At 45.5% G+C, this 68,366-nt stretch overlaps 9 protein-coding genes and 1 pseudogene across 24 annotated transcripts; 6 read left to right on the top strand and 4 right to left on the bottom strand.

Moving 5' to 3' along the window:
- The first annotated feature begins 14,939 nt into the window (after window positions 1-14,939).
- On the top strand, window positions 14,940-19,587 carry LOC120713215 (putative F-box/LRR-repeat protein 23). Its single transcript, XM_039999218.1, has 5 exons — window positions 14,940-15,822; window positions 17,224-17,752; window positions 18,705-18,737; window positions 18,888-18,992; window positions 19,161-19,587. Exons 1-5 carry the CDS (start codon window positions 15,485-15,487, stop codon window positions 19,506-19,508), a joined length of 1,353 nt encoding a protein of 450 aa, XP_039855152.1. The 5' UTR covers window positions 14,940-15,484; the 3' UTR covers window positions 19,509-19,587.
- Window positions 19,588-21,954: 2,367 nt separating this feature from the next.
- LOC120711678 (putative F-box/LRR-repeat protein 23) lies at window positions 21,955-24,826 on the top strand. Its single transcript, XM_039997283.1, has 3 exons — window positions 21,955-22,120; window positions 22,975-23,321; window positions 23,839-24,826. The coding sequence occupies exons 2-3, from the start codon at window positions 22,990-22,992 to the stop codon at window positions 24,632-24,634; spliced, it is 1,128 nt and encodes a 375-aa protein (XP_039853217.1). The 5' UTR covers window positions 21,955-22,120; window positions 22,975-22,989; the 3' UTR covers window positions 24,635-24,826.
- Window positions 24,827-29,767: 4,941 nt separating this feature from the next.
- On the top strand, window positions 29,768-32,376 carry LOC120711677 (nuclear transcription factor Y subunit C-2-like). The gene is made up of 2 exons (XM_039997282.1): window positions 29,768-29,782; window positions 31,556-32,376. The coding sequence occupies exon 2, from the start codon at window positions 31,589-31,591 to the stop codon at window positions 32,303-32,305; it is 717 nt and encodes a 238-aa protein (XP_039853216.1). The 5' UTR covers window positions 29,768-29,782; window positions 31,556-31,588; the 3' UTR covers window positions 32,306-32,376.
- Window positions 32,377-34,269: 1,893 nt separating this feature from the next.
- Window positions 34,270-39,216, bottom strand: LOC120711675 (solanesyl-diphosphate synthase 1, mitochondrial-like). Of its 16 annotated transcripts, none has more exons than XM_039997281.1 (12): window positions 38,998-39,123; window positions 37,754-37,840; window positions 37,351-37,434; window positions 37,099-37,170; window positions 36,853-36,960; window positions 36,676-36,762; window positions 36,114-36,185; window positions 35,752-35,837; window positions 35,145-35,277; window positions 34,970-35,059; window positions 34,777-34,875; window positions 34,270-34,689 (listed from the first exon to the last, which is right to left on the bottom strand). In XM_039997281.1, exons 3-12 carry the CDS (start codon window positions 37,363-37,365, stop codon window positions 34,510-34,512), a joined length of 942 nt encoding a protein of 313 aa, XP_039853215.1. In that variant the 5' UTR covers window positions 37,366-37,434; window positions 37,754-37,840; window positions 38,998-39,123; the 3' UTR covers window positions 34,270-34,509. The 16 variants fall into 16 exon arrangements, 13 of the variants coding, with proteins under 13 accessions (XP_039853215.1, XP_039853207.1, XP_039853208.1 ...); XM_039997273.1 differs by lacking the exon at window positions 38,998-39,123 and adding an exon at window positions 37,926-38,166 and having other exon boundaries at window positions 37,099-37,177; window positions 37,352-37,431; XM_039997274.1 differs by lacking the exon at window positions 38,998-39,123 and adding an exon at window positions 37,926-38,157 and having other exon boundaries at window positions 37,351-37,431.
- A 1,730-nt stretch (window positions 39,217-40,946) lies between these two features.
- On the bottom strand, window positions 40,947-43,420 carry LOC120711673 (annotated as a pseudogene).
- A 164-nt stretch (window positions 43,421-43,584) lies between these two features.
- Window positions 43,585-46,836, bottom strand: LOC120711674. Its single transcript, XM_039997267.1, has 2 exons — window positions 45,733-46,836; window positions 43,585-45,627 (listed from the first exon to the last, which is right to left on the bottom strand). Exon 2 carries the CDS (start codon window positions 45,472-45,474, stop codon window positions 44,047-44,049), a length of 1,428 nt encoding a protein of 475 aa, XP_039853201.1. The 5' UTR covers window positions 45,475-45,627; window positions 45,733-46,836; the 3' UTR covers window positions 43,585-44,046.
- A 3,837-nt stretch (window positions 46,837-50,673) lies between these two features.
- LOC120713906 lies at window positions 50,674-52,132 on the top strand. The gene has a single exon (XM_039999870.1). The coding sequence runs from the start codon at window positions 50,682-50,684 to the stop codon at window positions 52,032-52,034; it is 1,353 nt and encodes a 450-aa protein (XP_039855804.1). The 5' UTR covers window positions 50,674-50,681; the 3' UTR covers window positions 52,035-52,132.
- A 7,663-nt stretch (window positions 52,133-59,795) lies between these two features.
- LOC120711670 (MDIS1-interacting receptor like kinase 1-like) lies at window positions 59,796-65,417 on the top strand. Its single transcript, XM_039997263.1, has 4 exons — window positions 59,796-61,307; window positions 61,380-61,664; window positions 63,082-65,005; window positions 65,116-65,417. The coding sequence occupies exons 1-3, from the start codon at window positions 59,822-59,824 to the stop codon at window positions 63,282-63,284; spliced, it is 1,974 nt and encodes a 657-aa protein (XP_039853197.1). The 5' UTR covers window positions 59,796-59,821; the 3' UTR covers window positions 63,285-65,005; window positions 65,116-65,417.
- On the top strand, window positions 63,423-65,417 carry LOC120711672 (receptor like protein 27-like). Its single transcript, XM_039997266.1, has 2 exons — window positions 63,423-64,737; window positions 64,896-65,417. Exons 1-2 carry the CDS (start codon window positions 63,454-63,456, stop codon window positions 65,007-65,009), a joined length of 1,398 nt encoding a protein of 465 aa, XP_039853200.1. The 5' UTR covers window positions 63,423-63,453; the 3' UTR covers window positions 65,010-65,417.
- A 297-nt stretch (window positions 65,418-65,714) lies between these two features.
- LOC120711671 (transcription factor GTE2-like) lies at window positions 65,715-67,737 on the bottom strand. The gene is made up of 3 exons (XM_039997265.1): window positions 66,453-67,737; window positions 66,172-66,343; window positions 65,715-66,076 (listed from the first exon to the last, which is right to left on the bottom strand). Exons 1-3 carry the CDS (start codon window positions 67,644-67,646, stop codon window positions 66,024-66,026), a joined length of 1,419 nt encoding a protein of 472 aa, XP_039853199.1. The 5' UTR covers window positions 67,647-67,737; the 3' UTR covers window positions 65,715-66,023.
- Window positions 67,738-68,366: the final 629 nt, after the last annotated feature.

The following is a 68,366-nucleotide window of genomic DNA, read 5'->3' as shown; positions in this document are numbered from 1 at the left end:
ACCTAGTGTGTGGCCAACTTCTCCAGCATCTTCTCGTCACGGACCCCATGTCGGAAAGCCGTGATAATAGATGCATCAGAAATACTGGGAATGGTTCCACGTACCTTGGTGAAGCGGGAGATGAAGGCCCGGAGCGACTCCCCGGGTTGCTGCCTCACGTCGTGGAGATGGGTCTCCACACCGTGCTGCTAGTACGCGCTGGCAAAGTTCGCCGAGAACAGCGCGCATAGCTCGCCCCAGGATTGGATCGACCCGGGGGAGAGGTTCATGAGCCAAGTCCGGGCTGGCCCGGTCAAGGCTACATGGAAGTAACTCCCCATGACGGTGTCGTTACCCCCAGCCGCCGTGATGACGGTGATGTAGACCTACAGGAATTCCGACGGGTTGGTCGTCCCGTCGTACTTCTCCGGCAGGTGCGGCCGGAACTTGGGTGGCCAGGCCACCGCGCAGAGATGCTCCGCGAGCGCGACGCAGCCCACACCAGCCACCGGGGTCTGGATATGACCCTAGGACCTTGGTGCCGCCGCGACGAGATCGGTGTCGAGGTTCTGACCCTCGATGTTGAGCAGGCGTTCACGTGCCCACTCCATGGAGACGAGGGCGTCCTCTCACGCACGCCTGCGGTTGAGTTCTGCCCGCAGATCAACTGTCCGCGCGCTTCCCACTGTAGGAAGGCGCACAGAGGTTGGTGCGCTGCACTGTCATCGACGCTGTCCTGACCCAGTCCCCGTGGAGCCGGGGGTGGCCTGGGCCAGGATGATGAGGCTGTCGATGTCGTCGTGCCACTGTCTCATCACGTCCGGCGAGACCGCCAGTTCTGTCGGGTTGCGGAGCAGCTCCCTGGCCGCGGCTAACGGCTCGCTCGGAGCGACCTGCGCGGGGGCTCTGGGGGCATGCTCCGCTACACGCTGCTGCGCGCCGTGGGCAGCAGCCCTCGGTGTTGGACGATGAGAGGCATGTGGCGCGGGTGTCATCGCGCCCTCCCCCATCGGCTGGTCATGGAACTCGACAATCCGAGCCATGGAGATGCCAAGTGGGCGATCAAGCGGAAACCAAGCTAGCCCCCTACCTGGCACGCCAAATGTCGGAGGATTTCTCCAGCCGGGTGGCGGATTGAACCCGCCTAATCCTAAGTGCAGGATGAGCTTGGGGACAGTCAAGGAGTGCTCGATCTAGAGGCGTATGAACACGAAAAGCACACAAGGATATAGAGTGGTTTGGGCCACCGGAGCGTAATACCCTACGTCCACTGTGAGTTGTATTGCCAGAGCTTAGAGAGTGCTGTATGAGAGCTTGCTAGAGCCCTGAGCTTGAGCGAGAGTGTGGAGGAGGAGAGAGACCTGGAAGAAGTCCCGAGAACTTGTGTCTGTGTGAACTTGTCCTCCTACCGTGCGTGCTCTCCCTTTTATATGACCAAGGGGAGCACGTACACTGAGCGGGGCCCCGACATGTGGACCCGGCGATATATTATCTTACAACATACGAATCTTCTGACCAGGCGTGGTCTTGAGCTGTCCTGTCGGAGTAGAGTCTAGCCTCTGCAGCCACGCGTCGAGGTCATGATGAAGCGCCGAACTACTGACTCAGCCCACTGTAGCAGCATGCACTGTTACTCCAGTCAGTAGCTGATCATCATGAATCGTCGCCCATGCGCGCGGCGCTGAGTCTTTAATGCTTACCTTGGTAACTGACGAGCCGCCTCGGTAACAGGCGGGCTTACCGTGTTGTCATTCGTGCCTGTCCAACCCGTCAGAGGGCGGCCCATGCCCTGCTCTGGCAGCACACGCCTCAACCACCATCATTTAATGTGGCAGGAGGGCTGGCTTCAGGCGGAAGACTCGCGCATGTGGGACACGTGGCGGCACCGGACCCAGGGGTCGGCGGCCGCGCCCACAGGGGGACGTGGCGGTTCCGGACCCCTGCCCAAGCGGGGAGCGGAGGTAGGCCCTGTGGGACAAGTGGCGGCGCCGGGCCCTTGGGTCAGCGGCCGCGCCCACAGGGGCTTGTGAGGGCTCCGGACTCCTACCCAAATAGGGTGCTGGGTCCGGGTCCCTTGGCTGGCTCGATGACTCAGGCCTCCTGGAGGTCCGGCTTCCACTTGTAGAGGCCCAGGTTTGGCTCGCGGAGGTTCGGGACCTGTCCGCGGGGGTCCGGACCCGTGGTCCGTGGTTGCCGCTCCTGAGCGCCTTCGTCCTTGTGTTGTAGGAGAGAGTACGCCTGTCTGAGTGTACCGACAAACTAAAATCAAATTTGGTCCCCATGGCCTTCTGCAGACTTTTCAAAAACTTGGAGGTGAACTGGGTCCCTCGATCTGAAATGATTCTGCTAGGCACACCATGCATCTTTACTATATTATTCACATAAAGCTGGGCTAATTTTTCTCCTCCATAGTTGGTTCGTACGGGTAGAAAGTGAGCGACCTTGGTAAGCCGGTCCACTATTACTCAAATGGAGTCATAACCTTTCTGGGTCTTGGGCAATCCTACCACAAAATCCATTCCTATCTCATCCCATTTCCAAACTGGGATAGGCAGGGATTGTAGTAATCCTGCTGGCTTCTGGTGCTCAGCCTTGATCCTTTGACATGTATCACAATGGGCAACGAATTGGGCAATGTCCGACTTCATTCCATTCCACCAATACTTTTGTTTTAAATCCAAATACATTTTGGTGGACCCTAGGTGAATGGAATATGCCGATTTATGAGCCTCGTCCATTATCATTTGCCGAAAGTCCCCTTCTTTGGGCACACAAATTCTATCTCTATACCACAAGGCTCCCTTATCATCCACTAGGAAATCCGGTGCTTTGTTTTCTCCAGTATGTTTGCGGATTTTCATTAAATCCTTATTCGAACCTTTGGCCTTCCTGATTCTGTCCTCTTGCATAGGTTGGACACTCAGCTTGTGGCTGGAGCCTCGAGGGACCATGTGCACATTCAATCGTGCCATTTCCTCTTGCAGATGGACATCCTTGGGTCCATAAGGTTTCTGACTTAATGCATCTGCTACCACATTAGCTTTACCAGGGTGGTAATGAATTTCCTCATTATAATCCTTGACCAGTTCTAACCATCTCCTCTGCCTGAGGTTTAGGTCCAGTTGGGTGAAGATATACTTCAGGCTCTTATGATTCGTGTATATCTCACACTTGTTTCCAATCAGGTAGTGCCTCCAAATCTTGAGGGCATGCACTATGGCTGCAAACTCCAAATCATGTGTTGGGTAATTCTGCTCATGAGGCCTGAGCTGTTGGGAGGCATATGCTTCTACCTTTCCGTCCTGCATAAGTACACACCCTAATCCTTGTCGGGATGCATCACAATAGATGACAAAGTCCCGATGGATATCTGGTAGGGGTAGTACTGGGGTGGTTGTCAACCTTCTCTTTAATTTCTAAAAACTCTTTTCACAGAACTCTGTCCAAACAAACTTCTTTTCCTTCTTAAGTAGCTCCGTCATGGGCCGGATTATCTTGGAGAATCCTTCAATAAACCTCCGATAGTACCCTGCTAATCCAAGAAAGCTTCTGATTTCACTAACATTAGTTGGTTGCTGCTAATTAGAAACCGCTTCAATTTTCTCAGGGTCGACTGCTACTCCTTCTGCGGTCAAAATATGTCCAAGAAAATCCACTTTCTCTAGCCAAAATTTACACTTGCTAAATTTAGCATAGCGTTTGTGCGCTCTCAACTTTTCCAAAACTACCCGCAGATATTGCTCGTGTTTATGGACACTCTTGGAGTAAATAAGTATGTCGTCAATCAAGACTACGGCAAACATATCTAACTCATCCATAAACACCTTGTTCATGAGGTTCATGAAATAAGCAGGTGCATTAGTGAGTCCAAAAGACATCACAGTAAACTCAAACTGTCCATAACGGTTGACAAAAGCTGTCTTTGGGATGTCACTTTTCTTAATCTTAAGTTGGTGATACCCTGATCTCAGATCAATCTTGGAAAAGTACTTGGCTCCTTTTAGCTGATCGAAGAGATCATCAATCCTAGGGAGAGGGTACTTATTCTTGATGGTAACCTCATTCAGTGCACGATAATCTACACACATTCTCATACTCTCATCCTTTTTCTTGACAAACAGGACTGGGGCTCTCCACGGGGATGAGTTAGGCCTGATAAAACCACTTTGTTGTAATTCCTCGAGTTGCTTCTTCAGCTCCGCTAGTTCTGGGGCTGCCATCCTATAGGGTCTCTTGGCTATGGAAGAGGTCCCTGGGACAAGGTCAATGGAGAACTCTATGTCCCGATCTGGTGGCATTCCAGAGAGTTCGTCGGGGAAGACATCGGGGTATTCATTCACAACTGGAACTTCTTCTAAGGATTTCTCCTCCATACTAAAAACCATTGGGTCTGGTCCACTTCCCCGAGTATGGCAGGTCACTTGTATCCCATCTGAGTTGGTTAGGTGTACTACCTTGTCAGCACAACCTTTGAGACCATTGTGTAGGCTTAACCAGTCCATTCCAAGGATCACATCTATTCTTTTAGACTTAAGTACTACTAGATCTGCTAAAAATTCTACCCCACTTAAATTGATCCTTACCCAGGAACAATCCAGTTGACACTTGATGTCACCTCCAGGCGTTCGGGTTAATATAGGTGTTTTTAGTAGTACAGTAGGTACTTTATGCTTATCCACAAAGCTTGACGATATAAATGAGTGTGATACTCCATAATCAAATAATATTGTTGTCAGAGTTGAGCTGACTAGGAACTCACCAAGTACCACTTCTTGTGCGCCCTGAGCCTCCTGTGCGTTGATGTGGTTGACGCGGGCTCGTCCATAAGGCTGCTGGTTGTTGTTTTTGTTGCCCTTGTTCCTGCTACCGACGGGGACACGGTTGGCTCCGAATACCGGTGGCCTAGGCCCGTTCACCGAGTTGGAGAAGACCGATGCAACAGGCTTGTTTTTGGCATATGGGCAGTTGGCAATGTAATGTCCTGTCTCACGGCAGTTGAAACAGGCCCTAGCATTTTTGTTGGTGGTGGTGACTTGGCGCCATTGCCCTGCGGGGCCTTCATGGTGGTCTGGCTCTAGAACTGTATGTTAGGAACCTGGGAGCCTATCACCTGAGACTGGGTCCTATACTGTATTGGGGCCTAAGATCTTGGTGCAGTATAGCTGAAGCTTCTTGGTTTCTGGAAGTGGTCCTGCTGGCAGGCCTTGCTTTCCAGGAACTTGCGCTTTTTATCCTTTCTTTCATCCGCTTTGGCCCTTTCTGTGAGGATGGCCATGTTCATCAGAGTATTGAAGTCTGGGTAGATCTGAGGGGTAAGCAAGGTCCGAAGTTCTGGGTTCAACCCCTTCTTGAACATGTCCTGCTTCTTTTCATCTTTGTCCACTTCCTCTGGTGCATAGCGGGCAAGCTCTATGAACTCATCCGCCTTGCGCTTCATGGTGGCCGTGGAGATATGATAGCGGCGGAACTCCTCCACAAATTCCTTCCAAGTGATGGTGGAGGCATTTTTGGTAGCGGCACAGTAATTTTCCCACCAAGCTAAGGCAGTTCCAGTGAGTTGATAGGCTACCAGAAGAACCTTGTCTCGATCTTGGCATTCGAACGGTTCGAGCTTCCTCTGGATCACACGCAGCCACTCATCTACCTCCAAGGGGTTGCTGGATCCGGCAAAAGTTTATGGCTTGGTTCTCAGGAAAGCTGTCAGCTTGTCATTCATGGTCTACTCTCTTGGCCGCTTGACGAGGGCATTGGCCAGGGTTTCTAGTATGAGGGTATGATTGTGTATTATCTGTGCCAGGTCCTCGAGGGGTGGTGGTGCTGGCAATGGCACTTCCCCTTGGCTTCCTTTTCCTTGCTGGTCTACCTCATGCTCCTTCTGATTTGGGTCTTGTCCGTGCTCATCTTGCGGTCCTCCTGCGCCAGGGGCAGCAGGGGTCCGACTGTGGGAGGCCTTTGAACCGCGTCGGGAAGACATCTGTAGATTGGGTGGAGTCTTTGTAAGACTGGGATTATTATTAAGTGATGTTTAAGTTATTTAGTTCGTATTTTTGAAAAGGGTATAATCCACCTCCTGCCGAAAAGCACACAAACTAACAACAACCACACAGACTAGCAACACAACAAACACAAACAACTTCATTACTGCAAAGGAGTGGTACAACATTGGTGCAAGGCCAAAACGCGTACTGCACGACCGGGTACAAGGGCCACAACTACGGGGACAACTTAAGCCAGAGGGGCTAGGAGGGCTTTTTCTAGGGTGGCTTCAGGGCATGCTACTCGCGGGGCGAGCCTTCTTCTGGGACGGAGTGTGCCTCCAGGGGAACGAGCAGTCCTTGCCCACCGTTCTCTAGGTTTCTGTTTTCCCGAGGTTGCTCAACAGCTTCTCCTTCAACGACGGCAGTAGGCCCTTTAGGGTTCTCGGGTGGAACTTGCAGGGTTCCCAAAAGTGGTCCCCATCCTATGATGGGCGTCCCAAGTAGGATATGGTTTTCCCCAATTGCCGGGACTGGCATTCCACTTTGGTTCATTCTTGCATACGTCGGTCCCGGGCCTGCCTGAGGCTCTCCTGGGCAACTGCTTCGCTATTGACCACGGCTGCGGCTCTTGCCTTAGCTTGAGCCACCCGAATCTGATGCATCCTTACTGCGAGCTCTGCTTGCTCGGCGCGGTGGGTCTGCTCCCTTAGGATGCTGGCTTGCTCGTTAAAGAGCTGATCCAAGGAGGCTAGGTAAGTAGCCACTTGGTATAGGGGGCCCTCTTCATGGCGGCACCGTTCCAGGCTTCTCATGCGAGCCTCCCAAACTGGGGTTCTGATGGCCGGAGGAAAGAACCTCATTGGTGTAGAGGCGAGGTGTCCTTCAAAGATCTGGCACAGATAACGGAGCGCCTTCCTGACGATCAAAGGGTAGGTGTCTTGGTACCTAAACCCCATGGCGGTCACTCGCCATGGCTGGATGTCGGGGTAGCGGTCACTTTTGGCGATGACCAGGATCACCCTGCAGTGGAGGGTACCATGGTGCTCGTACTCCCTGCTATAGTACCTTGGGCGTTCCGTAACGCCAAGACTCTCCAGGGCATTGATCAAAAGGCCGGGGAAGCCAGGTGCATCTTGGCAAATGCCCTGGGTCCATCCTTCCTCAGCTATCTGAAAACAAAGATAGGGTGAACAAGCTTTGCACAAGTACTTGGGTACAAAAGGGGATAGACGGTCCTTATTTCATCACAAGGTTGGGTACACAGTTCATGGATACATTATTAGGATAGCGGTTCTAGCCTAGACATATTATGCTCTACTCAGGGGGGATGCTTCCTCAAACCAAGTGCGGCGCTTCTTTGGTGGAAGACAGTGCTCTTCATCTTCGGTTTGAGTACCCTTATCCCAATGGGTTTCTTCAGGTTCTTCTTCTAACATCCCAGCTTCTGTCCTGGGCGCCTCTTGGTTTTGCCATTAGGCTTGGAGAGCGGCTAGGGAGTTCTCGGCTTGTATGGCTCTTTTCCATTGTACTTCCATGTCTTGGATTGCCTTTTCCGCCCTGCGGATTTGGTGCTTCAGTTGTGCTGCCTATTCTTGGTAGAGTTGGTCCAAGCCGGTGAGGTAGATGGATAGGTCGGAGACCGTATCTTCTAATTCTTCTTCTTCCCTCCCAAGTCCTCTCATCCGAGCAATCCATGAGTGTCCTCATCCTCCAGTAGGTGGGAAAAATCCCATAGGAGTCTGCTGGAGATGATATTTGTAAACCACACGCAGACGTCGCAGGGCTTTTCGGGCGGCCTTTTGATAGGTGTCTGGGAAGCAAAAACTAGTGGTGGAGATGAACCAAGGTTCCACGTCAGGATAGCGGGTGCTCTTTCCCACGAAGATCATCATGTCGCACCGAAGTGTGCCCCTGGAGTCATACTCCTGGTAAATGTACTCCGGTGGGTCCATAACTCCGACGCGTTCTAGGCTGAATAGCAACAACTTAGGGAGGCCAGGCTCTGCGGGGCAGATTCTGCCACTCCATTCGTCGTCAGCCATCTGGAACCAGGCAAGGTCCAAAGGTAAGAGCTGTGTGGAAAGATGACTAAGCAGGGAAAGATCTAGTGGAAAACTGGCTTAGAAAAGGTCCTCGGTCCTAAGGGTCACGTCCTACGGCCAACATACGGCTCTGATACCACCTGAAGCGTCCCCACTTAAGTAGAGACTAAATGTGATACAAATATTAGTCCCAGGCGGCTAATAACACATTTATTCAACAGATGGTACAGTCACCGTACAAACCTCCGAGGAGGCGGACACTCGATACAAACGATAATAAGTAATAAAACAGCTATGGTGATACACCAAAGCACGATCCAGACGGTTTCCAGCTCGGGCTCAGAGTAATACGATAGCAGAAGCATCTTGCAAAGGGCCAACTCCACAAGCAAGGTTGGGTGCGGACGCAACCTCTACTCAACGTCTTCAACAGCGAAGTCCAATTCTTTTTTTGAAGAAAAACCACAAATATATATCGGGTGAGCACAAAAGTACTCAACAAGTCCAACCCCATCCACAGAGAGGGAAATACACAGATATGCACAGGATAATTCAAGGATAAGGCTGAGGTTCATTTGCAGTAAAGCTAGATTTTACACATGCAAGGGTTTATTTTTGAAAAAGATTTTCTCAGAGCAATTCCTTACTTGACCGAAAATTGAGTGGGGGTTGATCCTACACAAAGGATCCAAGTTTTTAATGCTACCGGACTCCTCATCCGCAGTAGCTCTCGGCACAACGGCCGGTCACCTTCCAAAACAACTCACACCATGAAATCATCCCTCCCAAAAGTCTAGTTGTGTGACAAAACCGTAACTCGCTCAATACCATGAGCACGGCTATTCGAATAGGTTTTACACTCTACAGAGGTGTACAACTTTACCCACAAGTGGGATACCAAAACACGAACACCTTAGTGTCGGTGCGGATCCCATCAAAGCCATTACCCACCTTAGCTAGACCTGACTAGACAACACGGACTCCACCAAAAGGTCATTGACCTATCACTACGGTTTAACCGGGGCATAAGTCACCACGATATTATCCCTTCTCTTTGGTCATCCGTTGCTCTCAACTCTCCTGATGGCTATCAGACTAACTAGTGGCGTTTATGCTAAGCCGTTGCCACACACAATGGTCGAGTGGTTTGTACGATAGTTGAGTTAGGCCAGATGACACATCAACTCGGTCCTTACTATGACAAGATGGATATCTCCCAACCTCCTTGCTCAACCACAAAGGTACAAGCCTCCAATATGACAATTCACACAGAAATGCTATCCATCCATCTCATCTTAACATTCTTTTCTCAAATATCCCTTATTTTCCCTTCCCACACACTCACACATTTTCCTTTTATAAAATAAGTTGTACCATATTCGTTGTATTGTAATTTAAGCACCAGGTCCTAAGCATTCTAGCAGCGATCAACGTCCAAATAGAATAACTCATATTTAGACATTAATCTAGGTGATCAAGGGATGGTTATAAAAAATCAAGGGGTGGCTATCCAACCATGTTTCAACAGTAAAAGCATATGCAATTTTGTAAAATGGGCCAATAGGTTGTGTTTATATAACTGGGTTAAACATGCAATCAAAGGATGAGATTGAACTTGCCGTCTTCAAAGCCTTCCGGGAGTTCTTGCTCGCGGTACGGTTCCTCAGGCTCCGGCTCGCGGTACTGCTCGGCGAACTCCTCGACGGATTCTCTTTCGTCCACACCGGTATCTATGGCGCACACAAACAAACACACAATAAATAAAAAGAAATAAATGTTTTACCGTTGAGCTCGAACCAGAGAAAATTAAGATATGGGGATAAGAATAATATTTTTGGGTAATTTTCTAATGGCTCGGTCAAAACTATATTAGAAATGGCGTGGTCGAATTTGGGGGCGATTGGAGGTTTTTTGGCGCATGAAATGACAAGCTAACGATGCGTTTAGGGGTTAAACGGGAGTTCAAGGGTCTCTTTGTAAATAGTTTTGAGATGGCAGGGGCTTGATTAGAATTTTGGAAAGTGTTTGGGCTACTCTGAAAATGTGCAGGGATCGATTGGTAATTATCTTGAATGGTGGAAGGGTTGATTGGGAATAATTAAAGATGGAGAGGGTTTCTTTTAAAAGGAAATAGAGAGGGGGGCTCTTAATAGAATAGAAAGGAAGGGAGGGGGTTTTGGGCAAAACTACCCTTCTTCTTCTACCTCACGACCAGGAACAGAGAGGGGGAAAGGAGGGGTGGCGCCCCTGATTCCGGCCACTACGAGTCACGGCGGCAGACGGGAGGAGTGAGAAAAGAGAGAGGAGAGTGTTGGGGTTCGATTCCCCTCCTCACCTTGGGCTGGGGCGGAGCGAGGAGGTGCGCCCACGATGGCCGGCGGAGGCGGGCGGAGCTGTGTGTGGCAACGGTGCTGGGAGCTTGGGGAGGGGGCTAGGGGCGGCAGTGAAGGTTGTGGTGGTGAAGGGCGACGAGAGGGGCCTATTTATAGGCGTGGAGATGCGGTGGAGGGGTGGGGGCGCCGGACTGCGAGCTCTGCAACTCGTTAATGGCGTTAGGGCCAACTCGGCCACTTGCGGGCGTCGCGGAGTGGCGCGAGCGTCGAGGCCGTCGGCGTGCAGGGAGGGGTGGCGCAAGTTGAGGATGGTGGAGGGGGGCCGGCTGTTGTGCTCTTCGTCGAGCTCTGCTCGCGAGCAGTGCGGGCTCGGGCGGCGGTGTTGTGCTGGACGACGGGCAGCGCGTCGAGCACAGGCGACGGGACGGGTCAAGTAGGGGCGAGCGGCGCGACGAGTATCCCGGCACTTGGAGCGCATGGGGGCGAGGCGCACGTGCAGCATGTGGGGCTCAGGGGCGTGTGTAGGCAGAGAGCAGGAAGAAGAAAGAAGAAAGGAGAAGGAGGGAGAAAAAGAAAAGAAGAAAAAGGGAAAAAGGAGAAGAAGAATAGAAGAGAGAGAGGAAAAAGAGAGAGAGAGAGAGAGAGAGCGGCAGTCGGCAGGATTCGCGGCGACGGTTGGGAGCATGCGACGGCTTTGGCGGAACGCGACGCACGCAGAACGAGGAGAACAGAGAGATGAGACGGTGATTGGTGCGGGTGTCGGGACGGCGGATCGCCGGGAAGGATTTCGAAGGATTAGGGGCTCTGACGGAAAAGGGGTTTAGGAATGATTTGAGCTCAATGATGAAAGGAAATTTTGAAAATTATTTTTAGCACACGATTTATCTTGGTAAATTTTCGGGATGTTACACAATAGAGCTCCCGGCGGCGGCAATGGAGATGGGGTGAAGTGGAGGCTAGGGTTTGGGCACAAGGGGGCGGGCTTTAAAGGCGAGGAGGAGGCCGAGGGGCGCGGCGCCCGGCTGCCCGTGGCCACACTGGACAAGCCAGTGGCCACCGGCGTGCGCCACGCCCCTGCTGCAATGCGGGGGCGAGAAGGCACGATAGGAGGGTGAAAGAGGCAACTGACATGTGGGCCCGTGCAAAGAAAAGAAACAGTTGAAGTTTGAAAATCAAAACGGAGGTGTTCCCGGGCTAAAAAATTCACAAAATCTTTTTTGGAGGAAGATAAAATCATCAAGAATATTTTCCAACAAGAATCACTAGAAAAGTTTTTGCAGATTGGTCACAGAAAAAAGAACAATCAGCAGTTTTTGAATTTTCCAAGAATTCTGTAGCTCGATTCAAAGGTCATAAAATCCTACAAAAATATTTTCAATTTAAAATTTGCAATCTAGTATTTAAATAAAAATTTTGGAGGCCAAGTTGCATAGCATAAATTGAACTTCCTTCACACGCACATATTCAAACATACACACATTTGAATTTAAATCAAACCGCACATGCACATGCTGCTCCATTATGCATTAATGATGCTCATGATGATGTTATTTTAAATTTCAAACATGATTAGCAAGTTTGGGTCGTGACACTCTGATACTGCCAACTATATATAGGATCAATAAATGTGTGCTTGCATTTTGTGATATACCCAGGGTCGTCTCCAGGAATTCGAGGCCCTAGGACGAAATGCAAAATGGAGCCCTAAAATATATAAAATAATATGTCAAATATAACTAATATGTTTTTTCATGTAATTATGTAACTTTAGTACGCATTATTTCAAACATTATTTTGAAATATATCAGACAATAATGGTAAAATAATAAATATACAACTAACCTCATGTTCTACTAAAGACCAGCATTCTTCTCGTATTCTTAAAAATGCAATCTTCAATTATATCATACTGGAAAGAATTATTGATGTCTTCGGCAATATTAGCATCATTACCTCTCGAGTCAATGTTACTAGCATTGTGATCTCGACCGCCGGCATTTTTAGCATCGTCATCTTGAACAATTGTTGTAGCAGGAGTCTCAGCTTGATCTACTGCAGCATCCCCATGACCATGATCATCATTAATTGGTGGAGTTTCTCTCAAAACAAATCTGCACTCTTTTGAGATTGAGCTGCTGCTTCGAGTCTTTGCTTCTTACGTTTTTCAGCACCAGACTCGTACCTCCTTGAAGATATTATTATTAATTAGGATTGATGAAACAAATAAACAAATGCTTCTTGAATTTCTGTTTTTAATAAAAATAAATAAAAGCAAATCAAGTTTACACCACGCTTCATAACTAATCAACAAAGAAAAGAAGAGATTGAGAAATGCAAACACCAAACCTGCCGTGGAGTGGAGCGTGGTGTCCTAGAGATGTCGCAGGGTGCCAGGCACTGTTGTTGACTTGTTGCCTCGTTGGTCGGTCCTCCCGGAGGCAGGGGCCGGTGCCCAGCAGGCAACGTACGCGGCAGCCCGGTGGATGCACACGCGCAGCCCAGCCCTAGCTAGCAGCAACAACGACCGGACGGCGATTCGTATTCTATTTGGTTGATGATGATTCGCTTGCTAGAGTAGAGCGCCTAACTGCCGATTGGCCCTGGGCCCAACTACTTGGGGGGGGGGGGGGGGGGGGGGGCTCCGTTTGGGGGGGGTCTCTGGCATCGCCCAGCTAGCCCGTGGCCATTGACGGGCCTTGTATATACCTGTACTTTCTGTTTGCACGTGCAATGATCCATGCTCCTGACAAAGAAAAACATTCATGAACCAAGTCTCATTTTCCTTTACATCAGTAGTTCCGTCAATAATGTTTCCTAGATGTTTTTTGTCAATCTCTGTGTCAATAATGTTACCTAGAGGTTTTTCTTCAATCTTTATGTGTCAATAATGTTTCCTAGTGGTTTTTCTTCAAATCTCTCAAGCGACTTACAACAGGGCGTTTGGTGAGATTATCGTTTATTTTTACCAACAAGCAGCTCTGTTGTCGGTTTTTTCTTAGTGCTACAACATGTTACCCATTTTGTTTCATGCAGCCGGTTATAAAATGGGCCCGGTCCTGCAATTGCTATAAAAATAGTCCAACACTAGATAAAGATCTAGTGGTTGATCCCCCAATGAGAGAGGGAAAAAAGGAAAAAAGAAGCTTTTCCCACCAGAACCGGTGGGCTGCTCCGACAACCTCCATCACCTCGGATGACCTCTCAGTGAGGATTCGAGTTCATGCTCAGGGTTAAGGTTCGGGGCTTGGATTTGGGTGTTATTCAATTAGAAGGATGGCCGGGAGAGGTGGTGATGGGTTGATGGTGGCGGTTACATTGCTGGTCGGGCGGTGGAGGATAAATTGTGGGCATGGTCGGAGGTGTGGGCAAGGAGAAGGAGGTGGAGGATAAATCTCCGGCCGGTTCCTCCCTCTGCGAGATCTCCGGCTAGTTCCTCACTCTACTCCTCCCTCTACAGCGGCCAATCCCTCCCTCCGCGGGATCTCCAACAGGCTCCTCCGCCATGGCGCTGCGGCCTCGAGCCCCGCCCCTCCTCGTCCCTCACGCTCTGGCAGAGGTGCGGTGCGGCGCGCGGCGGGCCGGAGGTGCGGACCGGCGTGGTGGAGGCTCGGCGGCAGAAGGTGGAGGCGCAGATGCCCGAGTGTTGGGGAGCTCACCGGCGGCTATGCCTGCGACGGGCCTCCACTCCCCCGCAGCCTCCCCCGCGCCGGTCGTCAGAGGACCTCCGGGCGGCGCCCATGGGGTAGCTTCAGGTGTAGGTGCTCGTCGCGTGCGTCGTCGGCCCGTGCCCGCCACCTTCCCTCGCCACGCAGCGCCGATGCCTGGAGGGAGGGAGAAGAGAGAAAGGAAGAAGGAAGAAGTTGAGCCATTTTATAGGTTGTGTTTCAATCATGATTTTGTAATGTTGCAGTTGCCATTTCGTGATGTTGCAACTGTGCTCTTAGGACCAACATGTTGCAAACGGGATTTTGCCATGTTGCGGTTGTGATTTCGTGATGTTGCAAGTGACAATTTATGATGTTGCAATGAGTATTTTAGTCAACATAAGATTGAACATTGCAAGCAACGTGGTGCTGATGTTGCGGTGTGTTTTTTCATTGTCAACAGATGGCTAAGAAGTTTTTCGTTAATAATATGGCTAATAATATTACTATAGTAGCTAATAATATGGCTACTTGTAAAGATTAGTAACAGTTACAAGTAGCTAATAATATGGCTAATAATATGAAACTAATTTCATTGGGTTTACCTTTTTTAAAAGGATCCTTTCTTATGACAACTTTTACGGTCTCATATCCAAAAACAAATGTTTTCAGAAGAAAAAAAAAACACAAAAAACGAAAGGGAAGAAAACTGGGCCGTATATATAGCACTCAAACATTAGGCCATAAGGAATCGTACAGCCCGACCCAACTAGCCCACGGTAATAGTTGCAATCGAACCCTCGCTCCGACTCCGTTGCCTGGGGCCTCCGCCTCCGCCGCCGCCGCCGCTACAGGCGAAGGTAAGAGATGGCTTCAATCCGTCTTGTCCAGGCCGCAGAAAGGCGCTCTCGTTCCTTGTTCCAGGCCAGTTCGTCTGCTAGGAAGATCGCGCTTACGTACGCGAATCGTCGCTTCCTTGTGGTTGCTTGTTTTCTAATTATGCTTCTACATCTCTTTCTTGGATGAATATGTGTGCATCTGTGAATCTTGTACTGCATTGGTATTTTTCCGCCTGAAATTACATTTTTTCTACACAAAAGATATATTTTCCTTCTCAGCAGCAGCCAGCGGATGTTTTCTTTCCAATGGATCTTGAAGCACATTGCATAGGAGTTTTTGTTTTTAACTTGCAAAGTGAGGGCCGTAGCATCGAAATTTCTGCAATTATTTGAAGCTACATCAGCGTAGATCATGTTCCCGGGTCTTTCTTGTTAAACTGTATGTATTGCAAAAGAGCTTGTGTTGATGGCACGAGCTCTCGTAAATGCAGCACTATCTGTGGTGATGTCAACATACCAATACAGAGTTTGATCTGAAATGTCTCTTGTCCTACAACTTCAATGGTTTTATCGTTGATGTTATCACGAATGAATGCGCATTTGTGCATAATCTTCACGCAAGTTAGAACCTCACTGATAATCACTAATTCTTAGGTGTTTTTCTGCACAATGGATGTGGAGCCAAGCCCCTTGATTGTGTCCCCAGCTAGGGATTGGTCTGAGCTTCCACTTGATGCCCTTTCCACAATTTTCATGAAGCTTGGGACCATTGAGATCTTGATGGGCGCAGGCCTTGTGTGCCGCTCCTGGTTGGTGGCTGTGAAATCACCAGAACTGTGGCGCTTCGTGGATATGACAAACCATCAGATGGTTTTCTCAATGAACGGTGGGCCAGAGACCTTGTGTGCAATGGCCAAAGTGGCCATAGATCGCTCTGATGGACGAATGGAGTCATTCAGGGCTCAGATGTTTGTTACAAGCGAACTCTTGGATTACATTGTGAGCAGGTATTGTTCTTATCATGCTGAATTTCAGTTCTTTGAACTTGAAATACTTTCTAAGCTTGCGGGGAGTATAGGATTTTTTTCTGCAGCATTACTCCTAGTGACTAGTCTCTTTACTTGGTTACTTTGTGTTAGACTTATGCGGTGATGCGATACCTTCTTCAGGTCAATATTATGCTTATCAGGACAATCTTTACGTTGCCTCCACATGTTAATTACCTATTTTTTTCACGGTACTCCCCGTAATTCCTTTACATTTGTCAGCACCGTTACTAAGTTTATGTGATTTCCTGAAGGAATCATACTATATCAGACCAAGCTGGCCACTAAATTGCACATTGTTTCAATATGCAACCAACAAATCGCATGGGCACAGGCTTTTCCTAATTGGTAGATTTCATGGAAAAAATTGACAAAAAGTTTTTTGTTATGGGCAGGTTTATGAATGGTACGTTTACTAACCTGGATGTTCATAAAAAAAGTGTCTTATTCGCTGCTACTTGGGGAAAATGTCATATGATACTTGTCTTAAGCAGATATATGCAGTGATTGTTACTTGTTAGCATTAATCTTGTTAGTAGAAAGTTGTCATTGCTAGTAGTGCTACATTTCAGCAAATAGTCAAGGAGAGTAATGAACAGATCAAAGGAGGCAGTGACTGCATTAATTAGGAGGATATCATGGGCAGGTTTATGGCCCTATATCAGATATATATACATGAGAAAACAACGAGGGCTACTGCAGCCTGAGTCAACAAAATACTTATATGCTGTGTTCTTATGGCTGTGCCACCAGAGTGTGTTTGTGATAAAAAAAAACTAGGAAAGTGAGGGAGTGATTTCCAACAGTAATACGGTATCCTCATATCTTGATGCTTTGCTCATCAGAAAAGTCCACACCCCGCCTCCACAAAGTCATATACTTTTCTAGTGTAACGGGTACTACTTATTTTCCTCGTTAGCACCACCTAGTATGTGTATGTGCTGCTTACAAGCTGTCTCAACACATTTTGTTTTTCCGTTAGTATATTTTGGTAGTTTTGAAGGAATCTTGCTAGATAAGACCAATTCAGCCACCAACTGCACATTTAGTATGCAACCAACAATTGCATGGTCTCAGGATTGCCCCGACTGGTTAGTTTTTATAGAAAAATGCCCCCAAAATTGCAGTTCTATGGAAGGGTTTATAGATGGTACATTACTCATGGGAATATTGACATGAAAATGCCTTATGCAGAGCAAAGTGTGTGGTATGTTAATTAGTGGCTAGTACAATAATCTGACTTCGCTTTAGGAGAAACTTTGAGTTATGTGATCTACAATTCTTACAACTTGGTTAATCTGCAGTTGCATCATATTGTTCAGTCCACTAATCAACTGCCCCCTTTTGTGCTTCACTCTGCAGGGCCAATTCATTGAAGAGCATACAACTAACTAATTGCTTGTTTCTTTGGACCCACAAATTGGGTAGGTTTGCATCTAAATGCCCCCTTCTGGAGGAGATAGAGTTCTCTTACCAAAAAATGCTACCTGAACTTATCAGGCATATTGGTAGTGTGCACCCAAATCTGAAGTGTCTAAGAATTTCGTTACCATCCATTTACGAAGGCGGGGTACATAGGGAATATGACGATTCATGGGAGGACATGAAAAATGAAGAGGCCTTTGCCATAGCAGAGAGCTTGCACGAGCTGCGGTTTCTTCAGATGGCAGGCAGATGCATGTCCAACGAAGGAGTGTATGCCATCATCAAGGGCTGCCCTCACCTCGAATGCCTCGACATCACCAAATGCTGTGATGTGGATGTCGACGATAAACTCCGTTCTCACTGTGCCAAGATCAAGTGTGTCTTGTTACCCAAACCAATGGGTTGGTCTTCACTTCCTGGATTTGCATGTCAAATAGAGGACAAGGCAAAGACTATGATCTCACCGTAGAGGGGAGACCTTCTATTCATGATTAAAGAGCAAGGGTTTCTTAAACTCAGGCCTCTAATCAATCTGACCTGAATAGAATATCAGTTGAGTATTCTATATGTAGGTATCCAACTAATACAATACCTGAAGTTATGCCATAGCAAAGATATGGGAAGATATCCTCGCATGTATGGTCTAGAGATATTTGTGATGGCATGGAGCAATTGACTCCTTGCTGAGCCATGTGTGCCATTAGATATATTATCTTTATGATGGAAAAATATCAGCCACATGGATGTATCGTCTATAGCTTCCACTGGATGCTCTCCTCAATTTTCATGAAAATCAGACCATTGAGGTCCCAATACGCGCAGGGCTTGTGTCTTGTGTGCCACTCATGGTTGGCAACTTTGTTTTGTGGATATGTAATATGACGCGCCACCTTTTCTAAAAGGGTTTTGATACAATGTGTGCCATGGCAAAAGCCGCTATACATTGATCTGAGGGCCGCATGGAGTTATTCTGGGCTCAGAGTTTTGTTACTTGTGAACTCGTGGATTACATAGTGAACATGTATTGTTTCTTGCCATGCTAAATCATCCTAAGAACTTGGATTCATCAGGACAAGAAGGAATATACACCTATTGTTTCTGTTAGTTTATTGCAGTTTATCAAAGGAACCGTGCTACATTAGGCTAAGTTAATCTCCAGCTGTGCCATAATTTCAGTATGCAACTTCAATCACTTGTGATTTAGGCTTGATGACCAGCGATCATATTGGTTGGTTTTTAACTAAGGGAAATATAGCAGAAAAGTCTGCAGTGCCATGAAGAGATTCCTGGACAGTACATTCACTTAGGGGACATTAAAATGATGGAAATGAGTTACATGCTGTGTTTTGGGTAATTCGATTTTTTTACATGACATTGCCCATTTTGTTTCATCTCCTAAGCATTTTTGGGCTTTGCAGGACCAGTTTGTTGAAGGGCATTTGACTCGCTGGGTTCGCAGCTTAATGCCCACTTTTAGAGGGAATACAGTGATCACAGTCACATCATAAAATGCCAGCAGAACTTTCCAGATATGTTGGCAGTGTGCGCCCGCAGCTGATGTGTCTAAGAATCCATATGCAGTGGTTTGAATCCATATGCAGTGGTTTGATTCTGATCAGATGATTCGGGAGATTGCCATGGAAAATCCTCAAAATGATGAGGATGCATATGAGGAGCCTGAGGAGGCTTGTAAAGCGATGCAGACTGTTAGCGGCTTCGGTCACACCACACACACAAAGTGTACCGGCTCCCAGATCATTTTGGGCTGCTTCACACAAGCCGACCCAATATGAAGAGGAACAATAAAATGATACTTGAGTCCCCCACCCCCCAAAGACTAGTCCAATGGGTGAGTACCCCCTCACATTTATAAGTTGTACTACTTTACTCTCCACAAGCAAGGTGAGACTATTTCCAACACTGACAAGATTGATGATCAGCTTTGGTTAGCTCAGTACGATTATAGCTGCCCTGATCTTCATGTCATCGGAGAGTATGAGGGTAAAGACTACAGCAACATTGTGCGCCGTCTTTCAGAAGAGGAGGATATGGATCTGTGCGCTGAGGGGGAGATGGATGATGGTTCATACGGAGACGACTACTGGCAGGACTATTGCTCGCCCCCATCGTCCCCTGATGAGTCCTCCCGCCCTGATTTGAGCAAAGTGACCTGTGATGACACTAGGTTCTATACTGACATCCATGAGTACTACTCCCTGTGATCATCTCAGTGCCTTGTTTGGACCTTTATGCTGTGTGCTTTAAATTGTGTCATGGACACGTGGTGTGTTCTTTAAATTGTTTAAGGCTGTCTGCACTCGTCGTACTCCAAATTCACTCTCTAAACGGAATATTATGTCCTAATCATCAAAATTCTCTGCTCTATATCCCGTTCTTCCGCACCTATCCATACTGCACATCTCTCTATACCAACTACCACAAGTGGGACCCACACCACATAATTTTTTTCTTTTCTTTATTCCCCCTCCTCTCTCTCTCCTCTTCCACGTCGCCCCTCGGTTCCGCTCCGCCAGCTGCTGCGCTCCTCCTCCCCCTTCCTTGGCTCGAGCTCGCTGACACCACCATGGCCAACGACGAGCTCCGCGCGGCCGAAGTGGCGGGACCGCGGCGGCCCATTTTGGTGAAAATGTGTTTTGGGTAATTCCATTTTTTACATGACATTGCCCATTTTATTTCATCTCCTAAGCATTTTTGGGCTTTGCAGGACTAGTTTGTTGAAGGGCATTCGACTCGCTGGGTTCGCAGCTTAATGCCCACTTTTAGAGGGAATACAGTGATCACAGTCACATCATAAAATGCCAGCAGAACTTTTCAGATATGTTGGCAGTGTGCGCCCGCAGCTGATGTGTCTAAGGATCCATATGCAGTGGTTTGATTCTGATCAGATGATTCGTGAGATAGCCATGAAAAATCCTCAAAATGATGAGGATGCATATGAGGAGCCTTGATGGATGAGGCTTGGAAAGCCATGCAGAATAAGGCTGTGCCATTGCCGAAAGCTTGCACGAGCTCTGTCTCTCTGAAGAATGCTACCGTGTTGACATCGATAATGAACTCCTAGCTCGTTGTGAGAGGGTCCGGCTTCGATCACACCACACATGCACATAAAGTGTACCGGCTCCCAAATCATTCTGGGCTGCTTCACACAAACTGACCCAATACAAAGAGCAACAACAAAGTGATACTTGGGCCACCCCCCCCCCCAAAAGCAGAAATCCTATATACAGTGGCGGAGGTAGGATTGGGGTCAAGGGAGAGCTGAATCAATGGAGTTAGGGATTGAGATGGATTTTTAATGGTGAATTAATGTTTTTGCTACAATATTTTGAGTGTAATTATTTGTTTTAGGGGGGCTGGAGCCCCCCAGCCCCCCCTTTGCATCCGCCGCTGCCTATATATCTTCTGGAAGATTTTTTCTTCCCCATCTTCCAGTGTTTGAGATTCGTACAAACTATCTCATCTATTGGATCTTCTCAACCCTAACCTTCTTCCTTCTTCCTTCTTTGCCCCCTTCCTCATCACGCGCAGTTGCCGCCGCCGAGCCCGCACATCCGCCTGCCCGCCGTGCAATGCGAGCTGCTGCTGCTCGCCGCCGCGCGCTGCTGCGCGGCCGCGGCTGCTGGCTAATGCGCGCTACTGCGTGGCCCCCGCTACTTGCTACTGCGGGCTGCTGGTGGGTGCTGCTGCGTGCTGCCGCGTGGGGCTGCTGCAAGCTGCTGCTGCGGGCTGCGGCGGGCTGATGCGGGTGCGTGACGCGGCGCCGCCGCCGTTGTAGGAGAAACGCCTCGCCGGATAAGAAATTTGCAACAGTTTTATTTAGTATTTTCAATATTTTATGTTTCCAATTTTAATATTTTGTCTTTATAGTTCCAACATTTTGAAAGACAAATGTTAAACATATTTAATAAAATGTTGAGTTAATCTTATCAAAATGTTGAATATATTTGCAGCAAATAATTGAGTCAAAGTGGACTTCAAAAATAAATGGCTTATCTATCTTTCAGAAGCTAGATAGGAGCCCCCAAGACTAGTTCAATGGGTGAGCATTCCCTCACACTTATATATTGTGCTACTCTACTCTCTACAAGCAAGATGAGACCAGTATTGGGTGGGACTATTCCCAACACTGATAAGATTGATGACTAGCTTTGGTTAGCTCAGTACGACTATAGAAGCCTCAACTAAAAAAATCAGTTTTAAAATTTAGAGGTGTGTAAAAGCATGGTTTAGAAGGAAAGAAAGGCCTCGAGTGGAGTTTATACAACTCCTAAAAGACATGTTTTTAAATCCAATAAGGTTTATCACATTCAAACATCTAGTAGCTCTCCATAATAAAAATTTTGTTTATAAATTTCCCAACGCTTCAAAACTGCTTGGTGTCCAAGCGTTGCCTAAGTTTTTCTTCAAAAAAAAATTTAAGCGCATTAAACTCGATGAACTGAAGACGTGCATTAAACTTGATGAACGGAAGACTTATATAGGTTTGACAGTGTCTGAACGATTCATATTCAAAACAAATTTGATAATATTTGAGAGTGGATTTTTTTTCTAAAATATATCAATCAATATTGTAAAAATTTCAGAAAACATTTCTCTTTTCTTGGGTTTTCTTAGGAATACAATAGAAATACAGATGGCGGCTAAGGCCCATGGAGTACTCGACAAAAATCAGAAGCAAACCGTCTCCGACTCCTCTACCTCCACTGTGCCATTTAAGCGCCGCTGCCAACCCTTGGCCGGCGAAGTTGCCCAGGAACCTCGGCCGTCGCCGTCACAGTCGCCGCCACCGCCGCCGCCGCCGCAGCCGGCGAAGGTAACGAGAACTGAACGATCTCCCGTAGCTAGCTAAACGTGTCGTCCTTTTCATTCAGCGCCAAGATCTTAACTCCCCCTCGCGTTAGGGCTAGGCGCCGATTCGATGGGATGAAAATGTTGAATTCCTCATCGATGATCGGATTGAACGAGGGATCGAGTTTGTATCCATTCCCCCGTAATGTCGCTTAGTATTTGTTTTCCCTTCCTTCCGTCCCAACCGAGTAAACCCTCTAGTACCGGTTCAGTTCATCGTTGTTCACTTGTTCTTGTCTCAGACTTTTAGGAGAGGATTCTGAATATTTTTGCTACAGAAAGTTCTGTTCTTTAATTTGGATCCCAGTTCGATATAAACTTTACGTTCAATTCCTTGCGTTGCAATCGTTCCCCCTCTCTTGTTTTCTCTGCAACAGCCACCACACGTACGTGTTCTTTGCAGGGTAACAGTTTTTTTTATATATAAAGATCAAGCATCATAATTTACTTGAAAATTTGGGCTTGTTCCAGTATAAATTATTCAATGCCCCCTAATTTTTTGTCTCAGTAAGTTATCCGATTTTGTGTTGAAAAATGAAAGAAAAACGAGGCATATGTGTTCGTCTGTTGGATGGAATTGGCCATATGCATTAGTTGATTTTAAAGGCAGAAACTCATTCCTTTGTCTAAAAAAATATGTAGGATGGAACAGTCTACTGTAATAGATTATTGCAAACATAGTGCTATCTAGGGTGGCTTTGATATTTCAATCTAGTGTTGATCTAAACTGTCTCTAGAACTTCATGAGATTTTGTATATCGTATCATGCTAGGTATCAACTTCATGAGATTTTCACTCATAATATATGAACATTCTTAGGTACCTTTTTGCACAATGGATCTAGATCCAAGCCCCTTGCCAGAGGCAACTATGAGGGATTGGTCTGAGCTCCCACTCGACCCTCTCACCTCAATCTTCAAGAAGCTTGGGGCCATTGAGATCCTGATGGGCGCAGGTCTTGTGTGCCGCTCATGGTTGGCAGCTGCGAAGGCACCAGAACTTTGGCGTTTCGTGGACATGACACGCCACAAAATTGTCTTCTTAAAGAGCGTAGGTACCATGTGTGCCATGGCAAAAGTGGCTATAGACCGCTCTAATGGACAGATGGAGTCATTCTGGGCCCAGCGGTTTGTTACTAGTGACCTCTTGGATTACATTGCCAGCAGGTATTGTTCTTGCCATGCTAAATTTCAGTTCTTGCATTGGAACTAGCTAGTTTGGGGGCTTTAAGAATTTAAACTTTGCCGGATCATCAGATTTTTAATGATGTGTTACTTCCAGTATTTAACTCCACTTAATAATTGTACCAGTTTCGATCATGGACACGCCTATTAAGTATAGATGAATATGAATCTCCCGTATGTCACCGTCACCCAACTGCATTTCAACCATAATTATAATGTGGTTTCTTGCATGACTTCTGTTATATTTGTCCAATTCAGCCACCGGTTGAACATTTGTCTCGGACCTGCTAACATCAGTTGCTTATTGATTCCCCCCTATTGCATTGGACTTTGGCTTGACCAGTTTGATTATTTATATAACCTGATTAAGAGCAGGCCACAAATTTGTTAACTTCGTATAATCATGATCTGATATAATGTTTTGGCGTTGGGTTAACTCTCCAGGTATTTGGTATTGCCCATTTAATTCCCTTTTCCCTTTTTATGATTATCCATGCAGGGCCAAGTCTTTGAAGAGCATTCGACTCATTGCATGCTTATATATTTCGGATGTGTCATTGGTTAATGTGGCAGATAAATGTCTGCTTCTGGAGGAGATAGAGTGCTCATATCATAAACGGCCAGCAGATTTTTACAGAGATGTTGGCAATGTGCGCCCCAAGCTGAAGCTTCTAAGAATCCATGTCGAGGAGTGGTATGATTCTGATCAGATCAGGCGTGAGATTGAGGAGGAATGTCGCCAGCAATTTGGTTACAGTGACGAAGACGAGGAATCTGAGGAGGAATCATTCGAAGCTTGGGAGGCGAGGAAAAATGAGGATGCCTTCGCCATTGCAGAGAGCTTGCATGAGCTCCGACTTCTTCAGATGGCAGACAACGGCCTGACAAACAAAGGGCTATACGCTATCCTCGAGGGCTGCCCCCACCTCGAGTGCCTCGACATCTCCAGGTGCTCCAATCTCCGTATCGGCAATGAACTCCGAGCTCGATGCGCAAAGCTCAAACACGTCTGGTTACCTGGACAGCCGAATAAGGTTCACTGCCCTGATCTTCATGTCATCGGAGAGTATGAGGGTAAAGACTACAGCAACATTTTGCACAGTCTTTCCGAAGAGGAGAATATGGATCTGTGTGCTGAGGGGGAGATGGATGATGGTTCATATGGAGACGACTACTGGCAGGACTACTGCTCGCCCCCATCGTCCCCTGATGAGTCCTCCCGCCCTGATTTGAGCAAAGTGACCTGTGATGACACTAGGTTCTATACTGACATCCATGAGTACTACTCCCTGTGATCATCTCAGTGCCTTATTTGGACCTTTATGCTGTGTGCTTTAAGTTGTGTCATGGACACGTGGTGTGTTCTTTAAGTTGTTTAAGTCGTGATCTGTTTGGAAAGTTGGATGGATTGAAATGATTCATATGTAATTTAGTTAAGCAGGATTACTTTATAGGCCCACTTGGCCACAGGTAACAAGCTTGAGTCACTTGATAGCCTCTTAACGTTCAGTTTTGCTCGTTTTGGACTTTATTATGGCTGTTCATAGGCATCTAAGCCATTTTTTTCCTTCTCTTTTTGCTGGTGGAGGCATCTAAGCCATTTCTTTTTTCGGGTGGAGGCATCTAAGCCAATGGTTGCTACATTTTTCGTTGATCGGCATGGCCTACAAGAATCGAGACATAGTTTTTGGAAGAGCTTATTGACATCAATGGTTGCTAATATTCAATGATTCTCCATTTGAAAACTCAAAATAACATTATTCCGGCCTTTGTAGAGTTTTATAGAGTTTATAAAAATTAAAAACCCGTAAGAATCCTTGCCATAAAAATGTAGTTTCATATATATGATGCAAAATTATAATCATAAGTATTTTTAATATGAATGCAGGCTATATCACACCACGTTATACTTCTCTATTATATATACAGCACGTGTCACTTTATCCTAGCCATGTACGAGGTATAAATGTAGTGTAATATTTCAGTACAAGAAATTCATTCTATATAAATGATATGTTTACTTAATTTTATTCCACCTTCCTTTAGGAATATGTGTGTCAGGTAGATTTTCACAGTATTTTAATTAATTACTAGCATATACGCCATTGAGTTGCTATGGTCTATGTTCCATACATTACTAATACTAGCGTAGACGTGCATGATTTAAAAAACCTAATTAACTTTTAACGTGTCCCTAAACTAAGACTAACAAGAAGGAATACGAATTACAAGCAATTCAATTATTTTTTTTGAACTTCTTGTATTTTGGAACTTCTTGTTAATTTGTCCTAGAATTTCTAAAATAACTTGTATTTTTTTAACCGAATAACTTGTATTTTGGAACGGAGAGACTTGGTGACTAAATTTAATCCATTCATATTTGGACCAATAGTCTAAACTTTAGGTGGAACCAATATAGAAATATTTTCTTTTGTCCTTGCATCATGCTGTTGTTGTGTTGCATGTCCCTAATAAGGGTAGTTTAGTCTTTTTCACATTTATTGGTTGGTTTAATTCAAATTAGATGAATTTGAAGGACTAATAGAAAACCTTAGTTAAGGTGAAACTAAATTTTGACCTGCATTTGAGTTCATATATTTAATCATTTGTAATAATTGATTGAATTTTACATCTTTAGTTTAGTCCATGTATCTATCTAAACGGGGACCTTGATTGTCTAGCGTTTGGTTTACCTGCGGCCCCACCGACCAGCTGCGCTACAATACGAGAACCTTTGATGCCCTGTTTGGTTCCCTAGCAGTAGCGGGGTTCACCTTTTCGGTCGGAAAGATCGAAATTTCGGTGATTTTTTTCGTTTTCGGTGAACACCGGGATACGAATTTCGGTCCGGAAAGTTTGTGATTTCGGTTTCAAATTCAAAAGTATGAAAGTCAAACTTTGGTCAAAAAAACGAAATTCGCTACAGTGAAAACGAAATTGTGAACCCTGTTCCCTAGCACAAATTGTGCTAGGGAACTTTGACCAATAATTACTAGTATTAAATGAAGTCAGTTTGCAAAACTAATTTCACAACCCATCCGCTACTTCGCAAGACGAATCTAATGAAGCTTTTGACCGCACGATTAGACGATAGTACTGTAGCATCACTGTAGCCAAACGAAGATTTTTTTGGCTCATTAGATTCGTCGCATAAAGTTACACCTATATGTGAAAAGGTTTTGCAAATAGATTTCGTTTAGACCTCCATGCATGAAAGATTCTCGCGCTACTGTTCATAGCACGAGGGAAACAAGGCCCGAGTTACCCTACCACCGTCGGACAAGGGACAAGCCGTCGTTTCGTCTTACTCCCTCTCCCCTGATTCGGCGGTTGCTGCTCGTGCTCGTCGTCGCGTGTCGCCGCTGTGAGAACCGCCCAATTTAATACTATTTTAAACGAACCGCCGGTCATTATCAACCAGATGAGAGTTAACACGTGCTTGCCGGAGAGCGTGACACGTGTTATCCCACATCTAGAGACACGAATAACCGACACGTCATTCATCCAAAATAATATCAAATCCGGTAGTCCCGGTATGTGCTCCAACATACGCCCAGGATCAGCATATGCACATACCGTTTACATTCGAATACATCGCCAATAATTCACAAAGAGCAGTTTTACACACTTAATATTACAAGTTCAATATAGGTGGGTTTCAAACTTCACATACAAGCCTTGGGCTCACGAAAGTCATATTAAACAGAAACATAAAGTTTATTGCATTTACATGCTCTCGCGAAGCTCGATTACGATAAGGACTTACTAAAGTAATGACGCCTTGCTCAAGAACGTCATTACAGCCACCACGACCTACTCTTCCCCCGCGTTTGGATCAGCGGGGTAGAAATGGCCGAACACCACTTCGGGCTCACCTGCAACTAGGTCTAGAAAGCAACCTGAGTACAAAAGGTACTCGCAAGACTTACGCGGTTACGTATACAAGGATCATGCAATGGCTCAAGTAAAAGCTTTAAGGTTAAGTAATTATTGCATAAGCACTAGCTCTCTACACTATCACCTAGCAGAATTAATTAATCTTGCCCAACCCCAAACCATTTTAGTTGATTAAGAGAGTAATATAAACTATAACTGTTCAAAGCTGTAACATGAACCATTCTCATCATAAACGATAATCTATGAGGAGTTCATGGGTTAAAGAGCGTGCTCATAACCGAGAGCGCGGCAATTCGAATTGGTTATAACCTTGCAAGGGTGTACTACTTTACCCACACGACGCAAGGACCATGCGACTCACCCAACCGGCCAAAGTTGGATAAGGGGGCACTCGCGACAACCGTTCCCAACATGGCTCAATCATTGAACCTCACACCTAGATTACGAGTAGAGACTTAGTTCCACCAGGGACATCTCTAAACTTTCCTACACATAGGTCCACCTGGGGATACTCTAAGCCTCTCTGCATAGCCTGTAGCCACGTATCTAGGACTGCACATCAATGATCAAGTCAAGGAAGGTAATTGGCTTATCCGTTCCATTATATTGGATATGTGGTAGCACGGAAAGGTGCTCAAAACCGACGTGGTCCACTCGGTCCTTAATCGATCCAAGCGGACTATGCCCATGTGACTACATTCTCTAGGCCCTAACATTCCGCTCAAATCTCGATACTGCACTCCACTTGCCCCAGATGCTCAAGTGCGATCAAGGATAATCGGGAAAGTGTGATACTCCAAACCAATCCTTTCTAGCAAGCAAAAAGAGTATTCTAAGCAGGGCTAAGCATCTAGTCAGATTAAGTTATTAGCTGTCTAACTAGTGCCAAGGATATGAATAAATGAATCAAGGAAGGAGAATGCATCAAGGTAGGTACAAGCATGCAATACATACATAATATATAACCCAACAATACGCGGTGAGATAGCTAACTAAATCAGATTAAATAGGTGCAAGGAAAATGCTTAGCTGCTTGCCTGGGTTAACTTCAGATTCGACCACGAACGGGACTCCAGGCTCGGGCTCAACGGACTCGGCGGCCTCCACGGGTTCGTTCTCCGACGGCTCGGTTACTAAAATGCATGAATGCGATGCACGAATTAAGAAACGAACTAAACAACAAGCATAAATCAAGAAACAATTTGAGCATGCAGATGACAATGCAAAGAACTCAAGAAAACTGGTTTTGCAGTAAAATCTTTTTCATATAAATAACCAAAAATAAAATAATTTTCAGCCACTCTAAACAAAGTAAATCAGAAAAGGAATGCAAACTCAACTAAACAAATCCAAGAAAATTATCTTAGCTACAAGGCATGAAAACAAAGCTAACCAAACTGCTTTTTCTATTTTATCACTTTCCAGTAAAACGTTCTATACTAAACCACCTTTTGGACAGCAAGCACGAAATCGAAATGAAACCCTAACCAACAGCAGGGAAACACATGAGTAAGTTGCACTAATGTAAACTACACCTTACAAGGAGTCTAACAAAATTTAGTTTGACATTTTTCAAGTAGTATACAAATAACTAAGCAATAAACTCACTTTTGCAAGATAAAACTATAGATAAATCTACAACAAAGTAACATACAAAACAATATTTTTCCTAAGTATATCTCAGCTAGTGGAATCCAACAAAACAAGTTTCATAATTTTTGGAGCTATACATGAATTTCTAGAGATTTTACAAGTTTGCAGAAATATAAAACCTAAAGGAACCCTAGCTAAATTGCTAGGTACACCCGGCTTCCACGCCCACAGGCGCTGACAAGCGGGGTCCGCTGGCCAGCGACCCACCCAGCCGGGTCAAGGCAGGGCACGCGCCCTGACCGCGGCGTGGGCGCGGCCACAGCGTACGCGCGGCGCGACGCGCGCGCGCACGCGCGGCGACGGCGGCGGCGGCGCGAGGCGGCGAGGTGAGGCGAGGCCGGAGCAGGCTGGAGGGGGCGCGCACGGGGATGCGGAGGTGGCGGCGAGTCTCACCGGCGGTGACGTAGGCGAGGAGCAGCGGCGGACGGGCGGCGCGACGAGCAGGGGCGGCGGCGGGGCGAGGGCGCTTGCCGCCGGCGCTGCAGGAAGGGAGAGAAGGCCGGGTGAGGGCCAAAATCGGAGGAGGAGGAGGAGGAGAGCTACGTGGTGCGCGCGCTAGATCAGGGAGAACCTCACCGTCGGCGACGAATCGCGGCGGCGACGAAGCTCGGGGGTGGCGGCGGCAATGGGGAGGAAGGGCTAGGGTTTGAGGCGGGGAACGGGAACGGGCCGGGCGCGGATAAGGAGAGGGGTGAGGAGAGAGTGAAGGGGCGGCACGGCTTGCGAGATTGGCCGGCACGTGGCACGGAAGTCGAGGTTGACCGGCGACGGGCGACGCGTGCCGCGGCGCCGAACAGAGCAGGAGAGGGAAAGGGGGGGCTGACAGGTGGGGCCCGGCGGGATTTTTATTTTCTTTTCCTTTTTTTAGGGCTGTGACAGCCGCGGCCTCCGAGGTAACCGCCGAACGACCACCGTCGTCCTTCGTCTCTACTCGTAGATTCTTCTGAACTCGTCTTCTCGTCGCTCCAGGGTTTTGGTTGCTAGGGTTGCGGCGCTTCTCCGTTTGTTGGCGGCGCGGTTGTTGGTGGGTGCTTTCTTTGCTCGCGGTTCCTAGTTCCTTTTGTACGTTTCCTGTGCCCTTTTTGGCAGATTTTTGCGGCCCTTTTGTTTGATTGCGACATCGGGGTTCCCGGTCCTCTCGGATTGGGGGTTTCTTGGTAGTTGTTGACGGTGACAGATTGAACAGTAAACTGCCATCAGATAAAAGAGCGCGCAATTCCTCTCCTTTTAGGTTGCTGTATCGTTGTGTTTCAATACTGAGTAACTCATCAATGATGAGACGCATGGGGAAAAGGCTAGGATGGAGATTTTCATCTCTTAATGACAGGAGGGGGAGGGGGGGGGGGTGTTTGACTTGATGGGACAAGAAAGGTCAATCCTTGTTTTAGTCTTTTGGTCAAAGCACAGTGAAAAAAAATGTTTCGACTCGTATGACCGTATCGTATCTGAACTTTTGCGCACGATGCGAATAAACCTCTGTCGATGCAGAAACTTGTGTTGCTGATATGTATTGATTGGGAGATTAAGCGAGGTAATTCGAGGGGGGATTGGCCATGGAAAAAAAAATCTTCTTTTTGAAGTCCCACGTCTATGTATGGCTCTAAGAGGTGGAGTAATATTGTAGGGAATTAATTGTATATGTGAACATTTATGGTCTTTTTTCTATGAAAAAACATTGCCCTCCCAATTAGTAGGTTGGCAGTTGGTACAGCCATGGATGGCATCGTGCGTCCATTTATTAAGTAGTTTGGATATTGATCTCTTCAGAGTTATGGGATTACCAACATGAATTCCCAATCATGTTGGTGTCATATGGAATGCCACGTCAGCATGTTCCGTGACTGGGAACTGAGGACCTTAGTAGACCTGCACGTCATATTAGTGGGTCAACACTTCTTGTCCCTAGCCATCTAATTTACAGATGGGAAATCAAGTGGTAAATGACCTAACATGACTTGTCATGTAGATTTCAAAGGATTGTAAAATTATTGTCATGAACGTTTTGGATGAGAAAAAAGAAGGTTTCTACAAAGACAGAGTTAGTAGCTGGAAGCATAGTCGAATTTAAAGGCTCTTGTATAATTTACTTATACAATTTTGTATCTGATATGATAAGATTTAAAATCTGTAAAGTAATCAAGTTAAGAAAAATATTTTTGTGTTAGTTATGTGATGTAAGACTAAATTTTCCATATAAATATCACATTTTGTGATTACATTTGCATAACTTATCAGCTATGTGTGTTACTTAGCTCAAGGTCAGATCCTGTATTCATAGCTTTATTGCATCTTATACCAGGTAGCCTAACACAAACAATTCGATAGTGTTCCCTCCTTAATTATGATTTATATGCTTGGCTTCTTGCAACTTGCTCCATTTTAATTTTTTTGTAAGTCTTGAGGTTGTTGTGCCTGCAGTGTGAATTTCGTTGTTCTATGCTAGTATCGTTTAACAATTTTGCTTCAGTTATTTACTTATTTTGTATGGAGAAAGTGAAAAATCTGACATGTATGTCTTCTTTGACGAAACATTTTGTTACTATGTTTTCTTGCTGTATTCTTTTTCGTTTCAGGAAATTTATTCTTGCTGAATACTGTGATAGGCTTGTAGAATCTTAGTCCTGATGAGTTATTGAAATGAACATGTAAGCTTCTGTGAATGACAGGTCCTGCAGTAGCTGCATTCTGAAGTGCAGTACATGGACATGGAGAAGCAACCCTCAGAGACTACGGTGAATCAAGGTATGACAAATGGTGATACCCCTGCAGCATTGGCATCTGTATCACCATCAGCAGGCACCTCCATTGCTCCAGCGTCACAGGATGCTCCAGTCGATCCAGTCATCCAGCCTCATTCCTTAGATCAGAACCAGGTTGCATCCCAGCAGACCCATAATAGCCATCAGCAGCAACAGCTCCAGGCCTTCTGGTCCGGCCAGCTGGACGAGAGCAAGCAGACAACTGATTTCAAGACCCACAGCCTTCCCCTGGCAAGGATCAAGAAGATCATGAAAGCCGATTCCGATGTCCCAAGGATCGCGGGTGAGGCACCAGTGTTGTTTGCCAAGGCTTGTGAGATGTTCATCCAGGAACTAACACTGCGGGCGTGGTTTCATGCCGACGAGGACAAGAGGAGGACGCTGAAGAAGAATGATGTCACTGCCGCACTATCAGGGACAGAAGTCTTTGATTTCTTGGTAGACACCGGTCCATCAGACAAACTTAAGGGTGATGGAGCGGTTTTGCCAACGACTACAACCGTGCAGGAGGAGGATGACGATCCCTATCGTGACTACTGCTGGGATGATTACTCTCCCCCCTGGTCCCCTGATGACTCCCCTGGCCCTGACTTGCGCAATGTGACTTGTGATGACCCAAGATACTATACTTACATCCATGAATACTATTCTCTGTGAGAGAACAGTGTCCTGCTTGAACTGCTGGGGAGTGTGGCTACGTGGTTTCGGTCACTGTCATAGTGTTTTGGAGTTTGAATCTATAATATGGGCTTATATATATATATATAAACCCTGCAGGACTTTTGGTGTACTACTGGCAAGCCTGTGTAGCTTAATGGCCTAATAGTGTTCTGCTATGATCTTTTGGCCTTGTGGTTTGTACTGGTCCAACTGGCGTACTGTATTATAATTTTATAGGTTACTGCATGTACATCAATGCATCTGGTAATGAAAAAGTGTTAATTTGGATATCGGCATTGCCTCCATGTGTGATGTAGTTTTGATGTACAATTTGGTATTTTAATATGGTTTTAAAAGTAATAAAACTGTGGTACTGTGAAAGTTTTTTTTTTCTTTGAGAAAGAACACTAAACATATGGATATAATACAATTTACGTTGATGGAGGAAATAGAGTGCTCATATAATTGCAATGCTCATAAATCCATGCCTGATCTGAAAATCGTTTGCCATGAATTGTGTTGCGGTTAATTGAGTAAGATAATGTCTATATTGAACATTTTAGTCCATATTCGTTTGAATTACTTGCCGATTCAGAAAAGTTGTGCTAGCATTTTCTTAAAAAAGATAAGAAATTGTCTGTATGTCTTACATGGCTAGAACAATTAAACGGGACAGAAAAAGGCAATTATTTGAATGCGTCATAAAATATAAAAGGAAAGGAGCGGTCAACCGAGGAGCTGTCGTCGCTCCTAGCGTCGGCTAGATCACGCAGCCTCTCTCCAAACCTTCGCCAACGAAGGGCGTTGTCCCCGTAGCTGTTCTGTAGATTCTTGGGGATGGGATCTAGCGGCTTCGAGTTCTGATGTACTCTCCTTCACATAATTGCTGTCTGTGCAGTTTTTTTAAAAGAGATATCCCCCAAAAGATACCTCTGAAGTTTAAGGTGCTGCACCCAGAGTTCGAATCCTGGGCGGGAGCCTCCGGCCAGTGGCCTTTGCCCTGCACCATGAGCTCCTTGGCTGCTGTCTGTGCAGTTAGCCAGTTACCAACCGGTTGTTCTCAAGTAAGCATATCTGTCACATTTACCAGACATACATCTTTCATCACAGCAGTCATAAAATATTTTTCTTTCCTGGCACAACTGTTAGAAGGCTTCTGCATTTTACTCGGTGAGTGATGGGTGGTCGTACCACCAAAATTACCTACAAATCTTTAGTCCAAATTATCCTATGATCCTTGATTCCCTTAGCATGATCTTGAAATGTGAAAAAACTTGGAAACCATTTGTGCAAATTCCCTTAGGATGCCGTCGTTCTTAGGTGCTACCTTGCACAAAGGATGTTGACAGCAATTGGTCTGAAACTACCACTTGACGCTCTCTCTCTCTCGGTTATATTCATGAACCAAGGAGAAGCTGTAAAGCCCGTCTGCAAAGCCACAGCCCAAGAGAAGCCCATCTTTTTAGTTTTTACTTCCATCTACGAGTAGTATTATTCTCTGATCAATTCATCTCAAGTCCTACTGAACGATGTTGATAAAAAAAAAAGTCCTACTGAACGATGTTGATTAAAAAAAAGTCCTACTGAACGATGAGGAGTTTGCTGAAGCCTCTGACCTGGTCTGGAAGTTTGCAATTTGCACGTTTGGGCTATGTCATTTTCCTGCAGGGAATAACTCTGGTGTGGTATTGAAAAACTGATGTAGCTTGACGGTCGGCATTCGAGTACAGCAACATCGAATTGGCGTTCTAGTTTTTAGTTTGCGAGGTTAGGCTAGGTCTTTGAATACCGGATGATCTTTCCTACATTTTGTGTGGTTTCTGTAATAATTTTGGCAGAAATCGGTCTGCAAGTTATGTTTCTTAGAAGATGTATCTGAATGTTTTACTCCAATTATTCAGACATATGTTGTTGGGTATCTACAGGCTCTTAAGGCAACTCTGGCATTCTTATGCTTATCATCACGCAATCTGCAGATATACATGAATGGTTTCATCAAGGTTGGACAATTTTACTGCTGAGAAAAATGGAGGGAAAAGAGAGGTAAAGCTCTTGTTCCAAACCTCCTGAAATTCATCAGTCACCGTAACAAACTGTTCAGCAACAAAGACATGCACGATGCATAGTTCTACTGCCTGCTGGCATGTTTAACCAATTTTACAATTTCTGCTTCACCAATTCACTTTGCATGTTTAACCAGTTCACTTTGTTCTTCTCATGAACTTTTGAGTAAGATCTTTGAGCGCTTGCCTCGAGTTAAGGATGACTTGGTCCTCACTCTCAGGAAGACCATCAATAGCGTCCGCTGCCAATTTTGCATGTTCAGCAGCAAGTAACCTTGTCTTCTCGATTCCCTGACTTTTCGAAAGGTATTTGAGGGCCTACAAGACAAGTTATGAACATTTCACAACCCAAATATTTGAAAGCATAGTACTGGGAACAAAGAAATGTATACTTTCAATACTAACAATCTCAACATTTGAAGGGTCATCGAATCCCTGCTCAACAATCTCACACAGTTCGGGGAACTCTTCCATCGCAAACAGTATGGGAGCTGTCACAATTCCCTGTCCATACAGGGCATATATAATTCCTTACATGTTATTTATTCTGGAAAGGTAAAATACTATTAAGGAAATATTGAGTGAATAACTGTATTACTTGATGGATATCAGACAAGGAGGCTTTGCCTAGTGAAGCTGTTGTGCCTGTGAAATCAAGGATGTCATCGATCAACTGATATGCTATGCCCTCGCAGAGGGAATGCAGGTCATTTATCAGTTCATGGTTAGCAAAAAATAGCAACAGCTTCTAGGTAAGGAAAAATACAACACACCAAATGTCTGCCATACTGATAAGCAAGAGCTTGTATTTCTGCCGTTTGCCCAGTGATGACAGCAATAGCTTTGCAGCTGTTTGAAATCAGTGCAGCTGTCTTGTAGTATGTCTTCTGCAAATAATAGTCCATGCTGTACAAGCATAAATGAACAGGTGTCACTTAAGTAAAATATCAGAAAGTGTTGGGTTGTTTGTTATGGCTTGATGAACCCATCTAGCATTCCTATCTTTTCTTTAATCTGCTTGATCCCATATCCCAAGTTTTTGTAGATAGTTTAGCATCAGTGATCTATTTAATTGTGATGGGCATCATCATAATAGTGTACATTTTTCTTTGACTTTGATGATAATGAATGAATAGTAATACTAGTACATATCCACTGCAAGCTAAACAGCTACTTGCACACATATCACAACCAAAATGAAGAGTTTAAGAATCAACTGAGGGTAGCAGCATATTCATAGCACTAATCTGATACCTCCTCACTGGTACCCAACATCACACCTCAACCTTATTGAAATTTACGAGTACTATCTTCCATCAGTAAAACTCCAGCACTCGAGAATAGCTTGATGCAAGAAAAATAAGAAAATGAGTTGGATACCTGCAGCGCTGTGCTGGAGTTATTGACATCTGCATAAGCTCACCAGTAACAAGATTATTTACAGCAGTTGCTAGTAATGATACAACCTGCAGCATTAAAATAATTTCAGTATCTTGATGATATAAGCATGTAAAAGATACAGACTGGAAAGGAGCCAACAAAATCTGATGTTGAAAGAAATGGATAAAGATGCAGAGTGTCATGGCAGCTCACATGCTAAAAACTAAAGCAATTTTGTTATTTGTGTGCCAACTTTTCAGCCTCCACTCAATCTATTTTATCCTAGATAGCAACATTCCCAACTTCAAAGATTTAGGAGAATAATACAATTTGTTGGCCTTTACAAAGGAGAAATGTCACACCTCAGTATTGTCAAGAGATACAGCAGCAGAAAATGCCCTGAAAAGTAGAAAATCACCAGCCAACACTGCAAGCTGCAAGTAAGCATCAGCATTACTAACTGTTTTGAAGGTATTGTGAATACGATACAAGGTATAGTTTGACTTGCATTTTGCAAAGTTTACAGCATGACTTGGTGTTGCTCCATTTTATTTCTTTTAGAAGAATATGGTCCATACTTATGAGATGAAGATGTGGTGAATAAACAGATACAACCATTTTGATTATTCGTTTTCAGAGGTAAGAAACAGAAATTTGGCTTGCTTGCGCATTAAATAAGAAATTGTTGATATCTTGGTCTCTAAAAACTACAAAATGTCTAAAACAAAATACATCAATGGAACTACTGAACAGCAAGTAATTGATTTCCACATGATTATCTGTCCACATTTAACAAGACAACTTTAAAATGGGATCCTTTGGATTTCCTTTTCAATTATTTTTATGTTTAGAATAAGTACTAACCTTTTTTCCTGTTCTAAATATACAGGTTAGCCATTATAGAAAAAAAATATATGATATTACCTTCTTCCCCACTGTGAAGTTCAATGAATCCATGCCACGTCTAGTATCAGCATCATCCAAAACATCATCATGAATAAGGCTTGATATCTAAGATGCAAGAGAGAATACATGTCATCGAAATAAATATTTCTGAAGGTTTTAGAGAGTCAAATGAAATAAGATGTCTAGGATGTGTACATGAATCATTTCAGTTATCTCAGCAACACGCATATGCCTTGCACGAGATCTATTCTCTAAGCCATCAGAAATTTTCATGCTTATAGCTGAAGCCATCAATAGTAGAACCTGAAATATAATGATCAGGAACTTACAATGAGGAAACTGAATGAGTAGGTTACATATACTCGTGCGTACTAAAAAACAGTAGGTATCTATGGTATAATGATAAGGAAAAAAGAAACACATTATGAAGTCTGGTCTTACGGTAGGACAAGTTCTTTTCCCTTCAGCTCCAGCGCTGAAGAAGTATCCAGCTGCTGATGTCAGTTCAGGCACCTGTTGCGATAACACATGTACTGACTACTGAGTTTAATGTGTCAAATAGTTCACCTAAAAGTTTAAGCTATTGCGAAGAGGTGGGTGATGTAGTTTAACAGTATTTCATGATACAGAAAAAACGGTGAAAGTATCGTTGTACAACATAATTCAAGCGAAGATTGCAGTTTAACTATGCACCTCAGCAACCACCATTGAACGCAATCGATCTGTTACTTCAGAGACTTCATCTTTAATCAGCGCTAAGGGGTCTAACTGCTCCTACTACACAGAAAAAGGAATGATTTCGTTAGGAGGCCAGAATTCTAGAACATGTACAGTAAGCAATTGCCATTTTGTGGCTCCCAAACTTTGCATTGTTGAGACGAGCGACATGACTATTCAGCAACAGAAACTATCCAGTTGTTTGCCTTACTATGAACTCAATAGGATTACTGCCTCTAATTCATGCTTAAGTATCATGTTGATGTAATGGACTAAGATCAATAAAGACTCCCTTATCGAAAAAAGAAACATCATGCTTAATAAGAATAAAATAATTGGCGTAGCATCATGAGAAAGGAGTCCATATGACCATATCTACCTTAGCTGTTAGCCTTGCTTTACTGGAAGCATTGTTGCTGTGAGAATAACATGAACTCGAAGTAAATTTGTCCCAACTGCCCATATTCTGTGAAGCAAGAAGTGAAGAACATAGTGTCAAACCATTGCACAGTAAATTTAGAATACTGGAAACATTTGACTTGCGTGCATACATGTGGGTTTAATTTGAATGGCAATTGAACAGCATTGTAAACATAACAAACTTGTGTTAACTGCAGGTGTTGGTGCAGCATGTGGGTATGGATTTCCAGTTTTCTGGTAGCTGTGTTGTTGTAGCAAGTGGATATGGATTTCCAGTTTTCCACTTCTCTGGTAGCTAATACTATGTCAAATAAATGAATACTTTTAGAGGCCTAAGTCTGTCAATATTCCTTCAAGCCTGAAAGAAAGTCTTTCTTGTTGCTTAGTTGTTACAGGGAGGAAGTCAACACATTGCTTTGATGTGGTAGCAAAAGGAATGCAAATTGCACAGACGATATTAACAAGCTCTAGCATAGAAGGATAATCCAACAGCTAAACCGCTTATCCTGACAAATCAGTGAAATCGAACGAAAACCAAGAATTCATAACTAAATACAATACCTCCTCATGCTAAAATGCTCATATCAATGAAACAGGATCACTAATTATTAAGAGTAGAACACGGCGAAGTACCAGTGATTCTGCAAAGGTGAAAGAGAAAATCTCAAAATTTAGGGTAGTCCAAGGCATCTAGTGCTACCTAGCTGGTTCCACCACTACTTGCTACTGGAGCAGATAAATGAACCAATTTGTGCCGCAGTTTCAAACAATGGAACAGCATTTGTCAGGCCCCCATTCGGAGCAAGCATTTTTTGCAATGACTCTGCAATTGAGGAAAGCTATGCTTCCTTTTTACTACGGGACTTAAGCTGCAGTGTACATTCCAGGACGTGATGCTATTCTGCACGGTGGAGATGCAAAATGGTCCCATTAGTTTTTTTTGGGAAATATATTTCCCATTAGCTATTTACATTGCAGATTCGCAGTTACTGTATAGGCATTTTGGCAGATCAAGATTGGCCATTTTGGCAAGTTTCTCCCTCGAAAGCGCAGATCCAGATTCGTTCTCACTCTCAGCTATCGGACAGCACCGCGTCGACGCGACAAAGCGAGACCTTTGCAAAATCACAGAGGGGCAAAGAAAAAACTATGCCCAAATGAAGAACTCAGAGATGCGGAAATTATAGAAGAAGAAGGTCTCACCTTTGGCATTCGAGGAGCGGAGGAAGCGGTGGAGGCTGAGCGCAGGAGCCCGGTGAGAAGAAGGCATCCCGGCAGCATCACGGCCGAGCGCAGTCGCGGGGGAGACCCGAGCAAGTTGCGTTGAATAGCGCCTCAGCCTCAGCAGCTGCGGGCGGAATTTTTCACGCTTCCTGAACCTTTTTTTTTTTAGGGAACCTTTTTTTATGGGATTTTTTTAGGGAACCTGAACCTTGGTTGGAAGCGATGGCAATAACAGAGCATTCCACCTCTTCCCAATAAACTGATAAACGGTCAACGGGCAGTTTGCATGATTATTTGCAGTCTATCCCTTTTTAGCTCAAAATAGCTCAAACTCCTTAAATATGGAGGCTAGTTCTTGACTATTTACAAATAGTCTACCTCAAAAAACTATCTCACCTAGGGCAGGTACATTGCTACCCGTCATCAGTCTTATAGGTCGTCTCATACAATGCCACATAGGATTTTTGGTAATGTGGAGGAGAGAGAGCAAGGTGGTGGTTGTCTCGCGAAACAACCGCCTCATATGCTAAAATTTAGGAGTATGAGATTACTTTCCACCATTGTATGAGTTGTTGTTGCCATGCAACTTAAAATATTTCTTTATTTCATCCACAAATTAAGGAATTGTAGAAGTTTGTCTAGTAGGTCGTCTCAAGATTATGTGTCACTGCATAAGACCGTTTTAAAACGACACCAATGTACTTGCCCTGAGTGATTATTTGAGCTATTTCGGGTGGACCCCACTTATTCTCTCACTCTCTTTTCAAAAAATGGCACTCAAATGATTGAAAAAGTATTTTAAGAGACAAATAACCCTTGGATCCAAATATGTGAAAGGCTATTTCATTGGAGAGCTATTTGATTGACCTAAATAGCTCTAGCCCAAATAGTCATAGGTTAGTCCTCCCAACACTCTCAATATCAGGAGAAACAATATACTCTACTAATTCCCAATACTTCTCTCTTTCCTTAATAATTATTAATTTATTCTAATATTTTATCCTAACTCCTTTTAAAAAAAGTCTGAATTTTTCTCTAATCCAATATTGCTAACTCCATTAGAATGAGATTATCGGGGAGTTGTAAAAGCATCTCCTCCAATAATTATAATAATTATACTGGGACATTACAATAATACTATGTTGAAAAATGTTTATTGGTAAATTATTGGAGATGCTCTTGGTACTAACAGCATGAGATTCTATCTCTTGGTTGGGCCAATAAACAAAGCCTCAAGGGATTTGAACATGCTGATATTTCAGTAGTCAGTACACACAGGCATCTTGTTTCTTTTTCCCAGTTCTGAATTTCTTAAGTTTCTGCGAACGAACTCGTGGCTTGGTGGTGGGCGCTGGCAGTGGCCAAAACACCCACCAAGGTTCGAACCATATTCGCACCGGGGCTTAATCCCCACAGGGGTATCGTCAGCCCACCCACCCGTGTTCGAGCGCGCGGTCAACACGAGTGCCCAACTTGACTTCTTAAAAGCTGGCCAGTGATACTGACATCTTTCAAAAAAAAGTTATTACAAGTTTCTAATTGCATGATTCATATTCTATTTCCATCATTTGTATGCAACAAACAATTAGTTTGATGCTTAACTACTTTATGATCGACAGACGACAGTAGTGCTAGGTGTATTTTTCAATTTGAGAAACGCTGAATCTTTAATGGGCAGGTCAGAGCACGATCTCACTGCATCAGAATTGTGCCAATGTGCTGGTTATTCAGCATATTAAGTACAGTAGAGAGTTAGTAACAAGGTGTGTGCATTGGGCATTGGCAGTGTAGTCACATGCCAGAACCATGATTGGGATTCTATCTTCATTCTAAAATCATCAGGTACAGACTGCAGAGGATATAAAATCGAGAAATTTCCATTCAAATAAAGTTTACAGGATGCGATTATCAGCTACACAGAGAGGTACATAAAAGACACAATAGAGCATTATCCTTATATTTTCCTCTAAAATGGTGATAATACATGGTACATAACCACCCACTTAAAATTCTCATGGAAAAAAAATAACTACAGACGCTGAAAGATTAATTACATTCTGATAAATGAGATCAGATGGCGAGAAACAAGCGACACCACACGAAAACTAAAAATGAGTGATGGGCTATACATGCACAAGTTCCTAGTCTACATAACTTAGTACCTCTAATTGTAATTGTAAATATAGCTTTGTTAGGCAACAGAATAAACAGCCAAGATGTAACTTCACAACCTTCTTGCTATGATTTTGCTCTGACGACATAGGACTTTTATGTTTCTGGCATAGTTGTGCCCAGCTATGAATAGTAACTCCACATATTGATGTGTTCCCTAGAACATCCCATTTCCAGTCTTTGTATTCCTATTTCCCTTATCCATCCATGCTAGATGGTTTAGAATTTCAGATGTAGTTGCGATGCTGCTAACTGACTTTCCTTTTCTTTCTGAATCCAGTCCACAATCGAGCCTTGCAGCTGGACAGGCGCATGTGCAACCCACAGGTTGAGGAATTGAAAGGCCGCGTCTATCTGTCTCCCTATCTCTTGATCATGCCATTGCAACATCTTTCCTTTCCTAGGTCCCCGAAAATTTCTCCATGTTCTTATGCTTGTTCTCCTTGAGCTCATGCTTGCCTTCTCAACCAGAATGTATGCAGCGCCATGTTTTGGTTTCCAAAGCATTTGGTATACTGTTGCTTCGTCATTCTTGCAGAAGTAATCTATTGCCTTCGGCAGCATGATCTCTCCAAGTTGCCCAAAGGTGAAGTCTGTATGCAAGCAATGCTGCTCATTGCTGTAGATTGCTGGTATTGCAGGACTTTTACCCACAAGTAGGATGTCTTCTAAATATCCATGGGGCGTCAAAACAAGTCCAACTTTCAGATATGGAGAATCTTGTAGAGAATTTTTTGTATCAAACAGTAAGGACCTATGTTGGCTGCACTCTGAGAGCGAGATATGGCACTGCAGATGTACTCCAATAACTGGTTCTAAAGAGACATCTGGTAATCTTGACGTGTTTAACTTTCTACCAGGATAGAGCTTGTGCTGATCATTCTGCTTGCAACATAATGGGTTCGGGCGAAACCAATCAGTGACAAAGCTGTGAAGATTGTCCCAATGTTCTTTGTGGTGTGTATCAACATGTGGCACCCATGAGAAGTCTTCTGTAGCTAGTTGTATCAGTTCTCTTCTAACGGTTTCAACTGTAGACTTGAAAAGAGGTGCATACGGTTGTAGGCACTTAATTGTGGTCCCTACTATGTCTGTATTCTCTGAAAGTTGTAGCATTATAGAAAGGAAAAAGTCATCATCCGATACATTAACATCTGTCTGAATCAAGATGAGTCTAGCCTCTATTCGATACTCTGCAGTAATAAAGGGAACCAACTGTAGAAACAAAGGGCACTTGTTTGCTCGAATGATTCTGTGCTGCAGTTTCTTGCCTGTAAGAAGGTGCCTGATAAGAGGGTCAAAAGGGCATGTGACAATAGGGTGTGCCACCAAGCTCTACCAATCTCAGAAACTCACTAGCACCATCTGCAAACCACTCAAATCTTCTAACAATGGAACTGTTCGACTCGTCATTGTTGGGGCTAAAGATGGAGAAAACAAATGACTTAGTAGTATGTGCTATACGTACAGGAAATGGGGAATTTCTCACCCTCTGTTCTGTCTCTTCTTCTAGGATCCTCTGTTTGCATTTATGCAGAGTGTCGTCACACTCTTGGGCAGCACGCTTCAGCTTCCTGCGCCAACGCAGCAAGGACACATCAGTGATCTGCCACTTTTCTGACGTCTCAAGAGCAGCCTCCAGCCTGATGTGTGCCATCTCTAACCTCTCCAAGTTTCTGTTCGCATTTGATTTCTCTTTCTCCCCATAATTTTGAACCAGATTAGAGAGGATTTAGCTAACCGTCTCCTGGACAACTGCAGACCCGACAATCTCCGCCATCAGGATTCAAGGATCTGTTTTATCCCTTCCCTGTTGCGGAAATTCAACACATAACAACATACATGAGAGGCAAAAAATAGGAACTTTATTTGCATCACAAGCAAAGACTTAGCTTAGCAGCTGTAAAGAACCTACCTTAGAACACATGGACAGTTATCCCTTGGCAATATCTGGAGGGTAAAGTTATACAATGAGGCAAGATGAGAACTTAAAGAGAATTCAATAATAACGAAGACTTCGACAGAGAAAAAGAGGTAGGCAAGTCGGTCAAGAATATTTATTTGACTTTAGTCAAGAATGGGAGCCTCCACTTGGTTACATGTTGGAATATAATTGGCCGAAAGGCACTGAGTGGAGAGAGTAGAAGTGCGTTCAAGCTGGTGTGGAAAACCAAATGTAGATTGGTGTGAATGCATGTGTAATCACTAGCGACAGGGAAAGAATGTGAGACGCAACTTGAGAATATTTTTGGAATGTCTCGGAGTCCTGGTCTTGCAGATAAAACAATACTTGTACGAAACTTGAAGCTCCTCCTGTACGAGTCTTGGTCAGGTCAGCAGTGGATAAAGTTTACAGGATGCGATTATCAGATACAGAGAGAGGCATATAAAAGATACAATAGAGCAGTATCCTTATACTTTTCCTCTAAAATGGTGATAATACAAGGTACATAACCACCCACTTAAAATTCTCATGGCAAAAAATAACTACAGACGCTGAAAGATAAATTAAATTTTGATAAATGAGATCAGATGGCGAGAAACAAGCGACACCACACGAAAACTAAAAATGAGTGATGGGCTACACATGCACAAGTTCCTAGTGTACAACTTAGTACCTCTAATTATAATTGTAACTGTAACTTTGTTAGGCAACAGAATAGACTGCTGAGATGTAACTTCACAACCTTCTTGCTAGGATTTTGCTCTGACGACATAGGTCTTTTATGTTTCTGGCATAGTCGTGCCCAGCTATGAATAGTAACTCCAAATATTGATGTGTTCCCTAGAACATCCGATTCCCAGTCTTGTATTTCTCATTTCCCTTATCCATCCATGCTAGATGGTTTAAGAATTTCAGATGTATTGCAATGCTGCTAACTGACTTTCCTTTTCTTTCTGAATCCAGTCCACAATCGAGCCTTGCAGCTGGACAGGTGCATGTGCAACCCACAGGTTGAGGAATTGAAAGATCGTGTTTGTCTGTCTCCCTATCTCTTGATCATGCCATTGCAACATCTTTCCTTTCCTAGGTCCCTGAAAATTTCTCCGTGTTCTCATGCTTGTTCTCCGTGAGCTCATGCTTGCCTTCTCAACCTGAATGTATGCAGCGCCATGTTTTGGTTTCCAAAGCATTTGGTAGACTGTTGCTTCGTCATTCTTGCAGAAGTAATCTATTGCCTTTGGCAGCATGATCTCTCCAAGTTGGCCAAAGGTGAAATCTGTATGCAAACAATGCTGCTCCTTGCTGTAGATTGCCGGTATTGCAGGACTTCTATCCACAAGTAGGATATCTTCTACATACCCATGGGGCGTCAAAAGGAGTCCAACTTTCAGATATGAAGAATCTGGTAGAGAACTTTTTGTATCAAACAGTAAGGACCTATGTTGGCTGCACTCTGAGAGCGAGATATGGCATTGCAGATGTACTTCAATAACTGGTTCTAAAGAGACATCTAGTAATCTTGACGTGTTTAACTTTCTACCATGATAGAGCTTGTGCTGATCATTCTGCTTGCAACATAATGGGTTTGGGCGAAACCAATCAGTGCCAAAGCTGTGAAGATTGTCCCAATGTTCTTTGTGGTGTGTATCAACATGTGGCACCCATGAGAAGTCTTCTGTAGCTAGTTGTACAAGTTCTTTTCTAACGGTTTCAACTGTTGACTTGAAAATAGGGGCATACGGTTGTAGGCACTTAATTGCAGTCCCTACTATGTCTGTACTCTCTGAAAGCTGTAGCATTATAGAAAGGAAAAAGTCGTCCTCCGATACATTACCATCTGTCTGAATAAAGATGAGTCTGGCCTCTATTCGATATTCTGCAGTAATAAAGGGAACCAACTGTAGAAACAAAGGGCACTTGTTTGCTCGAATGATTCTGTGCTGCAATTTCTTGCCTGTAAGAAGGTGCCTGATAAGAGTGTCAAAGGGCATGTGACAATAGGGCGTGCCACCAAGCTCTACTAATCTCAGAAACTCACTAGCACCATCTGCAAACCACTCAAATCTTCTAACAATGGAACTGTTCGACTCGTCATTGTTGGGGCTAAAGATGGAGAAAACAAATGACTTAGTAGTATGTGCTATACGTACAGGAAATGGGGAATTTCTCACCCTCTGTTCTGTCTCTTCTTCTAGGATCCTCTGTTTGCATTTATGCAGAGTGTCGTCACACTCTTGGGCAGCACGCTTCAGCTTCCTGCGCCAACGCAGCAAGGACACATCAGTGATCTGCCACTTTTCTGACGTCTCAAGAGCAGCCTCCAGCCTGATGTGTGCCATCTCTAACCTCTCCAAGTTTCTGTTCGCATTTGATTTCTCTTTCTCCCCATAATTTTGAACCAGATTAGAGAGGATTTAGCTAACCGTCTCCTGGACAACTGCAGACCCGACAATCTCCGCCATCAGGATTCAAGGATCTGTTTTATCCCTTCCCTGTTGCGGAAATTCAACACATAACAACATACATGAGAGGCAAAAAATAGGAACTTTATTTGCATCACAAGCAAAGACTTAGCTTAGCAGCTGTAAAGAACCTACCTTAGAACACATGGACAGTTACCTCTTGTATGCAGCGATATCTCGAGGGTAAAGTCATACAATGAGGCAAGATGAGAACTTAAAAGAGAATTCAATGATATCGAAGACTTTGACAGGGAAAAGGAGGTATGCCATGCAAGTCTAGGGTGTGGAGGATTTGGTTCTATACAAGGGAAAAAGAGGTAGGCTATTAGAGTATATTTGGTAGTTGTAGATATACGTATCGTAGACTGCCATATGTATCCCGGGGAGCCTTGCCCCCCAAGTCATGTACTCTCATATATACCGGCTGAGGCCTCAATGCAAAATATTCATCCATTACACCAATTCTATTATCCTACATAGGCAAGTCGGTCAAGAATATTTATTTGACTTCAATCAAGAATGAGAGCCTCCACTTGGCTACATGTTGGAATATAATTGGCCGAAAGGCACTGAGTGGAGAGAGTAAGAGGGTGCGATCAAGCTGGTGTGGAAAATCAAACTTAGATTGGTGTGAATGCATGTGTGATCACTAGCGACAGGGAAAGAAAGTGAAACGCAACTAGAGAATATTTTTGGGATGTCTCGGAGTCTTGGTCTTGCAGATAAAACAATACTAGTACAAGTCTTGGTCAGCAGTGGATAAGGAACTTGGAGAAGCCTCGGCAGCTTACCAGTGCCAATTTCTAGTATATGAATGGAGCCGCTCACCTGCGGCGGCCGTCGGCGAGCAGGGGAGGGAGGCCGGCCAACGAGCTGGAATGAGTGGATCCGGCGAAGGCGCACCTGATCCAGCGGCTCCTTTCCTCCATCGGCACTAGCGCCCCTAGCACCGCGCGGGCATGGCGTTCCCCATGTCCGCCGCGCCGCCGCCGCTCTCGCCGATGGTGCCCTCTGGTTGCTGCGTCGGCGGCTGGGAGGGTGCGCCCTGGCGCCGCGGTACCGCTGCGACGCCGAGAGGCTCTCATCGGCCGAGCGCGTGGCCGTCCGCTTCGCCGGCGCTGCGTCGTTGCGGATATTATTGCCGTTGCTGCGCCGTCGTGTTTCCGCCGCCGCGGCCAACCCGGTGCTCCCGTACACCGGTTTCCATCGCAGACGAACTCCCCGTGCCACAGGAGGACGATTCCGCCACGTCGCGGTGCCCCCCCCCCCCCCCCCCCCCCCCCCCCGCTTGCTCCTGCTCCGCTGGCCTGAGCTCCAGGAGCTCGACCATGGCCGGCCAGCGCCCAGTGTGGTCATGAAGGAGAAGGCCTCTCTCTCTCTCTCTCTCTCTCTACCGGCCCATGATTCCCTTGTAAAGCCCACTAAATAATGTGGCTGTACAGCTATCTATCTATATGACCCAAATTCAGCCCATAAACTACCTTGGACACGTGACCTCGTGCATCCATCCATATAAAAACAAAAACAGCGAAAGGGCCGGTAGCCTAGTGGTTATAAGAGTCTCAGTAACATCTGAAGTCCTGGGTTCGACTCCTCGTGGAAACGAATTTTGTAGGATTTAACGGTGTTTGTGCTTTTAGTGGTAGGTGACATTTCCGTCTACAGCGGAGCGCCTGTGGTGACTTCGTCAATCTCGAGGATTTACCAGCTCAGTCTCTCGGAGATGCTCATAGGGGTAGAGTTGTATGTCTGTATTCATAGGGATGAGTGTGTGTGCGTGTTTGTGAACGTCTGCGTCTGTACTGTGTTTATCAAAAAAAATATCCAATTTTTAGCCTCAAACTATCGCAAAACCTTTAACTACAAAACCGGATAACATAGACCTTACAACTGTCAAAACCGGACAAATTTGGCTCTGATGTGGTTTTGCATTTTCTATAAAAATTAATAAATCTAATTATATCTAAAAAATCAAAACTAATTCACTTTAAATCAGAAAAATATGAAACTAGTACCAAAATTTTTCTAAAAATGTAACCTATCTATTATTGCTCCATTTGAATCTTAGTTATTAAAAATAATAGGCATAATTGCAAGCAACCATGAACATAAAAAAATTAAATTTGAATAGCTTACAAGTCAGATGATCACATTTTTAGAAAACTTATGATACCCATTTCATACTTTTTTGACTTAAAATGAATTACTTATAAATTTTTTAGTGTAAAATTGAATATTTTTAATTCTCATAAAATGGAAAATCACCTTCAAAACCATCCCAATGGCCAAATTTGCCCGATTTTAACAGTTGGATGACCTATGTTGTCCGGTTTCGTAGTTGAAGGTTAAAAATCAGACTGTTGCGATAGTTGAATGGTGTAAACCGGACTTTTCCCTAAAAGAGAAAAGGAAAAAGTCCACTTTTGGCCCCTCAACTCTTTGCGAAGTCTAATTTTAACTCTCAACTATAAAATTGTCTAGTACCGATACCTCAACTGTTAAAACCGTTCACTTTTAGCACCTGGGCGAGGGACAGCCTGTTTTGACCAATGTTTAGTGGTTTTGACCATGCCACGCTGGCGTTGACCGCCACGTAGGCATATGGGGGCCCGCGCGTCACCCACTCATTCCCTTCCTCTCCATCCAGGTGCGCACAGCGCCTCCCCTTTCTCTCCCGAGCTCGTGCGGTGGCGCCTCTCTCCCTCCCTCTCCCGTGCCTCCCTCTCCCGGCGAGCCCCGGTGCATCTCCGGTGCCCCGGCACGCGCATGGCATGGTCTGGGACGGGGCAAAGCTCACCAGGGGCTCGGGCGGAGGGAAACTGCAGCGGAGGAGCGGCGCGGAGAGCAACGGCGGTGACGGGCGGAAGCCGACGGCAGGGAGGTGCTGCAGGAGGGGAATCGGTCGGGTGAGAACTAAAATCGACGGAGAGGAGGAAGGAGAAGGTGTGGGCGTGAGGAATCGAGATGGGGCTCACCGGAGGAGGCAAATCGCGGATGGCCGGATTTGGGGAAGAAGGTTGCACGGCGGCGGAGGTACTTGACGCGCTCCAACCGGGGCTCCCAGCCGTACCGCGCGTGCGCCGCGCCATGGATCCGGTGGCGTGGGCGAGGCGGCGGGGCCCGAGGATGCCGAGATGATGATGCCGCCGCCCGTATCCACCCACGCCGGCCGCCTCAGCTTGGGCCCCCAGCCCGCCTGTGCCGGTCGCCTCCTCGTGCGCCTCCTGGCTGTCCGCCCCGTCTGCATCGTCGCGCAAGTCAAGCGCCACCAGGACCAGGGTGGCAGCGCCGGCACCTCCTCGTGAGGAGCAAAAAATAGGGGATGGGCGCGTGTCGGGTCCTCTGCTCAGGCCGCCACCATCCGCTGAGCGTCCTCGTGCTCGCCGCGCTGCTCCTGCGTGGCGGTGGCGGGAGCCACCACCTCGTGCTCCTGGCGGCCATGGTGGCCGGCGCGCAGGCGCCACCCAGGTGCGGGCGGGGAGCAGCAGCGGGGGCCGAGGAAGGGGAGGCGCGCCAGAGTGTAGCGAAGCAGGTGGGCCACCACATCGCCAGAGTAGGCAGGCAGCCACGACCATGACGGTGGCAATGGTGTCGGCGCATGAGGTAGCTCAACCACGCCGACCTCAACGGGCAGCATGACCACGATGGGCAGCGGCAGCGCGAGGAGGCAGGAAACGGCGACAGGCAAAGGTAGCGCAGCCGCCGAGGCCGGCGGCGTCAACGCGTGCAGGCCGACGCCGAGCTTTGCTCTGCTCTGCTCCCTCCCCCCATCTCTCTCTAAGTCTCTCCCTCTCTGTCTCTGGGCTGCCACATCAACGCCACATGGCGTTTGACCGCCGAAAACCGCCGCCACGTCAGCGTGAAATCCCCAAAACCGGTCTCAGGGTATAAATTGACCGGTTTGTAAAGTTGAGGTACCTAAATTAGACGGTTTGGCAGTTATGGGTTAAAATTAGACTTCGCAAAGAGTTGAGAGGCTAAAAATGGACTTTTTCCAAAAGAAAAATAGAAGCCGCCCATTCTACCAAATGTTCGGGTTTCTAAACTTATCAAAAAAGATCCATAAAAAAACTTATCAAAAAAGGAAAAAAAACTGTTTCATCACCAGATAATCCAAACTGACGGAGAACTATCAAACAAATCTCAAGTTTTGGCTAAAGATTAGTTCTTTCAAGACTAGTTGAACGATATCTGATTGACTCTGGCTACATTTTTCGTGTTCCCATATCTCCCCTGGAATCTGCAGTAGCAAAAACAAATTATTACTCCCTCCGTTTTAAATTATAGGTTGTTTGACTTTTTAATCCTAAGTTTGACCACTCGTCTTATTAAAAAATTTATATAAAAATATCACTTCTTTTTGTGGATTGCTTTATCAATATAAGATCTTCAAAAATAATTTAAATTTAGCAATATTTGCACAAATTTTTTGAATAAGACGAGTAGTCAAACTTAGAATAAAAAAATTAAACAAACTATAATTTAAAATGGAGGTAGTACCTATAATGGATTGGAAGGGCCATAGGAAGACAACGAAGCTGCGTCGTTCGTTACTCATCTAAGTAGACAATTATTTGTGCTTTTGATTAACAACAAATGTATGTCTCTATCGCGACATGCAGTTACAGATGTTTAATATGATGAAAATTACTGCTCATGAAGAGAACTTGTTTCACTCGACCTCGCGTATATTATAAAATTTTATAGCGTGAAGGTGATGTTAAAAATTTAAATACCAAACTTTTGGAATTCTTTCATTGGATCAACATACATGGACTTCTATTTGAAACTAATGGATTGGATTGGATATTAGGCAATTTGTCTTGGACTTGGATCGGATTTGTTGAATATTTTAATTTACATGGTTTTCGTTTTAAAACTATTGAACGTGGTATGTGCTATGTACGTTTTCCATCCCCTACTTGTACTTGTGTAGGTTTCAAATTCCGATATCCGGTAAATAGTATCTGCTTTGTTACAGACGTTGGATTACCGATTACAACACTACCAGGAGTCCAGAATCATCTCGAATCGTGCTATAGAAAAATATAATCAACTCGTACTCGGCCAAATCACGCCTTGTTATGCCAATGTCGTGCTTGGCCTGGCCGGTGATCACCGACTCCATGGCCGCCGCCGCCATGTTCGCGAAGCTCTCTGACAGGTTCAGCAAGTACGTCTGCGGAGTCTCGCCTCCAAAGACGGCGGGCCACGACAGGTACAAAGCAGGGCTGCGCTCTCTCCTCCTGCTCCCCCCGCCGTCCCCGGAAACACAACAACGCGGATCGTCGTCGTCGACGCCGGAGGACGCCGCCGCCGCCGCCGACGACGACGACGATGTGAGTGTGACGGCGATGATGTCGTCTCCAGGCGAGCCGAGGACGACGGAGCTCGACCGCGAGGAGGAGATGGCGTCCACGCTCCCGTGCCTCGCGTTCGCGTCGGAGCTCGGGTACAGGGTCTTCTCCCTCGCCAAGATGCGCATGCTCGACGGCGCCGGCGACTCGCGGCCGCTGCCTCCGGTGCCCGGGCGGCGGCTCGTGCCGTCCCCGCACGGCGGGACCGTGCTGGCCACGGACGTGTGCTACCGGCACCCGTGCCACCTCGTCGACCCCTTCACCGGCGCGCGCGCGCCGCTGCCGGACCTGCCCGTCCCGTTCTCGGAGAGGGAGCCGGTGGGTTACCACCCCGACGACGAGCCCCGGCCGCGCCGCGTCCGGGCCACGGACGACGGGCTCGCGTGGGACTGGTCCCCGCGCGGCGTGATGGTGGCGCGCGGCGACACGGCTTTCTTCCGCGCGCACGGCGGCGGCGCCGCCCGCGGCGCCGAGTGGACGCCGGTACACCAGTCGGCGCGCGGCTCGCCCATGACCGTCAACTACCGCGGCGGGCGCTTCTTCCTCCTGGAGCTGCGCACGCTGGAGACCACGGTGGTCGACGCCGGCACGCTGCGCGCCAGCGCCAGGATCCCGGCGCCGGCGGGCCTGCGCGTCGACGGCGACGTCGACGCCGCGTACCTGGCGCCCACCTCGGCGGCCGGCGGCGCGGTCCTCCTCGTGCGCCGCGCCGGGCCGGACAGCCGCGGGATGCTGTTCACCGAGGCGTACCGCGCGCGGGGCGGGGACGCCGGCGGGCGCCGGCGGTGGGTGCGGGCGCACGACATCGGCGACCGTGCGGTGTTCGTCGATGGCGCGCACGCGTTCACCGTGGCCGCCGGCCCGGCGGGGGCGCTGGCGAACCGCGTGTACGTGGTCCTCGCCAACAGGGTGGCGCGGCCGTGCGGGCGCCTGGCCGTCGCCTACGACGTCGGTTTCGCCGACCTGGCGAGGCCGGAGCGCATGGGGCGGCTGGGGCTCGACGTCGGCGAGGTGGAGCCGATGTGGGGCCAGCCGCACTGGATCATACGCAGAGATGATGGCTCAGATCGTCAGCATTAGTAGTTACGATGGTTTTAGCTTTTTAGGGAAATGTAGGTTTTAGTTAAGTTTCCTTGCTCGGAGCTAACAACCATTGCTGCTAGCCTCCCACATGCAACAGTAAGGCCAATAGAATTATGGAAGTGTTCTAAAAATACCATGGACATTAAATTTGTTGCAGGAGCGAAGCTATAGTGTAACTATGGGTGCAAAAGCACCCCTTAAAAAATAGAAAAACAGATCATGTCCAATTTTTCACTATTTTTGCACCCTCATGACTCAACTCTATGCACCAACGATGCAAATGCACCCCCTCCAATTTTCTCTAGCTTCGCCACTGATTTGCTGACATGACAGTCTAAACTCTAAACCCTAAACATGACAGCCTTATTATGAAGAAAGAGGAGATAAAGTTTTGGCACGGTTATCTAATTCACATTCTTGACAACCGTGCAATGACACTCTCCATCGAGATTGGCCTAATCTGTATAATAATATTTAGGTCCCGACTAATATATGGCCGGCTGTATATAGAAAATGTTGCGGTCACAGGCGTGCATCTTTTCTACTTTTAGCCACATGAAGTTGCATGCATAGATGAGACAAGTGTGAACGCGTGAAAGAGGATATTGAATTATCTTTAAATGCTTGTATTTCTTAAATCATATATCGGATTTTGGATCACTTTGCATCATTGTAATTCTTATATTTTTATCTACAGAACAAGACCAGTCTAGCCATATATTTTAATTGGACAAAAGATTGCCTATTAACTACAAAAAGATATTAATAACCAAGGCCTCGTTTAGTTGCGGGGAATAAAGTTTTTGAAATAGAATCTTTTCACATTTGAAGTACTAAATATAGATTAATAAATCACAAAATTAATTTAGTGCCTAATCATGGCCTAATTAGGCTCATTAAATTCGTCTAGTAATTTACAAATAAACTATGCAATTAGTTGTTTATTTCATCTAGATTTAATACTCCATGTATGTAAAATTCCCGTTTGATGTGCTAGATTTGGAATTTTGATTTTTGCAACTAAATAAGGCCCAAATAAAATGCCTAGAGGTATCAACCAAAATTGCCTACATATTTGACATAAAAAATACGGTCTTGCTAGCGCCCGAAATGTCCGCCTAGTATCGGACGGTATCATATGGTAAACCTTCTTCCATCTATCAAATGCAAAATGAAAATATAGCATATGCAACGTGAGCGAAATTAAAACACTATCTGCAACAACAAATAATAATAATTACAACATAAAATGTATACTAAAAATCCTTCTCAGCCATCCGACGAGAATTTAATTACATGTTGTAGCATTGAAAATGCAACAACCCAACTAATTACTGCAACATGTGGAAGCATCTTGTGCAACATACTGAAATATCGCGAAAAAAGAACCATCTAACATCAGACAATCATTGATGAAACTTTTCAAATTGCATTATGATTGCAGATTCTTAGAAAAATTACAATAAAAATAGATTGAAATATTTGCAACATCTCGAATCAACAAGTGAAATATAACAAATTTGTCCATTGCAACATCACGAAATCGACCATTCAATATAAAAAAAATCAACGAACCCGGAATTCCCCGCTTCTCTGGATCCCTCCCGTCCCAGGCCGATGGCCTTCCTCTCGGGGCTCCTCAAGACGGCGATGGCGGTGTCGGCGTCCAGCATCTGTAGGGCCAACCTCGGGGCACGCAGCTGGACGACAAGTTCGACAATGACAGCCCGCAGTTCAGGAAGCAGAGGCTCCTGGTCAAGGCCAAGCCGCTAAGCTGCTCGATAGCTACCTCTCGGAGGTGGCGCTCGACTCCAACATTCTCCTGTCCAAGTTCATCACCCTCGTCGAGCTGCTCCCCGACCACGGCCTCATCACCAATGGCATCTATCGCGCCATCGACATCTTCCTCGAGGCAAGGACCTCAGTCTAGGGAGTGGGGTGCGGCTTATCACGGACACCGCCTGCAACCCGCGGCGGGCCCTCGCAGCGCGGTTCCCCCCGCTAAGTTGATGAAAATTTTGATGTCAACAGAAACCTTCTACAGAGATCACATACAAGGGAACTGATGTGACATTTGAAAGGGTCTTGACTGCTCTCACGGCAATCGACTTCTCAAAAAAGTAGATTGCAGGGTACAATTCATGAATCAATAGGAATACTTGCATCACTTCGCGTGCTGAACTTGACACACAATGCCATTACGGGAAAAATTCAGCCCAACTTGGCGGCATGACTCATGTGCAGTCACTATACATGTCCTGCAAGTCTGCAACCAACTCTCAGGACGATTCCACGAGAGCTGACTAATCTCACCTTTCTTGGCATTCTGAAGTTATTGAAAGGACTGTGACGCCCTGAGGGTGGGGGGGGGGGGGGGGGGGTGAATTAGGTGTTCTTAAAACTAATGCTCCAAGCATATATAAAAACCAATTTCATAATAATCTATCTGTGCGCTAGATTTTTCTATGTGTTGCTATCTCTACTGTAAAAGAGTTTTGCTCCCCAGGTTTCAATCTAGGAAAGGTAAATGCGGAATATAGTCACAAAGTAAATGCGGAAGTAAATGAGATAGGGAATGCAAACTCTCGGCACAGCGACGCGGAGATTTTTTTTTACCGAGGTATCGAAAAGCAATGCTTTCCACTAGTCCTCGTTGTTGGAGCCCCTCTCAAAGGAAATGCCCACACAAGGGCATAAACTCCCTGGTCGAGTAACTCCGTGGATAGCCGACGGTCTTTCCCCACGTGCAAGTGGGTCTCCGCCTTGCCTCTCTTGGATGCTCCCCGACGTCGCCGAGGGCCTCTCCTCCCTCTCACAAGCACCGGCGGCCTCTCCACAAACTCGGTTGGATCGCAAGACTTACAAGCCCCGAATCTACAACTCTTGGTGCGCACAAGCACCGATACAAAGGAGGTGTGCAAACCTCGCCTAACTCTAGGCTAATCCCTAAAGCAAGGCGCTAAAAGGCCTAAACTAGCACTAATCAAGACCTAAGTTTTATGCTAATTGCCTAAATCTTTTCTAAAGCACTTTGGTGGCTAGAACACTTAATGTGCGTGGAACACAAGTATACAACTTCCCCAAGCTCTAACACTCATGAAATGGTCGGGGAAAAGGGGTATATATAGCCCTAGCCGTTGCTCCAATGGGCAGAAAATCTGCATTGACCGACTAAATCGATCACTCCATTTTGCACTGACCGAATCAATCTATCAATTGTGCATAGGAGGATTCCTGGGCCCAGAGACTGACCGACTGATTGATTCAGTCTTCTTCTTGTGACCATGGATCGGTCATTCCAGACACATCTGTTGCTGCAGCCCTGTCATTGACTGACTTAATCTCAATTGAGTCGGTGCACTGACCGACTTAATCTGTCAATTGCGTCGGTGCTACTTGTTTTGATCATAACTTTTTACTCGGGACTCCAATTTTGATGATCTTGGACTCTATGGAAAGCTTGTAAAATGCACTATAAGATTATATAGAAATATAACCCATTTGATCAGTAGAAATATAGATATCCATGGGACACTTATAATTCATTTCTCTCATTGTCCTGGCTTTGGAGACTTTTTTTGTGAGTCTTTTATACTTGATCATTTGAATGACTTCCATTTTATCCTTGGTACTTAACAAACACCTTCAAAGATATATCTTGATAAAATATTAGTCCCAATGGTTATGTTGTTATTCAATCACCAAAATCACAAACAATGACTTAAGGGTCATTTTCCTTAAGTTATCAAACAATCACTTGGTTGGAAACATACCACAATCGCATCAGTTCTCCACATTTAACAGCAACTCATTTGAAGGGAATACAGGATGTGTTTGGTATGGCTCCAACTTCAGAAAATTCGTGGAGTTAGTGGAGCTGCTCATACCCAACTCCAGAAATTCTTGGAGCCAGAGTTGTAAATAAATTAATGATCTTTTGCCGAGTCATTGTACTTTTGTTTTATTTTTAGAATAAAAATATAAAATATTTTAATCTATTCTACAAACTTCAGTTCCAGAATGGACCTCAGATACGGAGCCATGCCAAATAGATCATAAATTACCTTGTGACGCTTCACCTTACACTCCAATGTTGAACATGTGGGCAAGGCATCTCACAAGTCACAATGTTGATGTGGTCCTGTTTCTCTTTCTTGGGGTTGGCTTCGGTGTCGGATTTGCATCTGCTATTGTGGTGAAATGGGTTGGGTTGGCAGATGGTTTAGTACACTTTGTGGAGTTGATCAATATGGGAAGGTGAGGGTCTAGGAAGCTAATGGATCTCTGGTGAGGTACCAAGGCATAGTGCAATACGCGTCGGGGAGGAGCTCACGCCGTTGGGTGGAGTGCGCACTGGGCTTGCGCCGCCAGGATGTCTGCGCGCAGGCGAGGTTGCCTTGCCAAATCCATGTCGTAGAGGGAGCGCGCCACCGCCGATCGCCGGATCTGTGTGGGGCCGAGCCAAGGGAGGGAGAGGGAGGAGACAGCACTGCGGGGAGGGAGAAGGAGGAAGGGAAGAGACGTGGAGAGAGAGAAAAAGGGAAAGGAGAGATATGAGGCTGACATGTGGGGCCCATCGGGGAAAATCACCTTGACATGGTCCACGGGGGTAGCTTGTCCAGTTTTAAGAGTTGAAGTAGCATCTATTCCATGTATTGTAGTTTAGTTTCTTTTTTTTTTGAAATCCTTGACAAGTTGAGGGGGTAAATGGACTTCACTCCTATCTTAATTTGATTGTTTGTCAGACATAACCCTCTCATCAAACATCCATTTTCAAATCAATTTGCGATAATGAGTTCATTATGATATGATCTACAAAACAAGACCCACAACCCATATATTTTGGAGTTGTTTTATATGTACTGACAACTTGTGTTGTATACGTGGTAGCTACTTATGCATTGAGCGTATAGTAACTTATGTTGTATTTTGAGGATAACAACTTATCCTATTCGTTTAGTTGAAATTTATGTATGGACATGTAGCAACTTATGTGTGTGGTGTGATAATTTGTATGTCTAGTAGCACCTTCAACTTATGTGAGAATTTATAGTAGTACCAATTTATGAAAAGAATGTGTGATAACTTCTAGATCATTACAATTTATGGAGACAATAAACAACTTATTTAGGGATAGGGCATAAAGTTATATAAAGATAGTGTTGGATACTTAGAACAAGACTTATAGCGGCGCCGACGGCCGGCTGGGAGGCACACGGTGATGCTGGCGGGCCCCGCCAGCTCAGCCAATGGCAACGGATAGAGGGCCTCTCCGATCCGCCGGCTTGAGCGGGCGCGGAGCGAGACGCCCGCCTCCGTCTCTCTCTTTGTCCATGTAAGCTCCCAGCCAGCTTCCAGCCGATTTGTATACTTGCTCTTACGTAGATATCTCATATAGTTAATATTTTGATGTTGTAATTATTAGTGTAGCAACCTACATATATAATATAATTGTTGGTAGGTTTACACATAAGTAAATACACACTTAATACATAACTAGTTACAACATATTTAACATAAGTTGCTATCGTTTAGAAACTATACTTGAATGCGTCTAGTCTTATATCATAAGAAATGAAGTGGATCGAATCGAATTGAAAAACGGACAATACAAGAAGTGATCACATTTTAAATTTCATCATGAATCAAAGATATAAAAGCAAGTAAAACAATCCGTGAGCCACACACAGCCCACAGCAGCGGTCTACATCTTTTTTTACTGGGCCGGTAAACATTCCCATTGCGCTTAGTCCATGAAGGCCCAACTTGAGCCAATCGGTCACGCGAATCAGGCAATCACCGCAGCGGCGGCGGCCGGCATTCCGGTGACGAAGACAGGTCTCGCGCTTCGTCAAGCCGCTGCCGCTCGTGGACGTGGACGTGCGAGGTGGTGGATGAAGGGGCGGGGCTGGACAGCCGGAGGCGGAGGCCAGGGTCCTGCTTCGCCGTAAAGCGCGCCGGCGCCGGGAACAATTTAATCGAGGACTATCAGCGGTCCGCGGCGGGAAGATATCGTGAGGATCCAGGTAAACGATTCAGCGCAAGTAACCTCGATCGAGGGAGTTTTAGATCGGTTTTGGCACTTTGGCCTCGTTGCACTCCAGCTTTGCATGCGGCCCAACTGCATTTTTTGGTTTTGCAGCACGGAGTACTGTAGCCAACTTTAACCGTTGATTAGAAATATTAAATAAAAACAGTTTATAAAACTAACCCCACAACCTCTGCGCTAGCTACTTCGCAAGATGAATATAATGAAGCTTTTGACCGCATAATTAGAGGATGGTTACTGTAGTATTATTGTAGCCAATCATGAATTACTTATGCTCATTAGATTCGTCGCGCAAAATTGCACATGTAAAAAGATTTTGCAAAAAAAAATCGTTTAATACTTCATACATGCAAAATTTTTCTTATGGACACAGCTAATTTACGGCCAGCCGTGAAGTAGACCAGTCATGCAGCCACCCCGACAATGGGTGTACGCATGCATGTGAGAGACAGTAAGAGAAAAAAAGTACATGCATGCACATAATTTCGAAGATAAAAATATCGTAGTTTCAAAATCGAGCATCAAAATCAAAATCCGATTGCACAGTTTGTGTTTGTTTTAATAAAAGCTTCAAAACAAGATCACACGCCACTATGTTTTAATGATATATTCTTTTTTGAGAGAAAATGCTTTTTCATGTATTCTAATTTGCTCATGATGTTTGCGAAAATTGCTTATGGATTTACATAATATTGCTTCGCATGCTTGAGTTCAGTTAAGTGGATATTGGTGTTATAATGTTGTAAAGATTGATTGTTTGGTGTTATTAGTGGATAAAGGTAAACAACTTTGTTAGGTAGATGAATGTTGATCGCAAGGATCAATAGGCAACTTTAGCAAATTGGTTTAGCATTTTAACTAATTTATTTTGGCATTTTTTCATTGTACATAAAGCAATTTATGTGTCTTCGAAAATATTGTCGAAACACATTAAAGTGGGGTCTTGTTTTGAAGGTCTCATAGATATAGTTGTGAAATCAGAATTTGAATTTGATGTATAGTTTATGAACTATAATTTTTTAAATTTTCAAAATTGTTTGCACATGCCACTGTCCGTGAGTTAGAGTGCCAATTTAGTCTGCTGTGCAGTAGAGTAAATATACGGCCGGCCTTAATAAAGTCATTACCTTTTCTTATAGCGCTAGTGTGCTACGAGAGGACTTCTTGTTTCACCATTCCTGAAGCACGGTCAGTTACGTCTTGTGTGGGGGGGGGGACAATAATCTTTTTTCCACTGCAGCAGGATCCTATGCCGTTCCACTCCAACCAAAGAGAAAATTTACTGAAGACGGGGGACTCATCCCTAAAACTCTAAAAAAAACAATGCGAAAAATAATGCATGACAGGAGCTCGATGCTAAACTTCCCTATCTTGGGATTGGCTCAAAATACGCTTCAATTCCACCTTCCTCGGTAGGGTACTACATAGGAGTACTTGACTTGCAAGTCTTGATAGTTTGATAGTAAAGGATGATTCCAAAAGCACCAAACGAGGTTAATAAAGACTCAGTTGTCGCAATTGCGTACACCCCATGGCACTCGTAAATACTGTCAGCTTCCTTCATACGCAAAGACTTGACTGATGTTTTTGCAAGAGCAAAGACTCGGAATTTTCATATTGGGGGGCCACCAACTTAACTCATGGACGAAGACTTGACTGAAACTCTGCATAACAATCTGTCACGACTGTATATATGCCTGCACCTCTTTTGGAAGCCCATCAGGTAATACTGATTATGGCTTTCATCAGCTGGGCGTTGCTGCTCTTTCTTGCACAGCTCCACGCACTACATTTCACCTCTAGGGCGCACCGTGCAGATGGTGGTGGTAACCTCACTCACCTCCCTGCTCCTTTTTTGTGTCATCTAGACCAAGCTAAGGCGCTCCTCCAGCTGAAGAATTCCTTCTTCTTTGGTAGATCCACCACCACGCTTCCATCTTGGCAAGATGGCACCGACTGCTGTCTCTGGGAGGGTGTTGGTTGCGACTCCTCTGGTAATGTCACTGTGCTCGATCTCAACAACCGTGGCTTGTCCAGTTACAGCTTGGATCCCTCAGTATTTAGCATTACATCCCTTCGGTATCTCGACCTTAGCCAGAACGATTTCAGTGGAGGCCGCTGGGCTATCAGAAGGACAGTGTGGTCAGAGAACATCCCTGCAACAGGATTTGAAAACCTAGATTTGCTTACCCACCTAAATCTTTCCAATTCGGCCTTGTATGGCCAGGTACCTATTGGCATCGGTAGACTCGTAAACCTTATCTCCTTGGACCTTTCCGGTGATTGTTATAATGGTATTAGAGATATGAACACTTGTAACGGACTGGGGGTACCCAATTTTGATACCCTACTGTCAAACCTTAGCAGTCTAAGAGAGCTCTACCTTGATGGAGTTGATTTGTCAAGTAGTGGAGCAGGGTGGTGCACATCTCTTGCTACATCTGTTCCTCATCTTGAAGTACTTAGTTTAGCTGATTGTGGACTGAGTGGTTCTATTCATAAAACACTCTCGAGAATTCAATCTCTCACTGTGATCAACCTCCAACAAAACCATGATATACCTCCCAATCGATTTCCTGAGTTCTTCATGGATTTTATCAATTTAACCGAGCTTCGACTTTCTCACATAAATTTTGAGGGGTGGTTCCCCTCAAGAACCTTCCAATCGAAAAATCTTAGAGTCCTCGATTTGTCCAATAATCCGGATCTCTCGGGGCATGTGCCAAACTTTTCTAATGCAAGCTGTCTAGAGACTTTGAGACTACATGGAACTAACTTTTCATCTCTTAAACTAACGTCTTATAGCAGTTTCAAGTCATTGAAGGATTTAAGTCTTGATGGGAATTTGATATTCGTGGAGTATCTCTCTTCACTAGGCAGTCTTGGGTCCCTATTCCAGCTGGGCCTGGTGCTGGAGTCAGCAAGTCAGTTAAAACCAATTTTCTCGTGGATTGGAGACCACAAGAACTTGACGAGTTTGACACTTGTTGGATGCAACTTCTCTATGACAGCTCCTTCCTCAGTGGGCAACTTCAGGTTCTTGAGAAGCTTGAATATGGTAGAATGCAACCTTCCTAGGACAATACTTTCTGCAATTGGCAACCTAATGGACTTGCAAACACTGGAAATTGTTAGTTGCACAACACATGGTTCATTGTCATCTTCTTTTGGCAACCTAAAAAATTTGAGAAACATCTATATAGATCTTTGTGCTCTTTCAGGGCCAATGACCGCTGCAATAGGCAACCTTACAAATTTGAGGAACATGCACATCAACGGTGGTGGGTTTTCAGGGCCAATGCCAGCAGCAATTGGCAACCTCACAAATTTGAGGAACGTGCTCATTATTGATGGTGGGTTTTCAGGCACAATGCCGTCTGCAATTGGGAGACTGACTAACTTGAAAACCCTAGAAATCCATGATGCTTATATCGGGACAATACCATATGCAATCGGGCAGCTGAAACAATTGACATGGTTAGATCTTGCAGGTTGCAACTTTTCTGGGAGCATACCAAGTTCAGTTTTTAATTTGACCAAGTTAACAAAACTGGATCTTTCATATAATTCTCTCCGTGGTAAGAGTATAACTAATTTTTTTTTATTGCATGCTTATACTTTTATTAGAGAATTTTTCAGGGTACAGAATTTACCCTTTCAAAGTTACTAGTTATTGTGCATGTGGAATTCACGTTAATAAAAAATAATATAGCTAGATATTGCAAAGAAAGACATGGCTCGGTGGCAATGCAAGCTGGTGGATGTGCTTGGTGGCATCAAAGAAATATGTGAAACTAGTGATGATTGGTAAATGGTAATGATGTGTGATATATGCGTGCGATGGCCAGAGCTGGATCGTAGGTTTCCTGTTTGTTCAATTATGTGCAAATCAAAGCATGCACTGCATTAAGACTATATTTTGTTGTAAAAAATTACACAGTTTATAAGGGCGCCACCAACAATACCAGATTTAAGTCACACCAGATTTTATAATTCTCTATAGGGGAGGGACCGAGGGAGTTAATGTGATGAGACCAAAAGTCCATGACTATTTTTTGAAGTCATTCATGCACTCAAACATGCATGTAGATTTAACTCTATTACACGTTGACTAGTAATATTAGTTGGAAGAACTTTCTATATTGATATACTTTATTAGAAGATAACTATTGTAAAAAGGGCGGACCTAGTGCCGAAGGGTTGTTTTAAGCACCAAGCCTTTCCCGCACAAATGTGCAGAGGCTGGGGCTCGAACCCGGGACATTCCACTTACAGCCCCGCCCCTTCAGAAGATAACTATTGTGCTATTTGTAAATATGTAACAGCCCCATGTCCCATTTTGCACACTGAGCAAATGACATACTGTACCAACCCATTTACACTTTCATTCTTTGCATGTAAATTGATCGGTGTGGGTTTGTGGCGGCTTGGACTTTAGCTAGGCCTATACTCCCTCCGGTTACAAAAAAAGTGACCTTTGAGATAATGGCAAGATCTTAAAGACATAAATTGGACTAATAGTTTTACAAAATATTTATAGAACATAAAAGTATGCTTTTGCGAAACTACATTTCTAAACAAGTCTACTTTTACCATACCTAACAAGACAAAAGTATTATTCAGCTGAAGTTTAGAATTGTTGGCTTAGTACAACCTGAAAATATCACTTATTTGTGACCGAAGAAAGTATGTTACTTGAAACTAATCTTGTCAAGGAAGGTGATGCTAAACCCACATGTAGTGCACGTTATGAAGGGAAGTTAGAAAACGATGAAGATACTTGAGAGGCGCCTTATTACATTTCCTCTCAAGTATCTGCCACATGCAAATAGATAACTGAAGGTATTAAGATAAAAGTATGAAATGGAAGCCCAAATGAACTACTTTAAAAGGATATTGACGACAGATTTATGCTGTGAATAAAATGGATTTTTTATCCATACTTTCATCGAGAGGAGTGGCCTTCCTACTGAATGCTCTTTACTTTCTTTGCAGGGGAAATTCTGCCGTCTATTTACACTCTTCCAGTATTACATGACTTGGATCTTTCTTGGAACCAGCTTTATGGCCCAATACGAGAGTTCAACAAGGTACCTCCATGGTTGGTATCATTGGACTTGAGCAGAAATGAATTGTCAGGTCCTATCCCGAAGACAATCGTTCAACTAACAAGACTGGCACATCTAGATGTTAGCTAGCTTAAACAATTTGACAGGTTTGGCGGAGCTTACCTCATTTTGCAGATTAAGAAATCTTGTCAGTTTGCATCTTTCTGACAATAAATTACTTGTTGTGGATGGAGAAGGTAACAATCCTTTATCCGCATGTCTGTCTGGACCTACAGAATTAGGGCTTGCGTCTTGCAATATGGCACAATTTCCCAGATCTTTGACACATAAGCAGATATCTTATTTGGATCTTTCTCGTAATAAAATCAATGGGGCCGTACCAAAGCATGTATGGGAGACATGGAGTAGTAGCCTTCGGTATTTAAATCTTTCACATAACATGTTCACTAATATTCAACCTACTTCAGGGGTTTTCCCTTTCAACAATCTATTGGACACTCTCGATCTTAGCTTCAATAGACTTCAGGGGCGGATCCCCATGCCAAAATCATCAGCAACATACTTGGATTATTCAAATAATAGATTCTCTTCTGTTCTTCCAAACTTCACTTCATATATTAGGTACACCAGTTATCTCAGCATGTCAAAAAATTTATTAAATGGCCACATATCTTATTCAATTTGCAATTCCACACTGGAAGTCCTTGACCTATCACATAACAACTTTAGTGGCCCAATTCCATCTTGTCTAATCGAAAAAGGTTATAGATATTGCCATAAATGTGGGGTAGAATTTCGTTTACTTGTTTTAAATTTGAGGGGAAATCACTTCGAAGGGACATTTCCTTCCAAAATTCCAACAGGATGTTCTTTAAAAATGGTAGATTTACATAACAATAAGATTGAAGGGCAGCTTCCCAGGGGACTTTCTAACTGCACGGACTTGGAGATTTTGGACTTTGGAAGCAACCAAATAGCTGACACTTTCCCTTCTTGGTTGAGGGTGCTTCCTGAGCTTTCTGTGATGATCCTAGGATCAAACCACTTCTATGGCACAATTGATGATATTGCTGGGGTTACCAAATCTGACGAATGCTTCCCAAGCTTGCGAATTATTGATCTTGCCTCAAACAATTTCTCTGGTAGTTGGAGACCAGAATATTTCAAGCGATTAAAATCGATGATGACAAAGTTCAATACTACCGGACAAAGTATATCTGTTGATCAGTTCTCGGACTTTGTTGGATTCTATCAAGATTCTATTGAGATCACATACAAAGGGTCTTATATGACACTTGGAAAAATCTTGACTACCTTCACAGCCATTGACTTCTCAAATAACAGATTGGAGGGTACCATTCCTGAATCAATTGGAGGACTTGTATCACTACGTGTGCTGAACATGTCAAACAATGCCTTCACAGGAAAAATTCCTGCTGAACTTGGCAGCATGACTGATTTAGAGTCACTAGACCTGTCCTGCAACCAACTCTCAGGGGAGATTCCACAAGAGCTGACCGATCTCACCTTTCTCGGCGTCCTGAACTTGTCAAATAACCGCTTGGTTGGAGAAATAGCACAGGTGAATCAGTTCTCGACGTTCAACAGTAGTTCATTTGAAGGGAATGCAGGGCTATGTGGCCCGCCACTGTCTAAATTACCTTGCGGTGTTACTCCAAATACTCCAAATGTATATAAGTCCTCTCGTCATGTTGATGTGGTCTTGTTTCTCTTGGTCAGCCTGGGCTTTGGCGCCGGATTTGCAGCTGCTATTGTGGTGAAATGGGGTCGGGTCGGCAGATAATTTGTTGCAAATGCCAGAGCTTCGCGAACCTGAATGCTACTGGAAGGTGAGAGTCTATGCAATCAATATGTTTTATCGGAGGCTAAGTACCTTCCATTCAGTATGTTTTTGCAGTAATATCACTTAACTCTCGCTGAAGTATCTTACTTATATCAGGTTAATCCTTAACTGTACATCAGTTGTGGACTGCTTCCATGTATCTGGCCTTACACAATATCTGTACTACGATTACACACTATCCGGACTGCTACGCTTGTTGCCTGTTATTCAGTGTGTAAGTTAACTGTGCTCAATGGCACTGTCAGTAGCGTGGTGAGTAAGATCGTGAAATGAATTGAAACTTGATGCTTTTAACAGGCAGATACACATAAAGCAATATCTTGTGAAGTCGCTGTACATATTTGATAATGCTCCAATGCATAAACTTGATCAATGGATTTTTAGTAGTTTTGTCTGAACCGTAAGAGGCAATCGTTGTACATTGAAGCATAGCTTAATGGAAACAGAGATTTTTTTCAGCACAAATCATAAAAAAATTTATGGGGAATTATTGATTCAACTTATGGCAAGTACCATGAGTATAATATAAAGGGGATGGAGTTGCATCATGAAGGAAGATACACATAGAAATACCTGGAAAATACAGAGATTAAAGCTCTTGCACCAACCAGGTGTTATGTACTGGTTACAAAATATTTGTAGAGTACTATCAGGTACTACAGGAACAGAATTATACTACAAAGAAAGCAATAGAATTTTGACGAAATGCCAAGGCATTGCTGTCTTTCGTCTTTGTTCCGGAATATGTTCTTTTCTTTACAGTTGCGACTTGCAAGGAGGCTCCCCATCTACCCAAACATCTAAGCTATCCATTTACTAATTAATACAGTACCAACAACCTAAGCTGCATCCACATACACACAAACACACCTCACAGTGATCTGTATGAACAAGAGCCGTCCAATTTGCTATACCATTCTTCAAAACACCTCACCAAAAAAGGAACCTCAGTCACCTACTCATCAAATCACTAATCCTACAGTCAGGGACATGAGCACCACCTACTAGTCAGGGGAGCGAGCATCATCCCCGTCAGAATCCGAATCCGAGTCAGAATCTGCAAGCAATCACAATGAATTAAACGGCCACTCAACTGACAAATCAGCTAGCAATTGTGGTCACACACTACTCATCCACTCCCAGCATGCATACCACTGGATGAAGATGAGCCACTCCCAGACCCGCTTGAGCTGCTACCCACTTGGGCATCCTTCTCGATCTCCACCGACTGGTAGTTCACCGTCGGCATCTCATCGCCGATGTCCACATACTCATCCACCATGTCCGGCTCCGTCACTGCCCTCTTCTCCGGCACGTCAGTCTCCTAGAACAAGCAACAAGAACATGATCAGCAGCAATAGAACACAATACATACAGAGGCCACAGATCGATTCAGAAGAAAAACCAGCCACATTGCTTCTGCAACCCATTACCGAATCTCCAATGTCAACCGCCATGGGTGGATTGGCATCATCCACCTGGACCATGTCATCCTCATCTGGAGCAACTACTGTCACATCAATGGCGTCCCCGTTCATCGCGGCAGCATCACCGTTCATCACGGAATTCCACTGGTTCTTCTTCATCGCCTTCCTCCAATTGACCACGAATCGGTCGAGCTCCCACAGGGTCTCAGTATCCAGCTCGTCGAAATCGAGCTCCACGACCTCCCCCGTCAGCGCCGGATCACTGTTCCTCTTCTGCACGATCTGCAGCACGTTCACCATCTTCTCCTCCGGCAGGCTCTCGATCTCCACCCTCAGCTTCTGCTTCTCCTCCTCGTCCATGTCCCTCTTGTTCAGCTCCCTCGCCTTGGGCTTGGGCCTCCTCCCACCAGCCCCCACCCGAGGGGGCGCCGGCTGCACCGGCACGGAGACCGGTTGCTGCTGCTGCTGCTCGAACCACGCGACGGCCTCCCCGTAGAGCCCCTCGAACGTGGCGAGGAGGCTGCCGGCGTAGCGGTGCACGTGGTGGTCGGGCGGGTTGTAGCGCGCGGCGTTGTTGAAGGTGAGGCGGACGTCGGCGGCGAAGGCCTCGTGCGAGGGGTAGTAGCGGCCGGCGGCGAGGTTCCGCTTGACGGTGCCGAGGTCCATGGGGCGGCGGATGATGGCGTGGTAGTCGTGCAGCCGGAGGCCCTCGACGTCGACGGGGGAGTTGAACCACACGCTGTGCTTGGACTTGCGCAGCCGCGTCAGGATCTCCGCGCACCGCCGCTGCATCGCCTCCGCCAGCGCGGGCGGCGGCGGCGGCGGCCGGGCGTCCTCCTGCTGCTGACGCCACGACGGCGCGTCGACGCGGGAGAGGAGCGCGCGGACGCGGCCGAGCTCGCCGGCGAGGCGCGCCCGGAGGCGCCGCGCCTCGGCGGGGGCCATCTCCGAGGGCCGGAACACGACGCGCCCCGAGGAGGACGGCTCCGGATCCGGCGGCGGCTCCGGCGCGGCCGCCGGGACGGCCCGCGGCGGCGTGGGCGGGCCGCCGGGGGTCGGGTTCGCGGGGGCGGCCGGGCGGTGGCGCCGGGCGGACGAGGGCTTGGGCATGAGGGGGGCGCCCCAGTGGCGGTGGTGGTGGTGGTGCGGGTGCGCGCGGTGGGCCTCATTCCCGCCGGCGAGCACCGCGGCGGAGGTCATCGCCGGCCGCGGCGGCGGCAGCGCGCGATCCTCACGGGCCCCGGCACATCGGTCGCGTCGCGGGGGTGAGCTGGGGATGAGAGGAGAGAGAGGAGGGGATCGGGCCATCGGGGGTGCATTTAATGGCGGCGTGGGGGGGCTGCCCGAGCTTGGGCGGGCAGGACACGGACCGCCCGTTTGCGGGGCGCGTGACCGCGGGCAGCGGGGTGTGGAGGGGACGACGAGGATGCGGGAGCACGACACGTGGCGGGCATATGTGGGCTGGCACGGTTCGGGTTATTGGCTAATCGGGCCGGGCCAAATGAGCGGCCCAAGCACGGCCCAGGCACACGATTGCAAATTGCAATCAGGTTGCGGGAAATGCTAAATCAGATGAAATAAAGTTTTACGTTTTATCCTCACAGTCTGTCTTGGGAGAGCCTAATGGCCTGTTGGGATGGCTGGCCTGCCTGGCACGGCGGAGCATCTCTGGATAGCAATTTGGGCTGCAATTAAACTCATTAACACTATGTGTTATGCTTCCATCTAGAGAAAAGATTCTGCCCATGCAATCGATGATTTCACACACATGCTTGCTAATTCGTAACTAAAAAAACTATAAGTATTAAATTGAGCATCAAAATAAAATTTGGATTGCACCATTATCATTCTTGTAACAAGATCTTCAAAACAAGATCACACTTGCCTATGTTTGCACGATAATTTTTAAAAAGTATTCTT

The sequence above is a fragment of the Panicum virgatum genome, chromosome 6K (assembly GCF_016808335.1).
Source record: "Panicum virgatum strain AP13 chromosome 6K, P.virgatum_v5, whole genome shotgun sequence".
In the NCBI taxonomy this organism is placed as follows: domain Eukaryota; kingdom Viridiplantae; phylum Streptophyta; class Magnoliopsida; order Poales; family Poaceae; genus Panicum; species Panicum virgatum.
Note: the sequence above shows the minus strand (reverse complement) of the source record. Positions and strands in the feature narration are given on the sequence as shown.

What these genes read in the sequence shown, in the direction of transcription:
- LOC120713215 (XM_039999218.1), top strand. Translation starts at nt 15,485, where the DNA reads ATGGATGTGGAGCCAAGCCCCTTGATTGTGTCCCCAGCTAGGGATTGG. An exon ending in TTGGATTACATTGTGAGCAG is followed by an intron (nt 15,823 to 17,223) that starts GTATTGTTCTTA and finishes TTCACTCTGCAG; the next exon opens with GGCCAATTCATTGAAGAGCA. An exon ending in CTTGTAAAGCGATGCAGACT is followed by an intron (nt 18,993 to 19,160) that starts GTTAGCGGCTTC and finishes CACATTTATAAG; the next exon opens with TTGTACTACTTTACTCTCCA.
- LOC120711678 (XM_039997283.1), top strand. Translation starts at nt 22,990, where the DNA reads ATGGATCTAGATCCAAGCCCCTTGCCAGAGGCAACTATGAGGGATTGG. An exon ending in TTGGATTACATTGCCAGCAG is followed by an intron (nt 23,322 to 23,838) that starts GTATTGTTCTTG and finishes TTATCCATGCAG; the next exon opens with GGCCAAGTCTTTGAAGAGCA.
- LOC120711677 (XM_039997282.1), top strand. Translation starts at nt 31,589, where the DNA reads ATGGACATGGAGAAGCAACCCTCAGAGACTACGGTGAATCAAGGTATG.
- LOC120711675 (XM_039997268.1), bottom strand. Translation starts at nt 38,006, where the DNA reads ATGCTGCACCAACACCTGCAGTTAACACAAGTTTGTTATGTTTACAAT. An exon ending in AAGCAAGGCTAACAGCTAAG is followed by an intron (nt 37,432 to 37,753) that starts GTAGATATGGTC and finishes TCTGTGTAGTAG; the next exon opens with GAGCAGTTAGACCCCTTAGC. An exon ending in ACTCCAGCACAGCGCTGCAG is followed by an intron (nt 35,278 to 35,751) that starts GTATCCAACTCA and finishes ATGCTTGTACAG; the next exon opens with CATGGACTATTATTTGCAGA.
- LOC120711674 (XM_039997267.1), bottom strand. Translation starts at nt 45,474, where the DNA reads ATGGCACACATCAGGCTGGAGGCTGCTCTTGAGACGTCAGAAAAGTGG.
- LOC120713906 (XM_039999870.1), top strand. Translation starts at nt 50,682, where the DNA reads ATGCCAATGTCGTGCTTGGCCTGGCCGGTGATCACCGACTCCATGGCC.
- LOC120711670 (XM_039997263.1), top strand. Translation starts at nt 59,822, where the DNA reads ATGGCTTTCATCAGCTGGGCGTTGCTGCTCTTTCTTGCACAGCTCCAC. An exon ending in AGATCTTTGTGCTCTTTCAG is followed by an intron (nt 61,308 to 61,379) that starts GGCCAATGACCG and finishes GTGGGTTTTCAG; the next exon opens with GGCCAATGCCAGCAGCAATT. An exon ending in TTCATATAATTCTCTCCGTG is followed by an intron (nt 61,665 to 63,081) that starts GTAAGAGTATAA and finishes CTTTCTTTGCAG; the next exon opens with GGGAAATTCTGCCGTCTATT.
- LOC120711672 (XM_039997266.1), top strand. Translation starts at nt 63,454, where the DNA reads ATGGCACAATTTCCCAGATCTTTGACACATAAGCAGATATCTTATTTG. An exon ending in TGGTTGGAGAAATAGCACAG is followed by an intron (nt 64,738 to 64,895) that starts GTGAATCAGTTC and finishes TCTCTTGGTCAG; the next exon opens with CCTGGGCTTTGGCGCCGGAT.
- LOC120711671 (XM_039997265.1), bottom strand. Translation starts at nt 67,646, where the DNA reads ATGACCTCCGCCGCGGTGCTCGCCGGCGGGAATGAGGCCCACCGCGCG. An exon ending in CGGTTGACATTGGAGATTCG is followed by an intron (nt 66,344 to 66,452) that starts GTAATGGGTTGC and finishes TGCTTGTTCTAG; the next exon opens with GAGACTGACGTGCCGGAGAA. An exon ending in TGGCTCATCTTCATCCAGTG is followed by an intron (nt 66,077 to 66,171) that starts GTATGCATGCTG and finishes GATTGCTTGCAG; the next exon opens with ATTCTGACTCGGATTCGGAT.